Raw genomic sequence first — 72089 nt, forward strand, 5'->3', positions numbered from 1 at the left:
TGTGACCTGCAGTCCTATGTAACACCACAGATAACAGTGATAACTCTCTGAGTACAGATAATGTATAGATGTGACCTGCAGTCCTATGTAACACCACAGATAACAGTGATAACTCTCTGAGTACAGATAATGTATAGATGTGACCTGCAGTCCTATGTAACAACACAGATAACACAGTGATAACTCTCTGAGTACAGATAATGTATAGATGTGACCTGCAGTCCTATGTAACACCACAGATAACACAGTGATGACTCTCTGAGTACAGATAATGTATAGATGTGACCTGCAGTCCTATGTAACACCACAGATAACACAGTGATAACTCTCTGAGTACAGATAATGTATAGATGTGACCTGCAGTCCTATGTAACACCACAGATAACACAGTGATAACTCTCTGAGTACAGATAATGTATAGATGTGACCCGCAGTCCTATGTAACGCCACAGATAACAGTGATAACTCTCTGAGTACAGATAATGTATAGATGTGACCTGCAGTCCTATGTAACATCACAGATAACACAGTGATAACTCTCTGAGTACAGATAATGTATAGATGTGACCTGCAGTCCTATGTAACAGCACAGATAACACAGTGATAACTTTCTGAGTACAGATAATGTAGTAGATGTGACCTGCAGTCCTATGTAACACCACAGATAACAGTGATAACTCTCTGAGTACAGATAATGTATAGATGTGACCTGCAGTCCTATGTAACACCACAGATAACACAGTGATAACTCTCTGAGTACAGATAATGTATAGATGTCACCTGCAGTCCTATGTAACACCACAGATAACACAGTGATAACTCTCTGAGTACAGATAATGTATAGATGTGACCTGCAGTCCTATGTAACACCACAGATAACAGTGATAACTCTCTGAGTACAGATAATGTATAGATGTGACCTGCAGTCCTATGTAACACCCCAGATAACACAGTGATAACTCTCTGAGTACAGATAATGTATAGATGTGACCTGCAGTCCTATGTAACACCACAGATAACACAGTGATAACTTTCTGAGTACAGATAATGTATAGATGTGACCTGCAGTCCTATGTAACACCACATATAACACAGTGATAACTCTCTGAGTACAGATAATGTATAGATGTGACCTGCAGTCCTATGTAACACCACAGATAACAGTGATAACTCTCTGAGTACAGATAATGTATAGATGTGACCTGCAGTCCTATGTAACACCACAGATAACAGTGATAACTCTCTGAGTACAGATAATGTATAGATGTGACCTGCAGTCCTATGTAACACCACAGATAACAGTCATAACTCTCTGAGTACAGATAATGTATAGATGTGACCTGCAGTCCTATGTAACACCACAGATAACAGTGATAACTCTCTGAGTACAGATAATGTATAGATGTGACCTGCAGTCCTATGTAACACCACAGATAACAGTGATAACTCTCTGAGTACAGATAATATATAGATGTGACCTGCAGTCCTATGTAACACCACAGATAACAGTGATAACTCTCTGAGTACAGATAATGTATAGATGTGACCTGCAGTCCTATGTAACACCACAGATAACACAGTGATAACTCTCTGAGTACAGATAATGTAGTAGATGTGACCTGCAGTCCTATGTAACACCACAGATAACAGTGATAACTCTCTGAGTACAGATAATGTATAGATGTGACCTGCAGTCCTATGTAACACCACAGATAACAGTGATAACTCTCTGAGTACAGATAATGTATAGATGTGACCTGCAGTCCTATGTAACATCACAGATAACACAGTGATAACTCTCTGAGTACAGATAATGTATAGATGTGACCTGCAGTCCTATGTAACACCACAGATAACAGTGATAACTCTCTGAGTACAGATAATGTATAGATGTGACCTGCAGTCCTATGTAACACCACAGATAACACAGTGATAACTCTATGAGTACAGATAATGTATAGATGTGACCTGCAGTCCTATGTAACACCACAGATAACAGTGATAACTCTCTGAGTACAGATAATGTATAGATGTCACCTGCAGTCCTATGTAACACCACAGATAACACAGTGATAACTCTCTGAGTACAGATAATGTATAGATGTGACCTGCAGTCCTATGTAACACCACAGATAACAGTGATAACTCTCTGAGTACAGATAATGTAGTAGATGTGGCCTGCAGTCCTATGTAACACCACAGATAACACCGTGATAACTCTCTGAGTACAGATAATGTATAGATGTGACCTGCAGTCCTATGTAACACCACAGATAACACAGTGATAACTCTCTGAGCACAGATAATGTAGTAGATGTGACCTGCAGTCCTATGTAACACCACAGATAACAGTGATAACTCTCTGAGTACAGATAATGTATAGATGTGACCTGCAGTCCTATGTAACACCACAGATATCAGTGATAACTCTCTGAGTACAGATAATGTATAGATGTGACCTGCAGTCCTATGTAACACCACAGATAACAGTGATAACTCTCTGAGTACAGATAATGTATAGATGTGACCTGCAGTCCTATGTAACACCACAGATAACACAGTGATAACTCTCTGAGTACAGATAATGTATAGATGTGACCTGCAGTCCTATGTAACAGCACAGATAACACAGTGATAACTCTCTGAGTACAGATAATGTATAGATGTGACCTGCAGTCCTATGTAACACCACATATAACAGTGATAACTCTCTGAGTACAGATAATGTATAGATGTGACCTGCAGTCCTATGTAACACCACAGATAACACAGTGATAACTTTCTGAGTACAGATAATGTAGTAGATGTGACCTGCAGTCCTATGTAACACCACAGATAACAGTGATAACTCTCTGAGTACAGATAATGTATAGATGTGACCTGCAGTCCTATGTAACACCACAGATAACACAGTGATAACTCTCTGAGTACAGATAATGTATAGATGTGACTTGCAGTCCTATGTAACACCACAGATAACAGTGATAACTCTATGAGTACAGATAATGTATAGAGGTGACCTGCAGTCCTATGTAACACCACAGATAACAGTGATAACTCTTTGAGTACAGATAATGTATAGATGTGACCTGCAGTCCTATGTAACACCACAGATAACAGTGATAACTCTCTGAGTACAGATAATGTATAGATGTGACCTGCAGTCCTATGTAACGCCACAGATAACACAGTGATAACTCTCTGAGTACAGATAATGTATAGATGTGACCTGCAGTCCTATGTAACACCACAGATAACAGTGATAACTCTCTGAGTACAGATAATGTATAGATGTGACCTGCAGTCCTATGCAACACCACAGATAACACAGTGATAACTCTCTGAGTACAGATAATGTATAGATGTGACCTGCAGTCCTATGTAACGCCACAGATAACAGTGATAACTCTCTGAGTACAGATAATGTATAGATGTGACCTGCAGTCCTATGTAACACCCCAGATAACACAGTGATAACTCTCTGAGTACAGATAATGTATAGATGTGACCTGCAGTCCTATGTAACATCACAGATAACAGTGATAACTCTCTGAGTACAGATAATGTAGTAGATGTGACCTGCAGTCCTATGTAACACCACAGATAACACAGTGATAACTCTCTGAGTACAGATAATGTATAGATGTGACCTGCAGTCCTATGTAACACCACAGATAACAGTGATAACTCTCTGAGTACAGATAATGTATAGATGTGAGCTGCAGTCCTATGTAACACCACAGATAACACAGTGATAACTCTCTGAGTACAGATAATGTATAGATGTGACCTGCAGTCCTATGTAACACCACAGATAACAGTGATAACTCTCTGAGTACAGATAATGTATAGATGTGACCTGCAGTCCTATGTAACGCCACAGATAACACAGTGATAACTCTCTGAGTACAGATAATGTATAGATGTGACCTGCAGTCCTATGTAACACCACAGATAACAGTGATAACTCTCTGAGTACAGATAATGTATAGATGTGACCTGCAGTCCTATGTAACACCACAGATAACAGTGATAACTCTCTGAGTACAGATAATGTATAGATGTGACCTGCAGTCCTATGTAACAGCACAGATAACAGTGATAACTCTCTGAGTACAGATAATGTATAGATGTGACCTGCAGTCCTATGTAACACCACAGATAACAGTCATAACTCTCTGAGTACAGATAATGTATAGATGTGACCTGCAGTCCTATGTAACATCACAGATAACACAGTGATAACTCTCTGAGTACAGATAATGTATAGATGTGACCTGCAGTCCTATGTAACACCACAGATAACACCGTGATAACTCTCTGAGTACAGATAATGTATAGATGTGACCTGCAGTCCTATGTAACACCACAGATAACACAGTGATAACTCTCTGAGCACAGATAATGTAGTAGATGTGACCTGCAGTCCTATGTAACACCACAGATAACAGTGATAACTCTCTGAGTACAGATAATGTATAGATGTGACCTGCAGTCCTATGTAACAAAACAGATAACACAGTGATAACTCTCTGAGTACAGATAATGTATAGATGTGACCTGCAGTCCTATGTAACACCACAGATAACACAGTGATAACTCTCTGAGTACAGATAATGTATAGATGTGACCTGCAGTCCTATGTAACACCACATATAACAGTGATAACTCTCTGAGTACAGATAATGTATAGATGTGACCTGCAGTCCTATGTAACACCACAGATAACACAGTGATAACTCTCTGAGTACAGATAATGTATAGATGTGACCTGCAGTCCTATGTAACACCACAGATAACAGTGATAACTCTCTGAGTACAGATAATGTATAGATGTGACCTGCAGTCCTATGTAACACCACAGATAACACAGTGATAACTCTCTGAGCACAGATAATGTAGTAGATGTGACCTGCAGTCCTATGTAACACCACAGATAACAGTGATAACTCTCTGAGTACAGATAATGTATAGATGTGACCTGCAGTCCTATGTAACAAAACAGATAACACAGTGATAACTCTCTGAGTACAGATAATGTATAGATGTGACCTGCAGTCCTATGTAACACCACAGATAACACAGTGATAACTCTCTGAGTACAGATAATGTATAGATGTGATCTGCAGTCCTATGTAACAGCACAGATAACACAGTGATAACTCTCTGAGTACAGATAATGTATAGATGTGATCTGCAGTCCTATGTAACACCACAGATAACACAGTGATAACTCTCTGAGTACAGATAATGTATAGATGTGATCTGCAGTCCTATGTAACACCACAGATAACACAGTGATAACTCTCTGAGTACAGATAATGTAGTAGATGTAACCTGCAGTCCTATGTAACACCACAGATAACAGTGATAACTATCTGAGTACAGATAATGTGTAGATGTGACCTGCAGTCCTATGTAACACCACAGATAACAGTGATAACTCTCTGAGTACAAATAATGTATAGATGAGACCTGCAGTCCTATGTAACACCACAGATAACACAGTGATAACTCTCTGAGTACAGATGATGTATAGATGTGACCTGCAGTCCTATGTAACACCACAGATAACAGTGATAACTCTCTGAGTACAGATAATGTATAGATGTGACCTGCAGTCCTATGTAACACCACAGATAACAGTGATAACTCTCTGAGTACAGATAATGTATAGATGTGACCTGCAGTCCTATGTAACACCACAGATAACAGTGATAACTCTCTGAGTACAGATAATGTATAGATGTGACCTGCAGTCCTATGTAACACCACAGATAACAGTGATAACTCTCTGAGTACAGATAATGTATAGATGTGACCTGCAGTCCTATGTAACACCACAGATAACACAGTGATAACTCTATGAGTACAGATAATGTATAGATGTGACCTGCAGTCCTATGTAACACCACAGATAACACAGTGATATCTCTCTGAGTACAGATAATGTATAGATGTGACCTGCAGTCCTATGTAACACCACAGATAACAGTGATAACTCTCTGAGTACAGATAATGTATAGATGTGACCTGCAGTCCTATGTAACACCACAGATAACACAGTGATAACTCTCTGAGTACAGATAATGTATAGATGTGACCTGCAGTCCTATGTAACACCACAGATAACACTGTGATAACTCTCTGAGTACAGATAATGTATAGATGTCACCTGCAGTCCTATGTAACACCACAGATAACACAGTGATAACTCTCGGAGTACAGATAATGTATAGATGTGACCTGCAGTCCTATGTAACACCACAGATAACACAGTGATAACTCTCTGAGTACAGATAATGTATAGATGTGACCTGCAGTCCTATGTAACACCACAGATAACAGTGATAACTCTCTGAGTACAGATAATGTATAGATGTGACCTGCAGTCCTATGTAACACCACAGATAACACAGTGATAACTCTCTGAGTACAGATAATGTATAGATGTGACCTGCAGTCCTATGTAACACCAGAGATAACAGTGATAACTCTCTGAGTACAGATAATGTATAGATGTGACCTGCAGTCCTATGTAACACCACAGATAACACAGTGATAACTCTCTGAGTACAGATAATGTATAGATGTGACCTGCAGTCCTATGTAACACCACAGATAACAGTGATAACTCTCTGAGTACAGATAATGTATAGATGTGACCTGCAGTCCTATGAAACACCACAGATAACACATTGATAACTCTCTGAGTACAGATAATGTATAGATGTGACCTGCAGTCCTATGTAACACCACAGATAACAGTGATAACTCTCTGAGTACAGATAATGTATAGATGTGACCTGCAGTCCTATGTAACACCACAGATAACAGTGATAACTCTGAGTACAGATAATGTATAGATGTGACCTGCAGTCCTATGTAACACCACAGATAACACAGTGATAACTCTCTGAGTACAGATAATGTATAGATGTGACCTGCAGTCCTATGTAACACCACAGATAACACAGTGATAACTATCTGAGTACAGATAATGCATAGATGTGACCTGCAGTCCTATGTAACACCACAGATAACACAGTGATAACTCTCTGAGTACAGATAATGTATAGATGTGACCTGCAGTCCTATGTAACCCCACAGATAACGCAGTGATAACTCTCTGAGTACAGATAATGTATAGATGTGACCTGCAGTCCTATGTAACACCACAGATAACACAGTGATAACTCTCTGAGTACAGATAATGTATAGATGTCACCTGCAGTCCTATGTAACACCACAGATAACACAGTGATAACTCTCTGAGTACAGATAATGTAGTAGATGTGACCTGCAGTCCTATGTAACACCACAGATAACAGTGATAACTCTCTGAGTACAGATAATGTATAGATGTCACCTGCAGTCCTATGTAACACCACAGATAACACAGTGATAACTCTCTGGGTACAGATAATGTATAGATGTGACCTGCAGTCCTATGTAACACCACAGATAACACAGTGATAACTCTCTGAGTACAGATAATGTATAGATGTGACCTGCAGTCCTATGTAACACCACAGATAACACAGTGATAACTCTCTGAGTACAGATAATGTATAGATGTGACCTGCAGTCCTATGTAACACCACAGATAACAGTGATAACTCTCTGAGTACAGATAATGTATAGATGTGACCTGCAGTCCTATGTAACACCACAGATAACAGTGATAACTCTGAGTACAGATAATATATAGATGTGACCTGCAGTCCTATGTAACACCACAGATAACACGGTGATAACTCTCTGAGTACAGATAATGTATAGATGTGACCTGCAGTCCTATGTAACACCACAGATAACACAGTGATAACTCTCTGAGTACAGATAATGTATAGATGTGACCTGCAGTCCTATGTAACACCACAGATAACATTGATAACTCTCTGAGTACAGATAATGTATAGATGTGACCTGCAGTCCTATGTAACACCACAGATAACACAGTGATAACTCTCTGAGTACAGATAATGTATAGATCTGACCTGCAGTCCTATGTAACACCACAGATAACACAGTGATAACTCTGAGTACAGATAATGTATAGATGTGACCTGCAGTCCTATGTAACACCACAGATAACAGTGATAACTCTCTGAGTACAGATAATATGTAGATGTGACCTGCAGTCCTATGTAACACCACAGATAACACAGTGATAACTCTCTGAGTACAGATAATGTATAGATGTGACCTGCAGTCCTATGTAACACCACAGATAACAGTGATAACTCTCTGAGTACAGATAATGTATAGATGTGACCTGCAGTCCTATGTAACACCACCGATAACAGTGATAACTTTCTGAGTACAGATAATGTATAGATGTGACCTGCAGTCCTATGTAACACCACAGATAACAGTGATAACTCTCTGAGTACAGATAATGTATAGATGTGACCTGCAGTCCTATGTAACACCACAGATAACACAGTGATAACTCTCTGAGTACAGATAATGTATAGATGTGACCTGCAGTCCTATGTAACACCACAGATAACAGTGATAACTCTCTGAGTACAGATAATGTATAGATGTGACCTGCAGTCCTATGTAACACCACAGATAACACAGTGATAACTCTCTGAGTACAGATAATGTATAGATGTGACCTGCAGTCCTATGTAACACCACAGATAACAGTGATAACTATCTGAGTACAGATAATGTATAGATGTGACCTGCAGTCCTATGTAACACCACAGATAACAGTGATAACTCTCTGAGTACAGATAATGTATAGATGTGACCTGCAGTCCTATGTAACACCACAGATAACACAGTGATAACTCTCTGAGTACAGATAATGTATAGATGTCACCTGCAGTCCTGTGTAACACCACAGATAACACAGTGATAACTCTCTGAGTACAGATAATGTATAGATGTGACCTGCAGTCCTATGTAACACCACAGATAACAGTGATAACTATCTGAGTACAGATAATGTATAGATGTGACCTGCAGTCCTATGTAACACCCCAGATAACAGTGATAACTCTCTGAGTACAGATAATGTATAGATGTGACCTGCAGTCCTATGTAACACCACAGATAACACCGTGATAACTCTCTGAGTACAGACAATGTATAGATGTGACCTGCAGTCCTATGTAACACCACAGATAACACAGAGATAACTCTCTGAGTACAGATAATGTAGTAGATGTGACCTGCAGTCCTATGTAACACCACAGATAACAGTGATAACTCTCTGAGTACAGATAATGTATAGATGTGACCTGCAGTCCTATGTAACAAAACAGATAACACAGTGATAACTCTCTGAGTACAGATAATGTATAGATGTGACCTGCAGTCCTATGTAACACCACAGATAACACAGTGATAACTCTCTGAGTACAGATAATGTAGTAGATGTGACCTGCAGTCCTATGTAACACCACAGATAACAGTGATAACTCTCTGAGTACAGATAATGTATAGATGTGACCTGCAGTCCTATGTAACACCACAGATAACACAGTGATAACTCTCTGAGTACAGATAATGTATAGAGGTGACCTGCAGTCCTATGTAACACCACAGATAACACAGTGATAACTCTCTGAGTACAGATAATGTATAGAGGTGACCTGCAGTCCTATGTAACACCACAGATAACAGTGATAACTCTTTGAGTACAGATAATGTATAGATGTGACCTGCAGTCCTATGTAACACCACAGATAACAGTGATAACTCTCTGAGTACAGATAATGTATAGATGTGACCTGCAGTCCTATGTAACACCACAGATAACACAGTGATAACTCTCTGAGTACAGATAATGTATAGATGTGACCTGCAGTCCTATGTAACACCACAGATAACAGTGATAACTCTCTGAGTACAGATAATGTATAGATGTGACCTGCAGTCCTATGTAACACCACAGATAACAGTGATAACTCTCTGAGTACAGATAATGTATAGATGTGACCTGCAGTCCTATGTAACACCACAGATAACAGTGATAACTCTCTGAGTACAGATAATGTATAGATGTGACCTGCAGTCCTATGTAACGCCACAGATAACAGTGATAACTCTCTGAGTACAGATAATGTATAGATGTGACCTGCAGTCCTATGTAACGCCACAGATAACAGTGATAACTCTCTGAGTACAGATAATGTATAGATGTGACCTGCAGTCCTATGTAACATCACAGATAACACAGTGATAACTCTCTGAGTACAGATAATGTATAGATGTGACCTGCAGTCCTATGTAACAGCACAGATAACACAGTGATAACTTTCTGAGTACAGATAATGTAGTAGATGTGACCTGCAGTCCTATGTAACACCACAGATAACAGTGATAACTCTCTGAGTACAGATAATGTATAGATGTGACCTGCAGTCCTATGTAACACCCCAGATAACACAGTGATAACTCTCTGAGTACAGATAATGTATAGATGTGACCTGCAGTCCTATGTAACACCACAGATAACACAGTGATAACTCTCTGAGTACAGATAATGTATAGATGTGACCTGCAGTCCTATGTAACACCACAGATAACACAGTGATAACTCTCTGAGTACAGATAATGTATAGATGTGACCTGCAGTCCTATGTAACACCACAGATAACAGTGATAACTCTCTGAGTACAGATAATGTATAGATGTGACCTGCAGTCCTATGTAACACCACAGATAACAGTGATAACTCTCTGAGTACAGATAATGTATAGATGTGACCTGCAGTCCTATGTAACAGCACAGATAACAGTGATAACTCTCTGAGTACAGATAATGTATAGATGTGACCTGCAGTCCTATGTAACACCACAGATAACACAGTGATATCTCTCTGAGTACAGATAATGTATAGATGTGACCTGCAGTCCTATGTAACACCACAGATAACAGTGATAACTCTGAGTACAGATAATGTATAGATGTGACCTGCAGTCCTATGTAACACCACAGATAACAGTCATAACTCTCTGAGTACAGATAATGTATAGATGTGACCTGCAGTCCTATGTAACATCACAGATAACACAGTGATAACTCTCTGAGTACAGATAATGTATAGATGTGACCTGCAGTCCTATGTAACACCACAGATAACAGTGATAACTCTCTGAGCACAGATAATGTAGTAGATGTGACCTGCAGTCCTATGTAACACCACAGATAACAGTGATAACTCTCTGAGTACAGATAATGTATAGATGTGACCTGCAGTCCTATGTAACAAAACAGATAACACAGTGATAACTCTCTGAGTACAGATATTGTATAGATGTGACCTGCAGTCCTATGTAACACCACAGATAACACAGTGATAACTCTCTGAGTACAGATAATGTATAGATGTGACCTGCAGTCCTATGTAACACCACAGATAACACAGTGATAACTCTCTGAGTACAGATAATGTATAGATGTGACCTGCAGTCCTATGTAACAGCACAGATAACAGTCATAACTCTCTGAGTACAGATAATGTATAGATGTGACCTGCAGTCCTATGTAACATCACAGATAACACAGTGATAACTCTCTGAGTACAGATAATGTATAGATGTGACCTGCAGTCCTATGTAACACCACAGATAACACCGTGATAACTCTCTGAGTACAGATAATGTATAGATGTGACCTGCAGTCCTATGTAACACCACAGATAACACAGTGATAACTCTGAGTACAGATAATGTATAGATGTGACCTGCAGTCCTATGTAACACCACAGATAACAGTGATAACTCTCTGAGCACAGATAATGTAGTAGATGTGACCTGCAGTCCTATGTAACACCACAGATAACAGTGATAACTCTCTGAGTACAGATAATGTATAGATGTGACCTGCAGTCCTATGTAACAAAACAGATAACACAGTGATAACTCTCTGAGTACAGATAATGTATAGATGTGACCTGCAGTCCTATGTAACACCACAGATAACACAGTGATAACTCTCTGAGTACAGATAATGTATAGATGTGACCTGCAGTCCTATGTAACAGCACAGATAACACAGTGATAACTCTCTGAGTACAGATAATGTATAGATGTGACCTGCAGTCCTATGTAACACCACATATAACAGTGATAACTCTCTGAGTACAGATAATGTATAGATGTGACCTGCAGTCCTATGTAACACCACAGATAACACAGTGATAACTTTCTGAGTACAGATAATGTAGTAGATGTGACCTGCAGTCCTATGTAACACCACAGATAACAGTGATAACTCTCTGAGTACAGATAATGTATAGATGTGACCTGCAGTCCTATGTAACACCACAGATAACACAGTGATAACTCTCTGAGTACAGATAATGTATAGATGTGACTTGCAGTCCTATGTAACACCACAGATAACAGTGATAACTCTTTGAGTACAGATAATGTATAGATGTGACCTGCAGTCCTATGTAACACCACAGATAACAGTGATAACTCTTTGAGTACAGATAATGTATATATGTGACCTGCAGTCCTATGTAACACCACAGATAACAGTGATAACTCTCTGAGTACAGATAATGTATAGATGTGACCTGCAGTCCTATGTAACACCACAGATAACACAGTGATATCTCTCTGAGTACAGATAATGTATAGATGTGACCTGCAGTCCTATGTAACGCCACAGATAACACAGTGATAACTCTCTGAGTACAGATAATGTATAGATGTGACCTGCAGTCCTATGCAACACCACAGATAACACAGTGATAACTCTCTGAGTACAGATAATGTATAGATGTGACCTGCAGTCCTATGTAACGCCACAGATAACAGTGATAACTCTCTGAGTACAGATAATGTATAGATGTGACCTGCAGTCCTATGTAACACCACAGATAACACAGTGATAACTCTCTGAGTACAGATAATGTATAGATGTGACCTGCAGTCCTATGTAACACCACAGATAACAGTGATAACTCTCTGAGTACAGATAATGTATAGATGTGACCTGCAGTCCTATGTAACACCCCAGATAACACAGTGATAACTCTCTGAGTACAGATAATGTATAGATGTGACCTGCAGTCCTATGTAACACCACAGATAACACAGTGATATCTCTGAGTACAGATAATGTATAGATGTGACCTGCAGTCCTATGTAACACCACAGATAACAGTGATAACTCTCTGAGTACAGATAATGTATAGATGTGACCTGCAGTCCTATGTAACACCACAGATAACACAGTGATAACTCTGTGAGTACAGATAATGTATAGATGTGACCTGCAGTCCTATGTAACACCACAGATAACACAGTGATAACTCTCTGAGTACAGATAATGTATAGATGTGACCTGCAGTCCTATGTAACACCACAGATAACACAGTGATAACTCTCTGAGTACAGATAATGTATAGATGTGACCTGCAGTCCTATGTAACACCACAGATAACACAGTGATGACTCTCTGAGTACAGATAATGTATAGATGTGACCTGCAGTCCTATGTAACACCCCAGATAACACAGTGATAACTCTCTGAGTACAGATAATGTATAGATGTGACCTGCAGTCCTATGTAACACCACAGATAACACAGTGATAACTCTATGAGTACAGATAATGTATAGATGTGACCTGCAGTCCTATGTAACACCACAGATAACAGTGATAACTCTCTGAGTACAGATAATGTATAGATGTGACCTGCAGTCCTATGTAACACCACAGATAACAGTGATAACTCTGAGTACAGATATTGTATAGATGTGACCTGCAGTCCTATGTAACGGCACAGATAACAGTGATAACTCTCTGAGTACAGATAATGTATAGATGTGACCTGCAGTCCTATGTAACGCCACAGATAACAGTGATAACTCTCTGAGTACAGATAATGTATAGATGTGACCTGCAGTCCTATGCAACACCACAGATAACACAGTGATAACTCTCTGAGTACAGATAATGTATAGATGTGACCTGCAGTCCTATGTAACACCACAGATAACACTGTGATAACTCTCTGAGTACAGATAATGTATAGATGTCACCTGCAGTCCTATGTAACACCACAGATAACACAGTGATAACTCTCGGAGTACAGATAATGTATAGATGTGACCTGCAGTCCTATGTAACACCACAGATAACACAGTGATAACTCTCTGAGTACAGATAATGTATAGATGTGACCTGCAGTCCTATGTAACACCACAGATAACAGTGATAACTCTCTGAGTACAGATAATGTATAGATGTGACCTGCAGTCCTATGTAACACCACAGATAACACAGTGATAACTCTCTGAGTACAGATAATGTATAGATGTGACCTGCAGTCCTATGTAACACCAGAGATAACAGTGATAACTCTCTGAGTACAGATAATGTATAGATGTGACCTGCAGTCCTATGTAACACCACAGATAACACAGTGATAACTCTCTGAGTACAGATAATGTAGTAGATGTGACCTGCAGTCCTATGTAACACCACAGATAACAGTGATAACTCTCTGAGTACAGATAATGTATAGATGTGACCTGCAGTCCTATGTAACACCACAGATAACACAGTGATAACTCTCTGAGTACAGATAATGTATAGATGTGACTTGCAGTCCTATGTAACACCACAGATAACAGTGATAACTCTTTGAGTACAGATAATGTATAGATGTGACCTGCAGTCCTATGTAACACCACAGATAACAGTGATAACTCTTTGAGTACAGATAATGTATATATGTGACCTGCAGTCCTATGTAACACCACAGATAACAGTGATAACTCTCTGAGTACAGATAATGTATAGATGTGACCTGCAGTCCTATGTAACACCACAGATAACACAGTGATATCTCTCTGAGTACAGATAATGTATAGATGTGACCTGCAGTCCTATGTAACGCCACAGATAACACAGTGATAACTCTCTGAGTACAGATAATGTATAGATGTGACCTGCAGTCCTATGCAACACCACAGATAACACAGTGATAACTCTCTGAGTACAGATAATGTATAGATGTGACCTGCAGTCCTATGTAACGCCACAGATAACAGTGATAACTCTCTGAGTACAGATAATGTATAGATGTGACCTGCAGTCCTATGTAACACCACAGATAACACAGTGATAACTCTCTGAGTACAGATAATGTATAGATGTGACCTGCAGTCCTATGTAACACCACAGATAACAGTGATAACTCTCTGAGTACAGATAATGTATAGATGTGACCTGCAGTCCTATGTAACACCCCAGATAACACAGTGATAACTCTCTGAGTACAGATAATGTATAGATGTGACCTGCAGTCCTATGTAACACCACAGATAACACAGTGATATCTCTGAGTACAGATAATGTATAGATGTGACCTGCAGTCCTATGTAACACCACAGATAACAGTGATAACTCTCTGAGTACAGATAATGTATAGATGTGACCTGCAGTCCTATGTAACACCACAGATAACACAGTGATAACTCTGTGAGTACAGATAATGTATAGATGTGACCTGCAGTCCTATGTAACACCACAGATAACACAGTGATAACTCTCTGAGTACAGATAATGTATAGATGTGACCTGCAGTCCTATGTAACACCACAGATAACACAGTGATAACTCTCTGAGTACAGATAATGTATAGATGTGACCTGCAGTCCTATGTAACACCACAGATAACACAGTGATGACTCTCTGAGTACAGATAATGTATAGATGTGACCTGCAGTCCTATGTAACACCCCAGATAACACAGTGATAACTCTCTGAGTACAGATAATGTATAGATGTGACCTGCAGTCCTATGTAACACCACAGATAACACAGTGATAACTCTATGAGTACAGATAATGTATAGATGTGACCTGCAGTCCTATGTAACACCACAGATAACAGTGATAACTCTCTGAGTACAGATAATGTATAGATGTGACCTGCAGTCCTATGTAACACCACAGATAACAGTGATAACTCTGAGTACAGATATTGTATAGATGTGACCTGCAGTCCTATGTAACGGCACAGATAACAGTGATAACTCTCTGAGTACAGATAATGTATAGATGTGACCTGCAGTCCTATGTAACGCCACAGATAACAGTGATAACTCTCTGAGTACAGATAATGTATAGATGTGACCTGCAGTCCTATGCAACACCACAGATAACACAGTGATAACTCTCTGAGTACAGATAATGTATAGATGTGACCTGCAGTCCTATGTAACACCACAGATAACACTGTGATAACTCTCTGAGTACAGATAATGTATAGATGTCACCTGCAGTCCTATGTAACACCACAGATAACACAGTGATAACTCTCGGAGTACAGATAATGTATAGATGTGACCTGCAGTCCTATGTAACACCACAGATAACACAGTGATAACTCTCTGAGTACAGATAATGTATAGATGTGACCTGCAGTCCTATGTAACACCACAGATAACAGTGATAACTCTCTGAGTACAGATAATGTATAGATGTGACCTGCAGTCCTATGTAACACCACAGATAACACAGTGATAACTCTCTGAGTACAGATAATGTATAGATGTGACCTGCAGTCCTATGTAACACCAGAGATAACAGTGATAACTCTCTGAGTACAGATAATGTATAGATGTGACCTGCAGTCCTATGTAACACCACAGATAACACAGTGATAACTCTCTGAGTACAGATAATGTATAGATGTGACCTGCAGTCCTATGTAACACCACAGATAACAGTGATAACTCTCTGAGTACAGATAATGTATAGATGTGACCTGCAGTCCTATGTAACACCACAGATAACACAGTGATAACTCTCTGAGTACAGATAATGTATAGATGTGACCTGCAGTCCTATGTAACACCACAGATAACAGTGATAACTCTCTGAGTACAGATAATGTATAGATGTGACCTGCAGTCCTATGTAACACCACAGATAACAGTGATAACTCTGAGTACAGATAATGTATAGATGTGACCTGCAGTCCTATGTAACACCACAGATAACACAGTGATAACTATCTGAGTACAGATAATGTATAGATGTGACCTGCAGTCCTATGTAACACCACAGATAACACAGTGATAACTATCTGAGTACAGATAATGTATAGATGTGACCTGCAGTCCTATGTAACACCACAGATAACACAGTGATAACTCTCTGAGTACAGATAATGTATAGATGTGACCTGCAGTCCTATGTAACACCACAGATAACAGTGATAACTCTCTGAGTACAGATAATGTATAGATGTGACCTGCAGTCCTATGTAACACCACAGATAACACAGTGATAACTCTCTGAGTACAGATAATGTATAGATGTGACCTGCAGTCCTATGTAACACCACAGATAACAGTGATAACTCTCTGAGTACAGATAATGTATAGATGTGACCTGCAGTCCTATGTAACCCCACAGATAACGCAGTGATAACTCTCTGAGTACAGATAATGTATAGATGTGACCTGCAGTCCTATGTAACACCACAGATAACAGTGATAACTCTCTGAGTACAGATAATGTAGTAGATGTGACCTGCAGTCCTATGTAACACCACAGATAACAGTGATAACTCTCTGAGTACAGATAATGTATAGATGTCACCTGCAGTCCTATGTAACACCACAGATAACACAGTGATAACTCTCTGAGTACAGATAATGTAGTAGATGTGACCTGCAGTCCTATGTAACACCACAGATAACAGTGATAACTCTCTGAGTACAGATAATGTATAGATGTCACCTGCAGTCCTATGTAACACCACAGATAACACAGTGATAACTCTCTGGGTACAGATAATGTATAGATGTGACCTGCAGTCCTATGTAACACCACAGATAACACAGTGATAACTCTCTGAGTACAGATAATGTATAGATGTGACCTGCAGTCCTATGTAACACCACAGATAACACAGTGATAACTCTCTGAGTACAGATAATGTATAGATGTGACCTGCAGTCCTATGTAACACCACAGATAACAGTGATAACTCTCTGAGTACAGATAATGTATAGATGTGACCTGCAGTCCTATGTAACACCACAGATAACAGTGATAACTCTGAGTACAGATAATATATAGATGTGACCTGCAGTCCTATGTAACACCACAGATAACACGGTGATAACTCTCTGAGTACAGATAATGTACAGATGTGACCTGCAGTCCTATGTAACACCACAGATAACACAGTGATAACTCTCTGAGTACAGATAATGTATAGATGTGACCTGCAGTCCTATGTAACACCACAGATAACATTGATAACTCTCTGAGTACAGATAATGTATAGATGTGACCTGCAGTCCTATGTAACACCACAGATAACACAGTGATAACTCTGAGTACAGATAATGTATAGATGTGACCTGCAGTCCTATGTAACACCACAGATAACAGTGATAACTCTCTGAGTACAGATAATATGTAGATGTGACCTGCAGTCCTATGTAACACCACAGATAACACAGTGATAACTCTCTGAGTACAGATAATGTATAGATGTGACCTGCAGTCCTATGTAACACCACAGATAACAGTGATAACTCTCTGAGTACAGATAATGTATAGATGTGACCTGCAGTCCTATGTAACACCACCGATAACAGTGATAACTTTCTGAGTACAGATAATGTATAGATGTGACCTGCAGTCCTATGTAACACCACAGATAACAGTGATAACTCTCTGAGTACAGATAATGTATAGATGTGACCTGCAGTCCTATGTAACACCACAGATAACACAGTGATAACTCTCTGAGTACAGATAATGTATAGATGTGACCTGCAGTCCTATGTAACACCACAGATAACAGTGATAACTCTCTGAGTACAGATAATGTATAGATGTGACCTGCAGTCCTATGTAACACCACAGATAACACAGTGATAACTCTCTGAGTACAGATAATGTATAGATGTGACCTGCAGTCCTATGTAACACCACAGATAACACAGTGATAACTCTCTGAGTACAGATAATGTATAGATGTCACCTGCAGTCCTATGTAACACCACAGATAACACAGTGATAACTCTCTGAGTACAGATAATGTATAGATGTGACCTGCAGTCCTATGTAACACCACAGATAACAGTGATAACTATCTGAGTACAGATAATGTATAGATGTGACCTGCAGTCCTATGTAACACCCCAGATAACAGTGATAACTCTCTGAGTACAGATAATGTATAGATGTGACCTGCAGTCCTATGTAACACCACAGATAACAGTGATAACTCTCTGAGTACAGATAATGTATAGATGTGACCTGCAGTCCTATGTAACACCACAGATAACACCGTGATAACTCTCTGAGTACAGACAATGTATAGATGTGACCTGCAGTCCTATGTAACACCACAGATAACACAGTGATAACTCTCTGAGTACAGATAATGTAGTAGATGTGACCTGCAGTCCTATGTAACACCACAGATAACAGTGATAACTCTCTGAGTACAGATAATGTATAGATGTGACCTGCAGTCCTATGTAACACCACAGATAACACAGTGATAACTCTCTGAGTACAGATAATGTATAGATGTGACCTGCAGTCCTATGTAACACCACAGATAACAGTGATAACTCTCTGAGTACAGATAATGTATAGATGTGACCTGCAGTCCTATGTAACACCACAGATAACAGTGATAACTCTCTGAGTACAGATAATGTATAGATGTGACCTGCAGTCCTATGTAACACCACAGATAACAGTGATAACTCTCTGAGTACAGATAATGTATAGATGTGACCTGCAGTCCTATGTAACAAAACAGATAACACAGTGATAACTCTCTGAGTACAGATAATGTATAGATGTGACCTGCAGTCCTATGTAACACCACAGATAACACAGTGATAACTCTCTGAGTACAGATAATGTATAGATGTGACCTGCAGTCCTATGTAACACCACAGATAACAGTGATAACTCTCTGAGTACAGATAATGTATAGATGTGACCTGCAGTCCTATGTAACACCACAGATAACAGTGATAACTCTCTGAGTACAGATAATGTATAGATGTGACCTGCAGTCCTATGTAACACCACAGATAACACAGTGATAACTCTCTGAGTACAGATAATGTATAGAGGTGACCTGCAGTCCTATGTAACACCACAGATAACACAGTGATAACTCTCTGAGTACAGATAATGTATAGAGGTGACCTGCAGTCCTATGTAACACCACAGATAACAGTGATAACTCTTTGAGTACAGATAATGTATAGATGTGACCTGCAGTCCTATGTAACACCACAGATAACAGTGATAACTCTCTGAGTACAGATAATGTATAGATGTGACCTGCAGTCCTATGTAACACCACAGATAACACAGTGATAACTCTCTGAGTACAGATAATGTATAGATGTGACCTGCAGTCCTATGTAACGCCACAGATAACAGTGATAACTCTCTGAGTACAGATAATGTATAGATGTGACCTACAGTCCTATGTAACGCCACAGATAACAGTGATAACTCTCTGAGTACAGATAATGTATAGATGTGACCTGCAGTCCTATGTAACATCACAGATAACACAGTGATAACTCTCTGAGTACAGATAATGTATAGATGTGACCTGCAGTCCTATGTAACAGCACAGATAACACAGTGATAACTTTCTGAGTACAGATAATGTAGTAGATGTGACCTGCAGTCCTATGTAACACCACAGATAACAGTGATAACTCTCTGAGTACAGATAATGTATAGATGTGACCTGCAGTCCTATGTAACACCCCAGATAACACAGTGATAACTCTCTGAGTACAGATAATGTATAGATGTGACCTGCAGTCCTATGTAACACCACAGATAACACAGTGATAACTCTCTGAGTACAGATAATGTATAGATGTGACTTGCAGTCCTATGTAACACCACAGATAACACAGTGATAACTCTCTGAGTACAGATAATGTATAGATGTGACCTGCAGTCCTATGTAACACCACAGATAACAGTGATAACTCTCTGAGTACAGATAATGTATAGATGTGACCTGCAGTCCTATGTAACACCACAGATAACAGTGATAACTCTCTGAGTACAGATAATGTATAGATGTGACCTGCAGTCCTATGTAACAGCACAGATAACAGTGATAACTCTCTGAGTACAGATAATGTATAGATGTGACCTGCAGTCCTATGTAACACCACAGATAACACAGTGATATCTCTCTGAGTACAGATAATGTATAGATGTGACCTGCAGTCCTATGTAACACCACAGATAACAGTCATAACTCTCTGAGTACAGATAATGTATAGATGTGACCTGCAGTCCTATGTAACATCACAGATAACACAGTGATAACTCTCTGAGTACAGATAATGTATAGATGTGACCTGCAGTCCTATGTAACACCACAGATAACACAGTGATAACTCTGAGTACAGATAATGTATAGATGTGACCTGCAGTCCTATGTAACACCACAGATAACAGTGATAACTCTCTGAGCACAGATAATGTAGTAGATGTGACCTGCAGTCCTATGTAACAGCACAGATAACAGTCATAACTCTCTGAGTACAGATAATGTATAGATGTGACCTGCAGTCCTATGTAACATCACAGATAACACAGTGATAACTCTCTGAGTACAGATAATGTATAGATGTGACCTGCAGTCCTATGTAACACCACAGATAACACCGTGATAACTCTCTGAGTACAGATAATGTATAGATGTGACCTGCAGTCCTATGTAACACCACAGATAACACAGTGATAACTCTGAGTACAGATAATGTATAGATGTGACCTGCAGTCCTATGTAACACCACAGATAACAGTGATAACTCTCTGAGCACAGATAATGTAGTAGATGTGACCTGCAGTCCTATGTAACACCACAGATAACAGTGATAACTCTCTGAGTACAGATAATGTATAGATGTGACCTGCAGTCCTATGTAACAAAACAGATAACACAGTGATAACTCTCTGAGTACAGATAATGTATAGATGTGACCTGCAGTCCTATGTAACACCACAGATAACACAGTGATAACTCTCTGAGTACAGATAATGTATAGATGTGACCTGCAGTCCTATGTAACAGCACAGATAACACAGTGATAACTCTCTGAGTACAGATAATGTATAGATGTGACCTGCAGTCCTATGTAACACCACATATAACAGTGATAACTCTCTGAGTACAGATAATGTATAGATGTGACCTGCAGTCCTATGTAACACCACAGATAACACAGTGATAACTTTCTGAGTACAGATAATGTAGTAGATGTGACCTGCAGTCCTATGTAACACCACAGATAACAGTGATAACTCTCTGAGTACAGATAATGTATAGATGTGACCTGCAGTCCTATGTAACAGCACAGATAACAGTGATAACTCTCTGAGTACAGATAATGTATAGATGTGACCTGCAGTCCTATGTAACACCACAGATAACACAGTGATATCTCTCTGAGTACAGATAATGTATAGATGTGACCTGCAGTCCTATGTAACACCACAGATAACACAGTGATAACTCTCTGAGTACAGATAATGTATAGATGTGACCTGCAGTCCTATGTAACACCACAGATAACAGTCATAACTCTCTGAGTACAGATAATGTATAGATGTGACCTGCAGTCCTATGTAACATCACAGATAACACAGTGATAACTCTCTGAGTACAGATAATGTATAGATGTGACCTGCAGTCCTATGTAACACCACAGATAACACAGTGATAACTCTGAGTACAGATAATGTATAGATGTGACCTGCAGTCCTATGTAACACCACAGATAACAGTGATAACTCTCTGAGCACAGATAATGTAGTAGATGTGACCTGCAGTCCTATGTAACAGCACAGATAACAGTCATAACTCTCTGAGTACAGATAATGTATAGATGTGACCTGCAGTCCTATGTAACATCACAGATAACACAGTGATAACTCTCTGAGTACAGATAATGTATAGATGTGACCTGCAGTCCTATGTAACACCACAGATAACACCGTGATAACTCTCTGAGTACAGATAATGTATAGATGTGACCTGCAGTCCTATGTAACACCACAGATAACACAGTGATAACTCTGAGTACAGATAATGTATAGATGTGACCTGCAGTCCTATGTAACACCACAGATAACAGTGATAACTCTCTGAGCACAGATAATGTAGTAGATGTGACCTGCAGTCCTATGTAACACCACAGATAACAGTGATAACTCTCTGAGTACAGATAATGTATAGATGTGACCTGCAGTCCTATGTAACAAAACAGATAACACAGTGATAACTCTCTGAGTACAGATAATGTATAGATGTGACCTGCAGTCCTATGTAACACCACAGATAACACAGTGATAACTCTCTGAGTACAGATAATGTATAGATGTGACCTGCAGTCCTATGTAACAGCACAGATAACACAGTGATAACTCTCTGAGTACAGATAATGTATAGATGTGACCTGCAGTCCTATGTAACACCACATATAACAGTGATAACTCTCTGAGTACAGATAATGTATAGATGTGACCTGCAGTCCTATGTAACACCACAGATAACACAGTGATAACTTTCTGAGTACAGATAATGTAGTAGATGTGACCTGCAGTCCTATGTAACACCACAGATAACAGTGATAACTCTCTGAGTACAGATAATGTATAGATGTGACCTGCAGTCCTATGTAACACCACAGATAACACAGTGATAACTCTCTGAGTACAGATAATGTATAGATGTGACTTGCAGTCCTATGTAACACCACAGATAACAGTGATAACTCTCTGAGCACAGATAATGTAGTAGATGTGACCTGCAGTCCTATGTAACACCACAGATAACAGTGATAACTCTCTGAGTACAGATAATGTATAGATGTGACCTGCAGTCCTATGTAACAAAACAGATAACACAGTGATAACTCTCTGAGTACAGATAATGTATAGATGTGACCTGCAGTCCTATGTAACACCACAGATAACACAGTGATAACTCTCTGAGTACAGATAATGTATAGATGTGACCTGCAGTCCTATGTAACAGCACAGATAACACAGTGATAACTCTCTGAGTACAGATAATGTATAGATGTGACCTGCAGTCCTATGTAACACCACATATAACAGTGATAACTCTCTGAGTACAGATAATGTATAGATGTGACCTGCAGTCCTATGTAACACCACAGATAACACAGTGATAACTTTCTGAGTACAGATAATGTAGTAGATGTGACCTGCAGTCCTATGTAACACCACAGATAACAGTGATAACTCTCTGAGTACAGATAATGTATAGATGTGACCTGCAGTCCTATGTAACACCACAGATAACACAGTGATAACTCTCTGAGTACAGATAATGTATAGATGTGACTTGCAGTCCTATGTAACACCACAGATAACAGTGATAACTCTTTGAGTACAGATAATGTATAGATGTGACCTGCAGTCCTATGTAACACCACAGATAACAGTGATAACTCTTTGAGTACAGATAAAGTATAGATGTGACCTGCAGTCCTATGTAACACCACAGATAACAGTGATAACTCTCTGAGTACAGATAATGTATAGATGTGACCTGCAGTCCTATGTAACGCCACAGATAACACAGTGATAACTCTCTGAGTACAAATAATGTATAGATGTGACCTGCAGTCCTATGCAACACCACAGATAACACAGTGATAACTCTCTGAGTACAGATAATGTATAGATGTGACCTGCAGTCCTATGTAACGCCACAGATAACAGTGATAACTCTCTGAGTACAGATAATGTATAGATGTGACCTGCAGTCCTATGTAACACCACAGATAACACAGTGATAACTCTCTGAGTACAGATAATGTATAGATGTGACCTGCAGTCCTATGTAACACCACAGATAACAGTGATAACTCTCTGAGTACAGATAATGTATAGATGTGACCTGCAGTCCTATGTAACACCCCAGATAACACAGTGATAACTCTCTGAGTACAGATAATGTATAGATGTGACCTGCAGTCCTATGTAACACCACAGATAACACAGTGATATCTCTGAGTACAGATAATGTATAGATGTGACCTGCAGTCCTATGTAACACCACAGATAACAGTGATAACTCTCTGAGTACAGATAATGTATAGATGTGACCTGCAGTCCTATGTAACACCACAGATAACACAGTGATAACTCTGTGAGTACAGATAATGTATAGATGTGACCTGCAGTCCTATGTAACACCACAGATAACACAGTGATAACTCTCTGAGTACAGATAATGTATAGATGTGACCTGCAGTCCTATGTAACACCACAGATAACACAGTGATAACTCTCTGAGTACAGATAATGTATAGATGTGACCTGCAGTCCTATGTAACACCACAGATAACACAGTGATGACTCTCTGAGTACAGATAATGTATAGATGTGACCTGCAGTCCTATGTAACACCCCAGATAACACAGTGATAACTCTCTGAGTACAGATAATGTATAGATGTGACCTGCAGTCCTATGTAACACCACAGATAACACAGTGATAACTCTCTGAGTACAGATAATGTATAGATGTGACCTGCAGTCCTATGTAACACCACAGATAACAGTGATAACTCTGAGTACAGATATTGTATAGATGTGACCTGCAGTCCTATGTAACGGCACAGATAACAGTGATAACTCTCTGAGTACAGATAATGTATAGATGTGACCTGCAGTCCTATGTAACGCCACAGATAACAGTGATAACTCTCTGAGTACAGATAATGTATAGATGTGACCTGCAGTCCTATGCAACACCACAGATAACACAGTGATATCTCTCTGAGTACAGATAATGTATAGATGTGACCTGCAGTCCTATGTAACACCACAGATAACAGTGATACCTCTCTGAGTACAGATAATGTATAGATGTGACCTGCAGTCCTATGTAACACCACAGATAACACAGTGATAACTCTCTGAATACAGATAATGTATAGATGTGACCTGCAGTCCTATGTAACACCACAGATAACAGTGATAACTCTCTGAGGACAGATAATGTATAGATGTGACCTGCAGTCCTATGTAACACCACAGATAACAGTGATAACTCTGAGTACAGATATTGTATAGATGTGACCTGCAGTCCTATGTAACGCCACAGATAACAGTGATAACTCTCTGAGTACAGATAATGTATAGATGTGACCTGCAGTCCTATGTAACACCACAGATAACACAGTGATAACTCTCTGAGTACAGATAATGTATAGATGTGACCTGCAGTCCTATGTAACACCACAGATAATAAAGTGATAACTCTCTGAGTACAGATAATGTATAGATGTGACCTGCAGTCCTATGTAACACCACAGATAACACAGTGATAACTCTCTGAGTACAGATAATGTATAGATGTGACCTGCAGTCCTATGTAACACCACAGATAACACAGTGATAACTCTCTGAGTACAGATAATGTATAGATGTGACCTGCAGTCCTATGTAACACCACAGATAACACAGTGATAACTCTCTGAGTACAGATAATGTATAGATGTGACCTGCAGTCCTATGTAACACCACAGATAACACAGTGATATCTCTCTGAGTACAGATAATGTATAGATGTGACCTGCAGTCCTATGTAACACCACAGATAACAGTGATAACTCTCTGAGTACAGATAATGTATAGATGTGACCTGCAGTCCTATGTAACACCACAGATAACAGTGATATCTCTGAGTACAGATAATGTATAGATGTGACCTGCAGTCCTATGTAACACCACAGATAACACAGTGATAACTCTCTGAGTACAGATAATGTATAGATGTGACCTGCAGTCCTATGTAACACCACAGATAACAGTGATAACTCTGAGTACAGATATTGTATAGATGTGACCTGCAGTCCTATGTAACACCACAGATAACAGTGATAACTCTCTGAGTACAGATAATGTATAGATGTGACCTGCAGTCCTATGTAACACCACAGATAACACAGTGATATCTCTCTGAGTACAGATAATGTATAGATGTGACCTGCAGTCCTATGTAACGCCACAGATAACAGTGATAACTCTCTGAGTACAGATAATGTATAGATGTGACCTGCAGTCCTATGTAACGCCACAGATAACAGTGATAACTCTCTGAGTACAGATAATGTATAGATGTGACCTGCAGTCCTATGCAACACCACAGATAACACAGTGATATCTCTCTGAGTACAGATAATGTATAGATGTGACCTGCAGTCCTATGTAACACCACAGATAACAGTGATACCTCTCTGAGTACAGATAATGTATAGATGTGACCTGCAGTCCTATGTAACACCACAGATAACACAGTGATAACTCTCTGAATACAGATAATGTATAGATGTGACCTGCAGTCCTATGTAACACCACAGATAACAGTGATAACTCTCTGAGGACAGATAATGGATAGATGTGACCTGCAGTCCTATGTAACACCACAGATAACAGTGATAACTCTGAGTACAGATATTGTATAGATGTGACCTGCAGTCCTATGTAACGCCACAGATAACAGTGATAACTCTCTGAGTACAGATAATGTATAGATGTGACCTGCAGTCCTATGTAACACCACAGATAACACAGTGATAACTCTCTGAGTACAGATAATGTATAGATGTGACCTGCAGTCCTATGTAACACCACAGATAATAAAGTGATAACTCTCTGAGTACAGATAATGTATAGATGTGACCTGCAGTCCTATGTAACACCACAGATAACACAGTGATAACTCTCTGAGTACAGATAATGTATAGATGTGACCTGCAGTCCTATGTAACACCACAGATAACACAGTGATAACTCTCTGAGTACAGATAATGTATAGATGTGACCTGCAGTCCTATGTAACACCACAGATAACACAGTGATAACTCTCTGAGTACAGATAATGTATAGATGTGACCTGCAGTCCTATGTAACATACAGATAACAGTGATAACTCTCTGAGTACAGATAATGTATAGATGTGACCTGCAGTCCTATGTAACACCACAGATAACACATTGATAACTCTCTGAGTACAGATAATGTATAGATGTGACCTGCAGTCCTATGTAACACCACAGATAACAGTGATAACTCTCTGAGTACAGATAATGTATAGACGTGACCTGCAGTCCTATGTAACACCACATATAACACAGTGATAACTCTCTGAGTACATATAATGTATAGATGTGACCTGCAGTCCTATGTAACACCACAGATAACAGTGATAACTCTCTGAGTACAGATAATGTATAGATGTGACCTGCAGTCCTATGTAACACCACAGATAACAGTGATAACTCTCTGAGTACAGATAATGTATAGATGTGACCTGCAGTCCTATGTAACAGCACAGATAACAGTGATAACTCTCTGAGTACAGATAATGTATAGATGTGACCTGCAGTCCTATGTAACACCACAGATAACACAGTGATATCTCTCTGAGTACAGATAATGTATAGATGTGACCTGCAGTCCTATGTAACACCACAGATAACAGTCATAACTCTCTGAGTACAGATAATGTATAGATGTGACCTGCAGTCCTATGTAACACCACAGATAACACAGTGATAACTCTCTGAGTACAGATAATGTATAGATGTGACCTGCAGTCCTATGTAACACCACAGATAACACCGTGATAACTCTCTGAGTACAGATAATGTATAGATGTGACCTGCAGTCCTATGTAACACCACAGATAACACAGTGATAACTCTCTGAGCACAGATAATGTAGTAGATGTGACCTGCAGTCCTATGTAACACCACAGATAACAGTGATAACTCTCTGAGTACAGATAATGTATAGATGTGACCTGCAGTCCTATGTAACACCACAGATAACACAGTGATAACTCTCTGAGTACAGATAATGTATAGATGTGACCTGCAGTCCTATGTAACAGCACAGATAACACAGTGATAACTCTCTGAGTACAGATAATGTATAGATGTGACCTGCAGTCCTATGTAACACCACATATAACAGTGATAACTCTCTGAGTACAGATAATGTATAGATGTGACCTGCAGTCCTATGTAACACCACAGATAACACAGTGATAACTTTCTGAGTACAGATAATGTAGTAGATGTGACTTGCAGTCCTATGTAACACCACAGATAACAGTGATAACTCTTTGAGTACAGATAATGTATAGATGTGACCTGCAGTCCTATGTAACACCACAGATAACAGTGGTAACTCTCTGAGTACAGATAATGTATAGATGTGACCTGCAGTCCTATGTAACACCACAGATAACAGTGATAAGTCTCTGAGTACAGATAATGTATAGATGTGACCTGCAGTCCTATGTAACACCACAGATAACACAGAGATAACTCTGTGAGTTCAGATAATGTATAGATGTGACCTGCAGTCCTATGTAACACCACAGATAACACAGTGATAACTTTCTGAGTACAGATAATGTATAGATGTGACCTGCAGTCCTATGTAACACCACAGATAAAACAGTGATAACTCTCTGAGTACAGATAATGTATAGATGTGACCTGCAGTCCTATGTAACACCACAGATAACACAGTGATGACTCTCTGAGTACAGATAATGTATAGATGTGACCTGCAGTCCTATGTAACACCCCAGATAACACAGTGATAACTCTCTGAGTACAGATAATGTATAGATGTGACCTGCAGTCCTATGTAACACCACAGATAACACAGTGATAACTCTCTGAGTACAGATATTGTATAGATGTGACCTGCAGTCCTATGTAACGGCACAGATAACAGTGATAACTCTCTGAGTACAGATAATGTATAGATGTGACCTGCAGTCCTATGTAACGCCACAGATAACAGTGATAACTCTCTGAGTACAGATAATGTATAGATGTGACCTGCAGTCCTATGCAACACCACAGATAACACAGTGATATCTCTCTGAGTACAGATAATGTATAGATGTGACCTGCAGTCCTATGTAACACCACAGATAACAGTGATAACTCTCTGAGTACAGATAATGTATAGATGTGACCTGCAGTCCTATGTAACACCACAGATAACAGTGATACCTCTCTGAGTACAGATAATGTATAGATGTGACCTGCAGTCCTATGTAACACCACAGATAACACAGTGATAACTCTCTGAATACAGATAATGTATAGATGTGACCTGCAGTCCTATGTAACACCACAGATAACACAGTGATAACTCTCTGAGTGCAGATAATGTATAGATGAGACCTGCAGTCCTATGTAACACCACAGATAACAGTGATACCTCTCTGAGTACAGATAATGTATAGATGTGACCTGCAATCCTATGTAACACCACAGATAACAGTGATAACTCTCTGAGGACAGATAATGTATAGATGTGACCTGCAGTCCTATGTAACACCACAGATAACAGTGATAACTCTGAGTACAGATATTGTATAGATGTGACCTGCAGTCCTATGTAACACCACAGATAACACAGTGATAACTCTCTGAGTACAGATAATGTATAGATGTGACCTGCAGTCCTATGTAACACCACAGATAACAGTGATAACTCTCTGAGTACAGATAATGTATAGATGTGACCTGCAGTCCTATGTAACACCCCAGATAACACAGTGATAACTCTCTGAGTACAGATAATGTATAGATGTGACCTGCAGTCCTATGTAACGCCACAGATAACAGGGATAACTCTCTGAGTACAGATAATGTATAGATGTGACCTGCAGTCCTATGTAACACCACAGATAACACAGTGATAACTCTCTGAGTACAGATAATGTATAGATGTGACCTGCAGTCCTATGTAACACCACAGATAATAAAGTGATAACTCTCTGAGTACAGATAATGTATAGATGTGACCTGCAGTCCTATGTAACACCACAGATAACACAGTGATAACTCTCTGAGTACAGATAATGTATAGATGTGACCTGCAGTCCTATGTAACACCACAGATAACACAGTGATAACTCTCTGAGTACAGATAATGTATAGATGTGACCTGCAGTCCTATGTAACACCACAGATAACAGTGATAACTCTCTGAGTACAGATAATGTAGTAGATGTGACCTGCAGTCCTATGTAACACCACAGATAACACAGTGATATCTCTCTGAGTACAGATAATGTATAGATGTGACCTGCAGTCCTATGTAACACCACAGATAACAGTGATAACTCTCTGAGTACAGATAATGTATAGATGTGACCTGCAGTCCTATGTAACACACAGATAACACAGTGATAACTCTCTGAGTACAGATAATGTATAGATGTGACCTGCAGTCCTATGTAACACCACAGATAACAGTGATAACTCTGAGTACAGATATTGTATAGATGTGACCTGCAGTCCTATGTAACGCCACAGATAACAGTGATAACTCTCTGAGTACAGATAATGTATAGATGTGACCTGCAGTCCTATGTAACGCCACAGATAACAGTGATAACTCTCTGAGTACAGATAATGTATAGATGTGACCTGCAGTCCTATGCAACACCACAGATAACACAGTGATAACTCTATGAGTACAGATAATGTATAGATGTGACCTGCAGTCCTATGTAACACCACAGATAACACAGTGATATCTCTCTGAGTACAGATAATGTATAGATGTGACCTGCAGTCCTATGTAACACCACAGATAACAGTGATACCTCTCTGAGTACAGATAATGTATAGATGTGACCTGCAGTCCTATGTAACACCACAGATAACACAGTGATAACTCTCTGAATACAGATAATGTATAGATGTGACCTGCAGTCCTATGTAACACCACAGATAACAGTGATAACTCTCTGAGGACAGATAATGTATAGATGTGACCTGCAGTCCTATGTAACACCACAGATAACAGTGATAACTCTGAGTACAGATATTGTATAGATGTGACCTGCAGTCCTATGTAATGCCACAGATAACAGTGATAACTCTCTGAGTACAGATAATGTATAGATGTGACCTGCAGTCCTATGTAACACCACAGATAACACAGTGATAACTCTCTGAGTACAGATAATGTATAGATGTGACCTGCAGTCCTATGTAACACCACAGATAATAAAGTGATAACTCTGAGTACAGATAATGTATAGATGTGACCTGCAGTCCTATGTAACACCACAGATAACAGTGATAACTCTCTGAGTACAGATAATGTATAGATGTGACCTGCAGTCCTATGTAACACCACAGATAACACAGTGATAACTCTCTGAGTACGGATAATGTATAGATGTGACCTGCAGTCCTATGTAACACCACAGATAACACAGTGATAACTCCCTGAGTACAGATAATGTATAGATGTGACCTGCAGTCCTATGTAACACCACAGATAACACAGTGATAACTCTCTGAGTACAGATAATGTATAGATGTGACCTGCAGTCCTATGTAACACCACAGATAACACAGTGATAACTCTCTGAGTACAGATAATGTATAGATGTGACCTGCAGTCCTATGTAACACCACAGATAACAGTGATAACTCTCTGAGTACAGATAATGTAGTAGATGTGACCTGCAGTCCTATGTAACACCACAGATAACACAGTGATATCTCTCTGAGTACAGATAATGTATAGATGTGACCTGCAGTCCTATGTAACACCACAGATAACAGTGATAACTCTCTGAGTACAGATAATGTATAGATGTGACCTGCAGTCCTATGTAACACCACAGATAACAGTGATATCTCTGAGTACAGATAATGTATAGATGTGACCTGCAGTCCTATGTAACACCACAGATAACACAGTGATAACTCTCTGAGTACAGATAATGTAGTAGATGTGACCTGCAGTCCTATGTAACACCACAGATAACACAGTGATATCTCTCTGAGTACAGATAATGTATAGATGTGACCTGCAGTCCTATGTAACACCACAGATAACAGTGATAACTCTCTGAGTACAGATAATGTATAGATGTGACCTGCAGTCCTATGTAACACACAGATAACACAGTGATAACTCTCTGAGTACAGATAATGTATAGATGTGACCTGCAGTCCTATGTAACACCACAGATAACAGTGATAACTCTGAGTACAGATATTGTATAGATGTGACCTGCAGTCCTATGTAACGCCACAGATAACAGTGATAACTCTCTGAGTACAGATAATGTATAGATGTGACCTGCAGTCCTATGTAACGCCACAGATAACAGTGATAACTCTCTGAGTACAGATAATGTATAGATGTGACCTGCAGTCCTATGCAACACCACAGATAACACAGTGATAACTCTATGAGTACAGATAATGTATAGATGTGACCTGCAGTCCTATGTAACACCACAGATAACACAGTGATATCTCTCTGAGTACAGATAATGTATAGATGTGACCTGCAGTCCTATGTAACACCACAGATAACAGTGATACCTCTCTGAGTACAGATAATGTATAGATGTGACCTGCAGTCCTATGTAACACCACAGATAACACAGTGATAACTCTCTGAATACAGATAATGTATAGATGTGACCTGCAGTCCTATGTAACACCACAGATAACAGTGATAACTCTCTGAGGACAGATAATGTATAGATGTGACCTGCAGTCCTATGTAACACCACAGATAACAGTGATAACTCTGAGTACAGATATTGTATAGATGTGACCTGCAGTCCTATGTAATGCCACAGATAACAGTGATAACTCTCTGAGTACAGATAATGTATAGATGTGACCTGCAGTCCTATGTAACACCACAGATAACACAGTGATAACTCTCTGAGTACAGATAATGTATAGATGTGACCTGCAGTCCTATGTAACACCACAGATAATAAAGTGATAACTCTGAGTACAGATAATGTATAGATGTGACCTGCAGTCCTATGTAACACCACAGATAACAGTGATAACTCTCTGAGTACAGATAATGTATAGATGTGACCTGCAGTCCTATGTAACACCACAGATAACACAGTGATAACTCTCTGAGTACGGATAATGTATAGATGTGACCTGCAGTCCTATGTAACACCACAGATAACACAGTGATAACTCCCTGAGTACAGATAATGTATAGATGTGACCTGCAGTCCTATGTAACACCACAGATAACACAGTGATAACTCTCTGAGTACAGATAATGTATAGATGTGACCTGCAGTCCTATGTAACACCACAGATAACACAGTGATAACTCTCTGAGTACAGATAATGTATAGATGTGACCTGCAGTCCTATGTAACACCACAGATAACAGTGATAACTCTCTGAGTACAGATAATGTAGTAGATGTGACCTGCAGTCCTATGTAACACCACAGATAACACAGTGATATCTCTCTGAGTACAGATAATGTATAGATGTGACCTGCAGTCCTATGTAACACCACAGATAACAGTGATAACTCTCTGAGTACAGATAATGTATAGATGTGACCTGCAGTCCTATGTAACACCACAGATAACAGTGATATCTCTGAGTACAGATAATGTATAGATGTGACCTGCAGTCCTATGTAACACCACAGATAACACAGTGATAACTCTCTGAGTACAGATAATGTATAGATGTGACCTGCAGTCCTATGTAACATACAGATAACAGTGATAACTCTCTGAGTACAGATAATGTATAGATGTGACCTGCAGTCCTATGTAACACCACAGATAACAGTGATAACTCTCTGAGTACAGATAATGTATAGATGTGACCTGCAGTCCTATGTAACACCACAGATAACACAGTGATAACTCTCTGAGTACAGATAATGTATAGATGTGACCTGCAGTCCTATGTAACACCACAGATAACACAGTGATAACTCTCTGAGTACAGATAATGTATAGATGTGACCTGCAGTCCTATGTAACACCACAGATAACAGTGATAACTCTCTGAGTACAGATAATGTATAGATGTGACCTGCAGTCCTATGTAACACCACAGATAACAGTGATAACTCTCTGAGTACAGATAATGTATAGATGTGACCTGCAGTCCTATGTAACACCACAGATAACAGTGATATCTCTCTGAGTACAGATAATGTATAGATGTGACCTGCAGTCCTATGTAACGCCACAGATAACACAATGATAACTCTCTGAGTACAGATAATGTATAGATGTGACCTGCAGTCCTATGTAACACCACAGATAACAGTGATAACTCTCTGAGTACAGATAATGTATAGATGTGACCTGCAGTCCTATGTAACACCACAGATAACAGTGATAACTCTGAGTACAGATAATGTATAGATGTGACCTGCAGTCCTATGTAACACCACAGATAACACAGTGATAACTCTCTGAGTACAGATAATGTATAGATGTGACCTGCAGTCCTATGTAACACCACAGATAACAGTGATAACTCTCTGAGTACAGATAATGTATAGATGTGACCTGCAGTCCTATGTAACACCACAGATAACACAGTGATAACTCTCTGAGTACAGATAATGTATAGATGTGACCTGCAGTCCTATGTAACACCACAGATAACACAGTGATAACTCTCTGAGTACAGATAATGTATAGATGTGACCTGCAGTCCTATGTAACACCACAGATAACAGTGATAACTCTCTGAGTACAGATAATGTATAGATGTGACCTGCAGTCCTATGTAACACCCCAGATAACACAGTGATAACTCTCTGAGTACAGATAATGTATAGATGTGACCTGCAGTCCTATGTAACACCACAGATAACACAGTGATAACTCTCTGAGTACAGATAATGTATAGATGTGACCTGCAGTCCTATGTAACACCCCAGATAACACAGTGATAACTCTCTGAGTACAGATAATGTATAGATGTGACCTGCAGTCCTATGTAACACCACATATAACGCAGTGATAACTCTGTGAGTACAGATAATGTATAGATGTGACCTGCAGTCCTATGTAACACCACAGATAACAGTGATAACTCTCTGAGTACAGATAATGTATAGATGTGACCTGCAGTCCTATGTAACACCACAGATAACAGTGATAACTCTCTGAGTACAGATAATGTATAGATGTGACCTGCAGTCCTATGTAACACCACAGATAACAGTGATAACTCTCTGAGTACAGATAATGTATAGATGTGACCTGCAGTCCTATGTAACACCACAGATAACAGTGATAACTCTCTGAGTACAGATAATGTATAGATGTGACCTGCAGTCCTATGTAACACCACAGATAACAGTGATAACTCTCTGAGTACAGATAATGTATAGATGTGACCTGCAGTCCTATGTAACACCACAGATAACACAGTGATAACTCTCTGAGTACAGATAATGTATAGATGTGACCTGCAGTCCTATGTAACACCACAGATAACACAGTGATAACTCTCTGAGTACAGATAATGTATAGATGTGACCTGCAGTCCTATGTAACACCACAGATAACACAGTGATAACTCTCTGAGTACAGATAATGTATAGATGTGACCTGCAGTCCTATGTAACACCACAGATAACACAGTGATGACTCTCTGAGTACAGATAATGTATAGATGTGACCTGCAGTCCTATGTAACACCCCAGATAACACAGTGATAACTCTCTGAGTACAGATAATGTATAGATGTGACCTGCAGTCCTATGTAACACCACAGATAACACAGTGATAACTCTATGAGTACAGATAATGTATAGATGTGACCTGCAGTCCTATGTAACACCACAGATAACAGTGATAACTCTCTGAGTACAGATAATGTATAGATGTGACCTGCAGTCCTATGTAACACCACAGATAACACAGTGATAACTCTCTGAGTACAGATAATGTATAGATGTGACCTGCAGTCCTATGTAACACCACAGATAACAGTGATAACTCTCTGAGTACAGATAATGTATAGATGTGACCTGCAGTCCTATGTAACACCACAGATAACAGTGATAACTCTGAGTACATATATTGTATAGATGTGACCTGCAGTCCTATGCAACACCACAGATAACACAGTGATATCTCTCTGAGTACAGATAATGTATAGATGTGACCTGCAGTCCTATGTAACACCACAGATAACAGTGATACCTCTCTGAGTACAGATAATGTATAGATGTGACCTGCAGTCCTATGTAACACCACAGATAACACAGTGATAACTCTCTGAATACAGATAATGTATAGATGTGACCTGCAGTCCTATGTAACACCACAGATAACACAGTGATAACTCTCTGAGGACAGATAATGTATAGATGTGACCTGCAGTCCTATGTAACACCACAGATAACAGTGATAACTCTGAGTACAGATATTGTATAGATGTGACCTGCAGTCCTATGTAACGCCACAGATAACAGTGATAACTCTCTGAGTACAGATAATGTATAGATGTGACCTGCAGTCCTATGTAACACCACAGATAACACAGTGATAACTCTCTGAGTACAGATAATGTATAGATGTGACCTGCAGTCCTATGTAACACCACAGATAATAAAGTGATAACTCTCTGAGTACAGATAATGTATAGATGTGACCTGCAGTCCTATGTAACACCACAGATAACACAGTGATAACTCTCTGAGTACAGATAATGTATAGATGTGACCTGCAGTCCTATGTAACACCACAGATAACACAGTGATAACTCTCTGAGTACAGATAATGTATAGATGTGACCTGCAGTCCTATGTAACACCACAGATAACACAGTGATAACTCTCTGAGTACAGATAATGTATAGATGTGACCTGCAGTCCTATGTAACACCACAGATAACACAGTGATAACTCTCTGAGTACAGATAATGTATAGATGTGACCTGCAGTCCTATGTAACACCACAGATAACAGTGATAACTCTCTGAGTACAGATAATGTATAGATGTGACCTGCAGTCCTATGTAACACCACAGATAACACAGTGATGACTCTCTGAGTACAGATAATGTACAGATGTGACCTGCAGTCCTATGTAACACCACAGATAACACAGTGATAACTCTCTGAGTACAGATAATGTACAGATGTGACCTGCAGTCCTATGTAACACCACAGATAACACAGTGATAACTCTCTGAGTACAGATAATGTATAGATGTGACCTGCAGTCCTATGTAACACCACAGATAACACAGTGATAACTCTCTGAGTACAGATAATGTAGTAGATGTGACCTGCAGTCCTATGTAACACCCCAGATAACACAGTGATAACTCTCTGAGTACAGATAATGTATAGATGTGACCTGCAGTCCTATGTAACACCACAGATAACAGTGATAACTCTCTGAGTACAGATAATGTATAGATGTGACCTGCAGTCCTATGTAACACCACAGATAACACAGTGATATCTCTCTGAGTACAGATAATGTATAGATGTGACCTGCAGTCCTATGTAACACCACAGATAACAGTGATAACTCTCTGAGTACAGATAATGTATAGATGTGACCTGCAGTCCTATGTAACACCACAGATAACACAGTGATAACTCTCTGAGTACAGATAATGTATAGATCTGACCTGCAGTCCTATGTAACACCACAGATAACAGTGATAACTCTGAGTACAGATATTGTATAGATGTGACCTGCAGTCCTATGTAACGCCACAGATAACAGTGATAACTCTCTGAGTACAGATAATGTATAGATGTGACCTGCAGTCCTATGTAACGCCACAGATAACAGTGATAACTCTCTGAGTACAGATAATGTATAGATGTGACCTGCAGTCCTATGCAACACCACAGATGACACAGTGATATCTCTATGAGTACAGATAATGTATAGATGTGACCTGCAGTCCTATGTAACACCACAGATAACAGTGATACCTCTCTGAGTACAGATAATGTATAGATGTGACCTGCAGTCCTATGTAACACCACAGATAACACAGTGATAACTCTCTGAATACAGATAATGTATAGATGTGACCTGCAGTCCTATGTAACACCACAGATAACAGTGATAACTCTCTGAGTACAGATAATGTATAGATGTGACCTGCAGTCCTATGTAACACCACAGATAACACAGTGATAACTCTCTGAGTACAGATAATGTATAGATGTGACCTGCAGTCCTATGTAACACCACAGATAACACAGTGATAACTCTCTGAGTACAGATAATGTATAGATGTGACCTGCAGTCCTATGTAACACCACAGATAACAGTGATAACTCTCTGAGTACAGATAATGTAGTAGATGTGACCTGCAGTCCTATGTAACACCACAGATAACACAGTGATATCTCTCTGAGTACAGATAATGTATAGATGTGACCTGCAGTCCTATGTAACACCACAGATAACAGTGATAACTCTCTGAGTACAGATAATGTATAGATGTGACCTGCAGTCCTATGTAACACCACAGATAACAGTGATATCTCTGAGTACAGATAATGTATAGATGTGACCTGCAGTCCTATGTAACACCACAGATAACAGTGATAACTCTCTGAGTACAGATAATGTATAGATGTGACCTGCAGTCCTATGTAACACCACAGATAACACAGTGATAACTCTCTGAGTACAGATAATGTATAGATGTGACCTGCAGTCCTATGTAACATACAGATAACACAGTGATAACTCTCTGAGTACAGATAATGTATAGATGTGACCTGCAGTCCTATGTAACGCCACAGATAACAGTGATAACTCTCTGAGTACAGATAATGTATAGATGTGACCTGCAGTCCTATGTAACACCACAGATAACAGTGATAACTCTCTGAGTACAGATAATGTATAGATGTGACCTGCAGTCCTATGTAACACCACAGATAACACAGTGATAACTCTCTGAGTACAGATAATGTATAGATGTGACCTGCAGTCCTATGTAACACCACAGATAACACAGTGATAACTCTCTGAGTACAGATAATGTATAGATGTGACCTGCAGTCCTATGTAACACCACAGATAACAGTGATAACTCTCTGAGTACAGATAATGTATAGATGTGACCTGCAGTCCTATGTAACACCACAGATAACAGTGATATCTCTCTGAGTACAGATAATGTATAGATGTGACCTGTAGTCCTATGTAACACCACAGATAACAGTGATAACTCTCTGAGTACAGATAATGTATAGATGTGACCTGCAGTCCTATGTAACACCCCAGATAACACAGTGATAACTCTCTGAGTACAGATAATGTATAGATGTGACCTGCAGTCCTATGTAACACCACAGATAACACAGTGATAACTCTCTGAGTACAGATAATGTATAGATGTGACCTGCAGTCCTATGTAACACCACAGATAACAGTGATAACTCTCTGAGTACAGATAATGTATAGATGTGACCTGCAGTCCTATGTAACACCACAGATAACACAGTGATAACTCTCTGAGTACAGATAATGTATAGATGTGACCTGCAGTCCTATGTAACACCACAGATAACACAGTGATAACTATCTGAGTACAGATAATGTATAGATGTGACCTGCAGTCCTATGTAACACCACAGATAACACAGTGATAACTATCTGAGTACAGATAATGTATAGCTGTGACCTGCAGTCCTATGTAACACCACAGATAACAGTGATAACTCTCTGAGTACAGATAATGTAGTAGATGTGACCTGCAGTCCTATGTAACACCACAGATAACAGTGATAACTCTCTGAGTACAGATAATGTATAGATGTCACCTGCAGTCCTATGTAACACCACAGATAACACAGTGATAACTCTCTGAGTACAGATAATGTATAGATGTGACCTGCAGTCCTATGTAACACCACAGATAACACAGTGATAACTTTCTGAGTACAGATAATGTATAGATGTGACCTGCAGTCCTATGTAACACCACAGATAACAGTGATAACTCTCTGAGTACAGATAATGTATAGATGTGACCTGCAGTCCTATGTAACACCACAGATAACAGTGATAACTCTGAGTACAGATAATATATAGATGTGACCTGCAGTCCTATGTAACACCACAGATAACACGGTGATAACTCTCTGAGTACAGATAATGTATAGATGTGACCTGCAGTCCTATGTAACACCACAGATAACACAGTGATATCTCTCTGAGTACAGATAATGTAGTAGATGTGACCTGCAGTCCTATGTAACACCACAGATAACAGTGATAACTCTCTGAGTACAGATAATGTAGTAGATGTGACCTGCAGTCCTATGTAACACCACAGATAACACAGTGATAACTTTCTGAGTACAGATAATGTAGTAGATGTGACCTGCAGTCCTATGTAACACCATAGATAACAGTGATAACTCTCTCAGTACAGATAATGTATAGATGTGACCTGCAGTCCTATGTAACACCACAGATAACACAGTGATAACTCTCTGAGTACAGATAATGTATAGATGTGACCTGCAGTCCTATGTAACACCACAGATAACAGTGATAATGTAGTAGATATGACCTCTGCCCCCCTGTACCCCCCTCACATTCCGCTCCCCCCCCCTCTTATTATGACACGGATGTCCCCGCTCCCCTCCCCCGTCTAGTAGTTGAGCGGTCGGGATCAATACTCAGGTTAGAATCATCATTGGATTTTTTGCGTATAATAAACACGGAGACATCTGCATATAGATGAGAATTAATATGAGAAAATGCGCTAAATAATTCAGCGGCGATCAATCAGCCACGTGAGACTCCGAATAAAGGGATTTAAGGATGAGATGGTTAAACAGGTATTGAAACTCCCCCTCCCACACACCTCCCCTCCCCCACACCTCCCGCTCCCCCACACCTCGCCTGTTTTCGGTCAGTCATGGTGCTTTGTTTTCGATCAGTCATGATGTCTTGTTTTCGGTCAGTCGTGGTGTCTTGTTTTTGGTCAGTCGTGGTGTCTTGTTTTCGGTCAGTCGTGGTGCTTTGTTTTCGGTCAGTCGTGGTGTCTTGTTTTCGGTCAGTCGTGGTGTCTTGTTTTCGGTCAGTCGTGGTGTCTTGTTTTTGGTCAGTCATGGTGTCTTGTTTTCGATCAGTCATAGTGTCTTGTTTTCGGTCAGTCGTGGTGTCTTGTTTTCGGTCAGTCGTGGTGTCTAGTTTTCGGTCAGTCGTGGTGTCTTGTTTTTGGTCAGTCGTGGTGTCTAGTTTTCGGTCAGTCGTGGTGTCTTGTTTTTGGTCAGTCATGGTGTCTTGTTTTCGATCAGTCATAGTGTCTTGTTTTCGGTCAGTCGTGGTGTCTTGTTTTCGGTCAGTCATGGTGTTTTGTTTGCGGTCAGTCGTGGTGTTTTGTTTGCGGTCAGTCGTGGTGTCTAGTTTTCGGTCAGTCATGGTGTTTTGTTTGCGGTCAGTCGTGGTGTCTTCTTTTCGGTCAGTCGTGGTGTTTTGTTTTCGGTCAGTTGCGGTGTCTTGTTTTCGGTCATAGTGTCTTGTTTTCGGTCAGTCGTGGTGTTTTGTTTGCGGTCAGTTGCGATGTCTTGTTTTCGATCAGTCATAGTGTCTTGTTTTCGATCAGTCATAGAGTCTTGTTTTCGATCAGTTGCGGTGTCTTGTTTTCGATCTGTCATAGTGTCTTGTTTTCGATCAGTCATAGTGTCTTGTTTTCGGTCAGTTGCGGTGTCTTGTTTTCGGTCAGTCATGGTGTCTTGTTTTCGGTCAGTCATGGTGTCTTGTTTTCGGTCAGTCATGGTGTTTTGTTTTCGCTCAGTCATGGTGTTTTGTTTTCGGTCAGTCATAGTGTCTTGTTTTCGGTCAGTCATGGTGCCTTGCTTTCGGTCAGACGTGGTGTTTTGTTTTCGCTCAGTCATGGTGTTTTGTTTTCGGTCAGTGATGGTGTCTTGTTTTTGGTCAGTCATGGTGCCTTGCTTTCGGTCAGTCGTGGTGTTTTGTTTTCGGTCAGTCGTGGTGTCTTGTTTTCGGTCAGTCATGGTGTCTTGTTTTCGGACAGTCATGGTGTCTTGTTTTCGGTCAGTCATGGTGTTTTGTTTTCGCTCAGTCATGGTGTTTTGTTTTCGGTCAGTCATAGTGTCTTGTTTTCGGTCAGTCATGGTGCCTTGCATTCGGTCAGTCGTGGTGTTTTGTTTTCGCTCAGTCATGGTGTTTTGTTTTCGGTCAGTGATGGTGTCTTGTTTTCGGTCAGTCATGGTGCCTTGCTTTCGGTCAGTCGTGGTGTTTTGTTTGCGGTCAGTCGTGGTGTCTTGTTTTCGGTCAGTCGTGGTGTTTTGTTTTCAGTCAGTCGTGGTGTCTTGTTTTCGGTCAGTCGTGGTGTTTTGTTTTCGGTCAGTCGTGGTGCTTTGTTTTCGGTCAGTCATGGTGTCTTGTTTTCGGTCAGTCGTGGTGTCTTGTTTTCGGTCAGTCATGGTGTTTTGTTTGCGGTCAGTCGTGGTGTCTTGTTTTCGGTCAGTCGTGGTGTTTTGTTTGCGGTCAGTCGTGGTGTCTAGTTTTCGGTCAGTCATGGTGTTTTGTTTGCGGTCAGTCGTGGTGTCTTGTTTGCGGTCAGTCGTGGTGTTTTGTTTTCGGTCAGTTGCGGTGTCTTGTTTTCGGTCATAGTGTCTTGTTTTCGGTCAGTCGTGGTGTTTTGTTTGCGGTCAGTCGTGGTGTTTTGTTTGCGGTCAGTTGCGGTGTCTTGTTTTCGATCAGTCATAGTGTCTTGTTTTCTGTCAGTCATAGTGTCTTGTTTTCGGACAGTCATAGTGTCTTGTTTTCTGTCAGTCATAGTGTCTTGTTTTCGATCAGTCATAGAGTCTTGTTTTCGATCAGTTGCGGTGTCTTGTTTTCGATCTGTCATAGTGTCTTGTTTTCGATCAGTCATAGTGTCTTGTTATCGGTCAGTTGTGGTTTTTATTGTTATCGATCAGTCATCGTGCCTTATTTTCGGTCAGTTGTGGTGTCTTGTTTTCGATCAGTCATGGTGTCTTGTTTTTGATCAGTCATAGTGTCTTGTTTTCGGTGAGTCGTGGTGTCTTGTTTTCGGTCAATTGCGGTATCTTGTTTTCGATCAGTCATAGAGTCTTGTTTTCGGTCAGTTGCGGTGTCTTGTTTTCGATCAGTCATAGTGTCTTGTTTTCGATCAGTCATAGAATCTTGTTTTCGGTCAGTTGCGGTGTCTTGTTTTCGGTCAGTCATGGTGTCTTGTTTTCGGTCAGTCATGGTGTCTTGTTTTCGGTCAGTCATGGTGTTTTGTTTTCGCTCAGTCATGGTGTTTTGTTTTCGGTCAGTGATGGTGTCTAGTTTTCGGTCAGTCATGGTGCCTTGCTTTCGGTCAGTCGTGGTGTTTTGTTTTCGGTCAGTCGTGGTGTTTTGTTTTCGGTCAGTCATGGTGTTTTGTTTTCGGTCAGTCGTGGTGTTTTGTTTTCGGCCAGTCGTGGTGTTTTGTTTTCGGCCAGTCGTGGTGTATTGTTTTCGGTAAGTCATGGTGTTTTGTTTTCGGTCAGTCATGGTGTTTTGTTTTCGGTCAGTCATGGTGTCTTGTTTTCGGTCAGTCATGGTGCCTTGCTTTCGGTAAGTCGTGGTGTTTTGTTTTCGGTCAGTCGTGGTGTTTTGTTTTCGGTCAGTCATGGTGTTTTGTTTGCGGTCAGTCGTGGTGTTTTGTTTTCAGTCAGTTGCGGTGTCTTGTTTTCGGTCAGTCATGGTGCCTTGCTTTCGGTCAGTCATGGTGTTTTGTTTTCGGTCAGTCGTGGTGTTTTGTTTTCGGTCAGTCATGGTGTCTTGTTTTCGGTCAGTTGTGGTGTTTTGTTTTCGGTAAGTCATGGTGTCTTGTTTTAGGTCAGTTGTGGTGTTTTGTTTTCGGTAAGTCATGGTGTCTTGTTTTCGGTCAGTTGTGGTGTTTTGTTTTCGGTCAGTCATGGTGTCTTGTTTTTGATCAGTCGTGGTGTCTTGTTTTCGGTCAGTCATGGTGTCTTGTTTTCGGTCAGTCGTGGTGTTTTGTTTTCGGTCAGTCGTGGTGTTTTGTTTTCGGTCAGTCGTGGTGTTTTGTTTTCGGTCAGTCATGGTGTCTTGTTTTCGATCAGTCATAGTGTCTTGTTTTCGGTCAGTCATGGTGTCTTGTGTTCGGTCAGTCATGGTGTTTTGTTTCCAGTCAGTCATAGTGTCTTGTTTTCGGTCAGTCGTGGTGTTTTGTTTTCGGTCAGTGATGGTGTTTTGTTTTCGGTCAGTCGTGGTGTTTTGTTTTCGGTCAGTCGTGGTGTTTTGTTTTCTGTCAGTCGTGGTGTTTTGTTTTCTGTCAGTCGTCGTGTTTTGTTTTCGGTCAGTTGCGCTGTCTTGTCTTCAGTAAGTCATGGTGTCTTGTTTTCGATCAGTCATAGTGTCTTGTTTTCGGTCAGTCATGGTGCCTTGCTTTCGGTCAGTTGTGGTGTTTTTTTTCCGGTCAGTCATGGTGTCTTGTTTTTGATCAGTCATGGTGTTTTGTTTTCGGTCAGTCATGGTGTTTTGTTTTCGGTCAGTCATGGTGTCTTGTTTTCGGTCAGTCATGGTGCCTTGCTTTCGGTCAGTCGTGGTGTTTTGTTTTCGGTCAGTCGTGGTGTTTTGTTTTCGGTCAGTCATGGTGTTTTGTTTGCGGTCAGTCGTAGTGTTTTGTTTTCAGTCAGTTGCGGTGTCTTGTTTTCGGTCAGTCATGGTGTTTTGTTTTCGTTCAGTCATGGTGTCTTGTTTTCGGTCAGTCATGGTGTCTTGTTTTTGATCAGTCGTGGTGTCTTTTTTTCGGTCAGTCATGGTGTCTTGTTTTCGATCAGTCATAGTGTCTTGTTTTCGGTCAGTCGTGGTGTTTTGTTTTCGGTCAGTCATGGTGTTTTGTTTGCGGTCAGTTGTGGTGTTTTGTTTTCAGTCAGTTGCGGTGTCTTGTTTTCGGTCAGTCATGGTGCATTGCTTTCGGTCAGTCATGGTGTTTTGTTTTCGGTCAGTCGTGGTGTTTTGTTTTCGGTTAGTCATGGTGTCTTGTTTTCGGTCAGTTGTGGTGTTTTGTTTTCGGTAAGTCATGGTGTCTTGTTTTCGGTCAGTTGTGGTGTTTTGTTTTCGGTAAGTCATGGTGTCTTGTTTTCGGTCAGTTGTGGTGCTTTGTTTTCGGTCAGTCATGGTGTCTTGTTTTTGGTCAGTCGTGGTGTCTTGTTTTCAGTCAGTCATGGTGTCTTGTTTTCGGTCAGTCATAGTGTCTTGTTTTCGGTCAGTCGTGGTGTTTTGTTTTCGGTCAGTCATGGTGTCTTGTTTTCGATCAGTCATAGTGTCTTGTATTCGGTCAGTCATGGTGTCTTGTTTTCGGTCAGTCATAGTGTCTTGTTTTAGGTCAGTCATGATGTCTTGTTTTGGGTCAGTCATGGTGTCTTGTTTTCGGTCAGTCATAGTGTCTTGTTTTCGGTCAGTCATGGTGTCTTGTTTTAGGTCAGTCATGATGTCTTGTTTTCGGTCAGTCATGGTGTCTTGTTTTAGGTCTGTCATGATGTCTTGTTTTCGGTCAGTCATGGTGTCTTGTTTTCGGTCAGTCGTGGTGTCTTGTTTTCGGTCAGTCGTGGTGTTTTGTTTTCGGTCTCTCATCTCAGGCTCTTTATTGAGGAGGATTCCTCGTATCAATCACAGCGGTGAGGCCGGATGAGTGGACGGGGAGAGCACGGAGAACGGCCCCTGGCACTGACTAGATGAGACTGTCAGAGCGAGACGGAGAGCGGTGCGGTACCTCCACGTATTATTACCACCAGTTGTGGTGTTTTGTTTTCGGTCAGTCATGGTGTCTTGTTTTTGATCAGTCATGGTGTTTTGTTTTCGGTCAGTCATGGTGTTTTGTTTTCGGTCAGTCATGGTGTCTTGTTTTCGGTCAGTCATGGTGCCTTGCTTTCGGTCAGTCTTGGTGTTTTGTTTTCAGTAAGTCATGGTGTCTTGTTTTCGATCAGTTGTGGTGTTTTGTTTTCGATAAGTCATGGTGTCTTGTTTTCGGTCAGTCGTGGTGTTTTGTTTTCGGCCAGTTGCGGTGTTTTGCTTTAGGTCAGTCATGGTGTTTTGTTTTCGGTCAGTCGTGGTGTTTTGTTTTCGGTCAGTTATGGTGTTTTGTTTGCGGTCAGTCATGGTGTTTTGTTTTCAGTCAGTTGCGGTGTCTTGTTTTCGGTCAGTCATGGTGCCTTGCTTTCGGTCAGTCATGGTGTTTTGTTTTCGGTCAGTCGTGGTGTTTTGTTTTCGGTCAGTCGTGGTGTCTTGTTTTCGGTCAGTTGTGTTGTTTTGTTTTCGGTAAGTCATGGTGTCTTGTTTTCGGTCAGTTGTGGTGTTTTGTTTTCGGTAAGTCATGGTGTCTTGTTTTCGGTCAGTTGTGTTGTTTTGTTTTCGGTCAGTCATGGTGTCTTGTTTTTGATCAGTCGTGGTGTCTTGTTTTCGGTCAGTCATGGTGTTTGTTTTCGATCAGTCATAGTGTCTTGTTTTGGTCAGTCGTGGTGTTTTGTTTGCGGTCAGTTGTGGTGTTTTGTTTTCGGTCAGTCATGGTGCATTGCTTTCGGTCAGTCATGGTGTTTTGTTTTCGGTCACTCGTGGTGTTTTGTTTTCGGTCAGTCATGGTGTCTTGTTTTCGGTCAGTTGTGGTGTTTTGTTTTCGGTAAGTCATGGTGTCTTGTTTTCGGTCAGTTGTGGTGTTTTGTTTTCGGTAAGTCATGGTGGCTTGTTTTCGGTCAGTTGTGGTGCTTTGTTTTCGGTCAGTCATGGTGTCTTGTTTTTGGTCAGTCGTGGTGTCTTGTTTTCAGTCAGTCATGGTGTCTTGTTTTCGGTCAGTCATAGTGTCTTGTTTCGGTCAGTCGTGGTGTTTTGTTTTCGGTCAGTCATGGTGTCTTGTTTTCGATCAGTCATAGTGTCTTGTATTCGGTCAGTCATGGTGTCTTGTTTTCGGTCAGTCATAGTGTCTTGTTTTAGGTCAGTCATGATGTCTTGTTTTGGGTCAGTCATGGTGTCTTGTTTTCGGTCAGTCATAGTGTCTTGTTTTCGGTCAGTCATGGTGTCTTGTTTTAGGTCAGTCATGATGTCTTGTTTTCGGTCAGTCATGGTGTCTTGTTTTAGGTCAGTCATGATGTCTTGTTTTCGGTCAGTCATGGTGTCTTGTTTTCGGTCAGTCGTGGTGTCTTGTTTTCGGTCAGTCGTGGTGTTTTGTTTTCGGTCTCTCATCTCAGGCTCTTTATTGAGGAGGATTTCTCGTATCAATCACAGCGGTGAGGCCGGATGAGTGGACGGGGAGAGCACGGAGAACGGCCCCTGGCACTGACTAGATGAGACTGTCAGAGCGAGACGGAGAGCGGTGCGGTACCTCCACGTATTATTACCACCAGTTGTGGTGTTTTGTTTTCGGTCAGTCATGGTGTCTTGTTTTTGATCAGTCATGGTGTTTTGTTTTCGGTCAGTCATGGTGTTTTGTTTTCGGTCAGTCATGGTGTCTTGTTTTCGGTCAGTCATGGTGCCTTGCTTTCGGTCAGTCGTGGTGTTTTGTTTTCAGTAAGTCATGGTGTCTTGTTTTCGATCAGTTGTGGTGTTTTGTTTTCGATAAGTCATGGTGTCTTGTTTTCGGTCAGTCGTGGTGTTTTGTTTTCGGCCAGTTGCGGTGTTTTGCTTTAGGTCAGTCATGGTGTTTTGTTTTCGGTCAGTCGTGGTGTTTTGTTTTCGGTCAGTTGCGGTGTCTTGTTTTTGGTCAGTCATGGTGCCTTGCTTTCGGTCAGTCATGGTGTTTTGTTTTTCGGTCAGTCGTGGTGTTTTGTTTTCGGTCAGTCATGGTGTCTTGTTTTCGGTCAGTTGTGGTGTTTTGTTTTCGGTAAGTCATGGTGTCTTGTTTTCGGTCAGTTGTGGTGTTTTGTTTTCGGTAAGTCATGGTGTCTTGTTTTCGGTCAGTTGTGTTGTTTTGTTTTCGGTCAGTCATGGTGTCTTGTTTTTGATCAGTCGGGGTGTCTTGTTTTCGGTCAGTCATGGTGTTTGTTTTCGATCAGTCATAGTGTCTTGTTTTCGGTCAGTCGTGGTGTTTTGTTTTCGGTCAGTCGTGGTGTTTTGTTTTCGGTCAGTCGTGGTGTTTTGTTTTCGGTCAGTCGTGGTGTTTTGTTTTCGGTCAGTCATGGTGTCTTGTTTTCGATCAGTCATAGTGTCTTGTTTTCGGTCAGTCATGGTGTCTTGTGTTCGGTCAGTCATGGTGTTTTGTTTCCAGTCAGTCATAGTGCCTTGTTTTCGGTCAGTCGTGGTGTTTTGTTTTCGGTCAGTGATGGTGTTTTGTTTTCGATCAGTCGTGGTGTTTTGTTTTCGGTCAGTCGTGGTGTTTTGTTTTCTGTCAGTCGTGGTGTTTTGTTTTCGGTCAGTTGCGCTGTCTTGTTTTCGGTCAGTCATGGTGTCTTGTTTTCGATCAGTCATAGTGTCTTGTTTTCGGTCATTCATGGTGCCTTGCTTTCGGTCAGTTGTGGTGTTTTGTTTTCGGTCAGTCATGGTGTCTTGTTTTTGATCAGTCATGGTGTTTTGTTTTCGGTCAGTCATGGTGTTTTGTTTTCGGTCAGTCATGGTGTCTTGTTTTCGGTCAGTCATGGTGCCTTGCTTTCGGTCAGTCGTGGTGTTTTGTTTTCGGTCAGTCGTGGTGTTTTGTTTTCGGTCAGTCATGGTGTTTTGTTTGCGGTCAGTCGTAGTGTTTTGTTTTCAGTCAGTTGCGGTGTCTTGTTTTCGGTCAGTCCTGGTGCCTTGCTTTCGGTCAGTCATGGTGTTTTGTTTTCGATCAGTCATAGTGTCTTGTTTTCGGTCAGTCGTGGTGTTTTGTTTTCGGTCAGTCATGGTGTTTTGTTTGCGGTCAGTTGTGGTGTTTTGTTTTCAGTTAGTTGCGGTGTCTTGTTTTCGGTCAGTCGTGGTGTTTTGTTTTCGGTCAGTCGTGGTGTTTTGTTTTCGGTCAGTCGTGGTGTTTTGTTTTCGGTCAGTCATGGTGTCTTGTTTTCGGTCAGTTGTGGTGTTTTGTTTTCGGTAAGTCATGGTGTCTTGTTTTCGGTCAGTTGTGGTGCTTTGTTTTCGGTCAGTCATGGTGTCTTGTTTTTGGTCAGTCGTGGTGTCTTGTTTTCAGTCAGTCATAGTGTCTTGTTTTCGATCAGTCATAGTGTCTTGTTTTCGGTCAGTCATAGTGTCTTGTTTTCGGTCAGTTGTGGTGTTTTGTTTTCGGTCAGTCGTGGTGTCTTGTTTTTGGTCAGTCGTGGTGTCTTGTTTTCAGTCAGTCAGAGTGTCTTGTTTTCGATCAGTCATAGTGTTTTGTTTTCGGTAAGTCATGGTGTCTTGTTTTCGGTCAGTTGTGGTGCTTTGTTTTCGGTCAGTCATGGTGTCTTGTTTTCGGTCAGTCATAGTGTCTTGTTTTGGGTCAGTCATGATGTCTTGTTTTCGGTCAGTCATGGTGTCTTGTTTTCGGTCAGTCGTGGTGTCTTGTTTTCGATCAGTCATGGTGTCTTGTTTTCGGTCAGTCGTGGTGTTTTGTTTTCGGTCAGTCATGGTGTCTTGTTTTCGGTCAGTCATGGTGTCTTGTTTTCGGTCAGTCGTGGTGTTTTGTTTTCGGTCAGTCATGGTGTCTTGTTTTCGGTCAGTCATGGTGTCTTGTTTTCGGTCAGTCGTGGTGTTTTGTTTTCGGTCAGTCGGTGTGTTTTGTTTTCGGTCAGTCGTGGTGTCTTGTTTTCGGTCTCTCATCTCAGGCTCTTTATTGAGGAGGATTCCTCGTATCAATCACAGCGGTGAGGCCGGATGAGTGGACGGGGAGAGCGCGGAGAACGGCCCCCGGCACTGACTAGATGAGACTGTCAGAGCGAGACGGAGAGCGGTGCGGTACCTCCACGTATTATTAAAATAATATTTCCTCTTCCCTGGCACATCCCATGGTGCAGCTGCCAGGAGGAGTTACAGGGCTGCAGTAAGAAGTGGCCGCCAAGTTCTGTCCTGTCCACATGTAGCAGAGCTGCGTTGGCTCTTTTTATGTGCAGCAGTAAGTTCTCTTTTGGCTGTTGCAAAACTACAACTCCCAGCATCCCCAGACAATTTCAGGCTGTCCAACAATGGTCTCCAAACTGTGTCCCTTCGGCTGTAGCAAAACTACAACTCCCAGCATGCCCGGACAGCCAACGGCTGTCTGGGAATGCTGGGAGTTGTAGTTTCTCAACATCTGAAGGGCCACAGTTTGGAGACCACTGCTCTAGAGTCTATTCCTGTCTAGTGTAGACTTGTATTGGGATCGGGGGGCTTAACATCAGGGGTGGAGCCCTTGGCCATCAGGGCATGATGGGAGTTGTGGTTTTGCAACAATTGTTAAAGGGGTACTCCGGTGTAAAACTTTTTTTTTTTTTTAATTGACTGGTGCCAGAAAGTTAAACAGATTTGTAAATTACTTCTATTTAAAAATATTAATCCTTCCAGTACTTATCAGCTGCTGAATACTACAGAGGACAGGCTTTTTTTTGGAACACAGAGCTCTCTGCTGACATCACGACCACAGTGCTCTCCGCTGACATCTCTGTCCATTTTAGGAACTGTGTAGAGGAGCATATGTTTTCTATGGGGATTTTCTCCTACTCTGGACAGTTCTTAAAATGGACAGAGATGTCAGCAGAGAGCACTGTGCTCGTGATGTCAGCAGAGAGCTCTGTGTTCTAAAAAGAAAATAATTTCCTCTGTAGTATTCAGCAGCTAATAGGTACTGGAAGGATTAATATTTTTTAATAGAAGTAATTTACAAACCTGTTTAACTTTCTGGCACCACTCGATTAAAATATATGTATATATATATATATATATATATATATATATATATATATATATATATATATTTTCCACCGGAGTACCCCTTTAAACTAACATTTTGTAATATTTTAGATTAGAACTACAACTCCCAGCCTTTGACTGTCAGGGCAAGATGGGAGTCGCAGTTTTGCAACATTTGTTCAAGCTGTAAAACTTCAATGTTTAAAGTTTGAAGTTTTGTCAGGAGACGATGGGAGTTGTAGAGCAGGACAAGCTATGTACAATGTATCAGTCTGGAGTCTGGGATGTTTAGCTCACAGAGCATTGTCTAGACTGGATACAATTGTATCACTTCTCAGCTGAGAGCAGGACAAGCTATGTACAATGTATCAGTCTGGAGTCTGGGCTGTTTAGCTCACAGAGCATTGTCTAGACTGGATACAATTGTATCACTTCTCAGCTGAGAGCAGGACTAGCTATGTACAATGTATCAGTCTGGGGTCCGGGATGTTTAGCTCACAGAGCATTGTCTAGACTGGATACAATTGTATATACTTCTCATCTGAGAGCAGGACTAGCTATGTACAATGTATCAGTCTGGGGTCCAGGATGTTTAGCTCACAGAGCATTGTCTAGACTGGATACAATTGTATCACTTCTCAGCTGAGAGCAGGACTAGCTATGTACAATGTATCAGTCTGGAGTCCAGGATGTTTAGCTCACAGAGCATTGTCTAGACTGGATACAATTGTATCACTTCTCAGCTGAGAGCAGGACTAGCTATGTACAATGTATCAGTCTGGGGTCCAGGATGTTTAGCTCACAGAGCATTGTCTAGACTGGATACAATTGTATCACTTCTCAGCTGAGAGCAGGACGAGCTATGTACAATGTATCAGTCTGGAGTCCGGGATGTTTAGCTCACAGAGCGTTGTCTAGACTGGATACAATTGTATCACTTCTCAGCTGAGAGCAGGACGAGCTATGTACAATGTATCAGTCTGGAGTCCAGGATGTTTAGCTCACAGAGCATTGTCTAGACTGGATACAATTGTATCACTTCTCAGCTGAGAGCAGGACTAGCTATGTACAATGTATCAGTCTGGGGTCCAGGATGTTTAGCTCACAGAGCATTGTCTAGACTGGATACACTTGTATCACTTCTCAGCTGAGAGCAGGACTAGCTATGTACAATGTATCAGTCTGGGGTCCAGGATGTTTAGCTCACAGAGCATTCTCTAGACTGGATACAATTGTATCACTTCTCAGCTGAGAGCAGGACGAGCTATGTACAATGTATCAGTCTGGGGTCCAGGATGTTTAGCTCACAGAGCATTGTCTAGACTGGATACAATTGTATCACTTCTCAGCTGAGAGAAGGACTAGCTATGTACAATGTATCAGTCTGGAGTCCAGGATGTTTAGCTCACAGAGCATTGTCTAGACTGGATACAATTGTATCACTTCTCAGCTGAGAGCAGGACGAGCTATGTACAATGTACCAGTCTGGAGTCCAGGATGTTTAGCTCACAGAGCATTGTCTAGACTGGATACAATTGTATCACTTCTCAGCTGAGAGCAGGACGAGCTATATACAATGTATCAGTCTGGAGTCCAGGATGTTTAGCTCACAGAGCATTGTCTAGACTGGATACAATTGTATCACTTCTCATCTGAGAGCAGGACGAGCTATGTACAATGTATCAGTCTGGGGGTCCAGGATGTTTAGCTCACAGAGCATTGTCTAGACTGGATACAATTGTATCACTTCTCAGCTGAGAGCAGGACAAGCTATGTACAATGTATCAGTCTGGAGTCTGGGATGTTTAGCTCACAGAGCATTGTCTAGACTGGATACAATTGTATCACTTCTCAGCTGAGAGCAGGACAAGCTATGTACAATGTATCAGTCTGGAGTCTGGGCTGTTTAGCTCACAGAGCATTGTCTAGACTGGATACAATTGTATCACTTCTCAGCTGAGAGCAGGACTAGCTATGTACAATGTATCAGTCTGGGGTCCGGGATGTTTAGCTCACAGAGCATTGTCTAGACTGGATACAATTGTATATACTTCTCATCTGAGAGCAGGACTAGCTATGTACAATGTATCAGTCTGGGGTCCAGGATGTTTAGCTCACAGAGCATTGTCTAGACTGGATACAATTGTATCACTTCTCAGCTGAGAGCAGGACTAGCTATGTACAATGTATCAGTCTGGAGTCCAGGATGTTTAGCTCACAGAGCATTGTCTAGACTGGATACAATTGTATCACTTCTCAGCTGAGAGCAGGACTAGCTATGTACAATGTATCAGTCTGGGGTCCAGGATGTTTAGCTCACAGAGCATTGTCTAGACTGGATACAATTGTATCACTTCTCAGCTGAGAGCAGGACGAGCTATGTACAATGTATCAGTCTGGAGTCCGGGATGTTTAGCTCACAGAGCGTTGTCTAGACTGGATACAATTGTATCACTTCTCAGCTGAGAGCAGGACGAGCTATGTACAATGTATCAGTCTGGAGTCCAGGATGTTTAGCTCACAGAGCATTGTCTAGACTGGATACAATTGTATCACTTCTCAGCTGAGAGCAGGACTAGCTATGTACAATGTATCAGTCTGGGGTCCAGGATGTTTAGCTCACAGAGCATTGTCTAGACTGGATACACTTGTATCACTTCTCAGCTGAGAGCAGGACTAGCTATGTACAATGTATCAGTCTGGGGTCCAGGATGTTTAGCTCACAGAGCATTCTCTAGACTGGATACAATTGTATCACTTCTCAGCTGAGAGCAGGACGAGCTATGTACAATGTATCAGTCTGGGGTCCAGGATGTTTAGCTCACAGAGCATTGTCTAGACTGGATACAATTGTATCACTTCTCAGCTGAGAGAAGGACTAGCTATGTACAATGTATCAGTCTGGAGTCCAGGATGTTTAGCTCACAGAGCATTGTCTAGACTGGATACAATTGTATCACTTCTCAGCTAAGAGCAGGACGAGCTATGTACAATGTACCAGTCTGGAGTCCAGGATGTTTAGCTCACAGAGCATTGTCTAGACTGGATACAATTGTATCACTTCTCAGCTGAGAGCAGGACGAGCTATATACAATGTATCAGTCTGGAGTCCAGGATGTTTAGCTCACAGAGCATTGTCTAGACTGGATACAATTGTATCACTTCTCATCTGAGAGCAGGACGAGCTATGTACAATGTATCAGTCTGGGGGTCCAGGATGTTTAGCTCACAGAGCATTGTCTAGACTGGATTCAATTGTATCACTTCTAAGCTGAGAGCAGGACTAGCTATGTACAATGTATCAGTCTGGAGTCCAGGATGTTTAGCTCACAGAGCATTGTCTAGACTGGATACAATTGTATCACTTCTCAGCTGAGAGCAGGACGAGCTATATACAATGTATCAGTCTGGAGTCCAGGATGTTTAGCTCACAGAGCATTGTCTAGACTGGATACAATTGTATCACTTCTCAGCTGAGAGCAGGACTAGCTATGTACAATGTATCAGTCTGGGGGTCCAGGATGTTTAGCTCACAGAGCATTGTCTAGATTGGATTCAATTGTATCACTTCTAAGCTGAGAGCAGGACGAGCTATGTACAATGTATCAGTCTGGAGTCCAGGATGTTTAGCTCACAGAGCATTGTCTAGACTGGATACAATTGTATCACTTCTCAGCTGAGAGCAGGACTAGCTATGTACAATGTATCAGTCTAGGGTCCAGGAGGTTTAGCTCACAGAGCATTGTCTAGACTGGATACAATTGTATCACTTCTCAGCTGAGAGCAGGACTAGCTATGTACACTGTATCAGTCTGGGGTCCGGGATGTTTAGCTCACAGAGCATTGTCTAGACTGGATACAATTGTATCACTTCTCAGCTGAGGGCAGGACTAGCTATGTACAATGTATCAGTCTGGAGTCCAGGAGGTTTAGCTCACAGAGCATTGTCTAGACTGGATACAATTGTATCACTTCTCAGCTGAGAGCAGGACTAGCTATGTACAATGTATCAGTCTGGAGTCCAGGATGTTTAGCTCACAGAGCATTGTCTAGACTGGATACAATTGTATCACTTCTCAGCTGAGAGCAGGACTAGCTATGTACAATGTATCAGTCTGGAGTCCAGGATGTTTAGCTCACAGAGCATTGTCTAGACTGGATACAATTGTATATACTTCTCATCTGAGAGCAGGACTAGCTATGTACAATGTATCAGTCTGGGGTCCAGGATGTTTATCTCACAGAGCATTGTCTAGACTGGATACAATTGTAGCAAAGCCTCATCTGTGAGAAGTATTTGGTCAGGAGGGGTTTACAGATTTTACTGACAGCAAGCAGAGATCTGAGAATCTGACTGAACGGCTGCAGTTTTCGCACATATGAACTAGAACGCCGCTCTGAATGCACCATTAACCCATCGCGCCCTGTGCTCGCCGAACATAATGGCGAGATATATCAATTTCGGAGTCGGTAAAAATGTCGCATATCGCAGCAAATGTACCACAATGATGGCCACATTTCTCTGCTTCGTGGCCTCGTGTCTGGGCTTTATCTATGGACTCTGCTGCGACCTTGTTGCCTTTGCTGTTGTGAGGACGCGGTTATTACGGTTTATCTGCCGCGGCCGGGATTCGCTGTCTGCTCAGACAGGCCAATTTGGAGTAAAGTATCAGGTTCTTTTTGCAGAGAGATCTTAATGTGGGCGGCTGAATAGTGATAGATTATAGTCAGAGGAGTGAGGTGCAGCCGCTGCAGAACCCCCTTCACTATTACCATCACTTAGCAATTGCTTTCACTATTAATGGAAATCGGTCCCTTCTGTTAGTCCGCCCGTCCTTGAGACATGTCCACCCTGATTAGCGGAGGCCGGCGCAATCTGTCGGGATGAATTAGGAAAGCCCTTCACCAGGCCTGACGTCCGCGCTGCGCACCACCGCTCCATCCACCGCCATCTCCGAATAGAGGCGGCCGGAGAGAGCGGCGCAATTTCTGCTATTTAGGAGGAAGAAAATAACGCGTCCGCCAAGTGTCACCAGCGATTGAGCTGGTATATTACTCATCCAGGTCTTCCTGGTTCATGATCAGAATACTAGAGACTGCCACACAGCCCAAGCAGCAGAAACTGTACATTAAAAAACACGTTTTTGTCATAATGCAAATACATTAAAGGGGTACTCCGGAGGAAAACTATATATTTTAATTTTTTTTTTAAATCAACTGGTGCCAGAAAGTTAAAGGGGTACTCCGCTGCCCTTCTTTGGAAGCTCCGCTCCCCAGGGTTCGGAAGTTCAGGGCCGCCCCTTGTGACGTCATGCCCGCCCCCTCGTGACTTCACGCCCGCCCCCTCAACGAAAGTCTATGGGAAGGGGGCGCGACAGCCGTCGCGCCCCCTTCCCATAGACTTTCGTTGAGGGGGCGGGCGTGACGTCACGAGGGGCGGCCCTGAACACTGAAGCCCGCACGCAGCGTTCAGAGCAATAAACTTCCGGACCCTGGGGAGCGGAGCTTCCAAAGAAGGGCAGCGGAGTACCCCTTTAAACAGATTTGTAAATTACTTCTTAATCCTTCCAGTACTTATCATCTGCTGTAGGCGCACAGGAAGTTGTGTAGTTCTTTCCAGTCTGACCACAGTGCTCTCTGCTGACACCTCTGTCCATATCAGGAACTGTCCAGAGCAGGAGAGGTTTGCTATGGGGATTTGCTCCTAATCTGGACAGTTCCTGACATGGACAGAGGTGGCAGCAGAGAGCACTGTGCTCAGGCAGAAAAGAACAACACAACTTCCTGTGGAGCATACAGCAAGTGATAAGTACTGGAAGGATTAAGATTTTTTGAATAGAATAATTTGCAAATCTGTTTAACTTTCTGGCACCAGTTGATTTAAAATAAAATAATATATATATATATATATATATATATATATATATATATATATATATATATATATATCTGTTTTCCACTGGAGTACCCCTTTAAGGGAATTACAAAAAAAAATAGCTGCTTTCTTTCAAAAACAGCACCACACTTGTGCTTAGGATAGGGGTGGTATTACACCCTGGCTCTATTTGCAGTGCTCCAGTACAAAATGAAGCATCACCTGAGTGTTTATTGCACTTTTGTATATACATATAATGGCAGATGGTATCGAGGAGTTAATTCCACAGACATTCACATTCATGCTTTGTGCTCTCTGCTGCCACCTCTGGTGGAAAGCAGTATGTTGGATAACCTTCTAGAATCTTCTAGTATAAAGGTGGGGCTATTATAATCATCTCTCTACATCAGTTATTCCTAACCAGTGTGCCCCCAGCTGGTCAGAAGGGGGAATAACTGAGCAAAGGCTCTTCTGTCAACACTAAACTCTTTAAAGGAGTAACATCTTATCGCCTATCCAAAGGATCTCTGTGTGTTCATTTAGAACATTGGGTGCGGGCAGCGGGGGTCATGATGTCCCTTGTGATGTCCTGGCACGCCCCCCTCAATGCAAGTCTATGGGAGGGGGCGTGGTGGCCACCGCCACGCCCCCTCCCATAGACTTGCATTGAGGGGGCGCATGGGACATCATGACGGGCGTGACCATGACCATGACCCCCGCTCCAAGGATTCGGAACAAAATGTTCCAAATGCTGGGGCAGTGGAGTACCCCTTTAAGGGCTTCCAGCCAGAATCAACGCTGCGTTGCGTACATGCCACGATCTTTTTTGCCTTATGCCCTATGATCGTAACACCTGCAACCATAAGTAAAAATATCTTTCTACACATTGGACTTCAGGAAAGTTAAAGAGTACCTGTCACCAAATAAAACTTTTCATATAGTGTTCCTTGTGTAATTAGACGACACTTTCCCATTTATTTACTTTTAAAATTATCAACATAAATATGTTTAAAATGTAATAGCAAAAATGTCCACTAGGTGGCTCTGTTCTGATCCCTGCCACAATTAATACAGGGAGTTTGGTCTCCTCCTGGCGTGGCAGGAGTCCGATCTCAGGAACTGCACAGAGCCTCACTGAAAGCTGCACAGACTGAAAGATGCACAGAGCTTGAGGTCTTCTATATTTATCACAGCACTGCAACCATGTGAGGGCCGATGTGGTCCCCCAGCAGGCTTCAATGATGTCATGCCTGCTGGGAAAGGCCCACTTTCTCCTGCTGGGAGATTGCACTATGTGAGCAAGAATAAAGGTATGATACACAGCTTTTAAGGGTGGGAGGAGTGTTAGGAGTAGTTAGGGAACATAGCCTGAGTTAGTTTAGAAAAGGTTATTTGGTGACAGGTATTTTTTAACTCCTGTTTTTCAAGTCGTCGCCATGTTTGGAGTATTCCTATTGCACAGACCAACACAGGTACACTCCCCCCCCCTCACCCCCCCCAAAGACACCTCACCCAAGAGCACCACGGGGTCAAGGACTTTCTACATTTGTGCAGATCTCCATCTACAAAAGTTGCCCAAGTCCATGGGGGACATAAGGAGTCATCCACAAAGACACCGATGACAAAAGAGACTTTGGAAAAGGGACGATGATCTCCGGCCACTCTTCACATCTCATCTTCTATACTTCATATTAACACCTTTTATCCATCAGCTCCTGGAGAAATCACTAACACAAGAGTTAATTTACTGTTTCTCCCTACCCTGTGGATGTTTACTCCATGTGCTCAATAAAAGACATGAACGCCACAATGGTCTGTGTGTTACTAATTCAGTTACATTGTGTTTGTCTATAATTTTGACCTAGAGAAGAATCAGAGAACATTCTATTGGTGGTCAATGCAGAAATCCAGGGAATTTCAAAGGTATCCTTACATTTTCTCCCTGCCCTGTGGATGTTTACTCCATGTGCTCTATAATAGACATGAACAGTACAGCTGTCTGTGTGTTGTTAGTTCAGTTACATTATGATTGTTTATAATTGATGTAATCAGAGCAGAAATCCAGGGAATTCCATAGGGTTCACTTACTTTTTTTAGTGAATATTGGCAGATAATAGTGACAGCGATATATAGATATATATATAGTGACTAGAGATGAGCGAACTTACAGTAAATTCGATTCGTCACGAACTTCTCAGCTCGGCAGTTGATGTCTTTTCCTGCATAAATTAGTTCAGCTTTCAGGTGCTCCGGTGGCTGGAAAAGGTGGATACAGTCCTAGGAGACTCTTTCCTAGGACTGTATCCACCTTTTCCAGCCCACCGGAGCACCGGAAAGCTGAACTAATTTATGCAGGAAAAGTCATCAACTGTCGAGCCGAGAAGTTTGTGACGAATCAAATTTACTGTAAGTTCGCTCATCTCTAATAGTGACCTATATGATACTGTATTATTCAGTGTAACGTGCCGGACGCCCTCTGTTGCCCCGTTCAGGTGCTGTCGGTGGCGCAGACTTTGATATTCAGCATTGCGATGCAGGAAGCGACGCCGCCATAGGTCGTTTCATGCTCGGGTAGAGGCCATCATGCTCCAGATTAGATTATTTATCCATTTACAGGGGCATGGAAGAGAGAAATCTAGAAATTTACTGGAGTATAAATAACAGTGAGACTGAGTTTGTTACTGTACGCCGGGAGAATAATAAGGCGGTTACGGTATTAGCGACGGATGGATCGCACGGAATCGTCTGATAATCTGCCCAGACTCCTAACCAGAGCCAGAAAGGCTTCAGAGTACCAGGATGCACACACAGTATAAATATATATATATATATATATATATATATATATATATATATATATACAGTGATCCCTCAACTTACAATGGCCTCAACATACAATAGTTTCAACATACAATGGTCTTTTCTGGACCATTGTAAGTTGAAACCAGACTCAACATACAATGTTACGGACCGTCCAAATCTTTGAAACATGTCATGGCCGGAAGAACTGACCAATCACAATGGGCAATTTACTGGTAAAACCCCTGTATTACTGAAGTGTATGCACTGACTGGTGTCTGGTAGCGCCCCCTACAGTACAGGGAGGAATTACATGTTCTGTACTCTTTACCTGTATTACTGAAGCGTATGCACTGACTGGTGTCTGGTAGCGCCTCCTACAGTACAGGGAGATATTACATGTTCTCTACTCTTTACCTGTATTACTGAAGTGTATGCACTGACTGATGTCTGGTAGCGCCCCCTACAGTACAGGGAGGTATTACATGTTCTGTACTCTTTACCTGTATTACTGAAGTGTATGCACTGACTGGTGTCTGGTAGCGCCCCCTACAGTACAGGGAGGTATTACATGTTCTGTACTCTTTACCTGTATTACTGAAGTGTATGCACTGACTGGTGTCCGGTAGCGCCCCCTACAGTACAGAGAGGTATTACATGTTCTGTACTCTTTACCTGTATTACTGAAGTGTATACACTGACTGATGTCTGGTAGCGCCCCCTACAGTACAGGGAGGTATTACATGTTCTGTACTCTTTACCTGTATTACTGAAGTGTATGCACTGACTGGTGTCTTGTAGCGCCCCCTACTGTACAGGGAGGTATTACATGTTCTGTTCTCTTTACTTGTATTACTGAAGTGTATGCACTGACTGGTGTCCGGTAGCGCCCCCTACAGTACAGGGAGGTATTAATTGTTCTGTACTCTTTACCTGTATTACTGAAGTGTATGCACTGACTGGTGTATGGTAGCGCCCCCTACAGTACAGGGAGGTATTGCATGTTCTGTACTCTTTACCTGTATTACTGAAGTGTATGCACTGACTGGTGTCTGGTAGCGCCCCCTACAGTACAGGGAGGTATTGCATGTTCTGTACTCTTTACCTGTATTACTGAAGTGTATGCACTGACTGGTGTCTGGTAGCGCTCCCTACAGTACAGGGAGTACAACATGTTCTGTACTCTTTACCTGTTAGCTGCTCCTTTAGACACCAGGTGAGGGCGACTCCATTTTACTTTTTAGGACATTTGGTTTACTGTACAGGATCCGGAAGAAGCTCCTGTCCTCTGCATAGACCAGTGTTTCCCAAGCATGGAGCCCCCAGCTGTTGCAAAACTACAACTCCCAGCATGCCTGGACAGCCTTTGGCTGTCCGGGCATGCTGGGAGTTGTAGTCTTGCAACAGCTGGAGGCTCCCTGCTTGGGAAACACCTAGATAGACAGTGATTACAGCTCCCAGCAGATCATTATTACTTTTATATATAAGGATTTGCTTTATCTATATTAGTTATCTACTTATTTTTCTTTAATCCTCACTTTTTCCTATTTTTGGATGACATTTCGGTGGCTTCAGAACCAATTACCAGGTTTCCATAGAGTTATGGTCTCAACATACAATGGATTCAACATACAATGGTTGTCCTGGAACCAATTAATATTGTAACTTGAGGGACCACTGTATATCTATATGGCGCCCCCTAGAGTGCACAGGGCTAATCTTTACTCTATCGTCTATGGCGCCATCTACTGGTTTTGATACTTGACCTGTTGAGCAGTCGCTGCCGCTCCCAACATGGCGATGCTTCTCCTTACCACCTCCTGGGCCCCTGGGCCAAATAATCAGATTCCGGAGCCCTTGTGAAGGGGCAACTGTTTCCAGCACTTTGTTCCTGGGATTGTAGGGTCTCCGGATAAAAAGGGCCGGTGCACAATAATCAGCGTCCGAGCCAAGGATTATTTTGGCGCTTTCCAGTTGAGGGAATCGCTGATGTCAGAAGCAGAAGATGGATCTATGGACGGTGTCACTGACCGGTCTCCACCATCTTTCTGTCCTTCATACTGATCTCTTCCTGCATTAACCAGTGGAAAACTACTACAGTACTACCTACCTACCTGATGACTAGTATATGAAGCGTTGGATGCGATTGGAGGATGAGATACAATGTAATACACGGAGATGCAACGTAATATGCTGAGATACAACGTAATGTGCTGAGATACAATGTAATGTGCTGAGATACAATGTAATGTGCTGAGATACAATGTAATGTGCTGAGATACAATGTAATGTGCTGAGATACAATGTAATGTACTGAGATGCAATGTAATGTGCTGAGATACAATGTAATGTACTGAGATACAACGTAATGGGCTGAGATACAATGTAATGTACTGAGATTCAATGTAATGTGCTGAGCAGTGGCGTTGCGACCGGGGTGCAGGGGGTGCGGCCCGCACCGGGTGACACCATCCTGATGGGGTGACACCAGGTACGCCGCCGGTCCTCAGTTGCGCTGCCTGTCTCCGTACTAGCAGCACCCCCCCGGCCCCCACTTGCGCTGTCTCTGTAATAGCATCACCTGCCCCCCTCCCCCTCACTTGTTGCGCCTCCGTACTAGCACCCCCACCCTCCCCCCGTCACCTGCACAGTGAACCGGCCTGCGCCCCCACGTCTTCTGTTGCGCCGGTCCGACATCCCTCCGCAGGGCTGGCGCAGGAGGACGTGACGTCACTCGCTGAGCGCCCGGAGAGTAGGAGCGCTGCGCTGGATGGGTGAGTGAGTGAGTGTCTGTCTCACTCTCTCTGTTTGTGTGTCTCTGTCTGTGTGTGACTGTGTGTGTGTGTCTGTGAGTGTGTGTCTCTCTGTGTGTGTTTGTGTGTGTCTGTTGCTATCTCTGTCTGTGTGTGTCTCTCTCTCTCTCTCTCTCTCTCTCTCTCTCTCTATCTGTGTGTGTCTCTGTGTTGTGTGTGTGTGTTTTTTTTTTTGTGTGGGGGGAGGAGGGGGGGGGGGAGGTTGTTTGAACCAGCGATCTAATGTGGGGAGAGTTTGACCTATTGTGGGGAACATGCAAGGGAACCTGCGGCCTAATGGAGGGGAAACTACTACAAAATGTGGGGAATCTATGCTACCTAATGTTGGAAAACTGCTACCTAATGTGCGAAGGCTGCTACATAATGTGGGAAAACTGCTATCTAATGTGGGGAATCTGTTCTACCTAATGTGGCGAAACTGCTACCTAATGTGTGGAATCTATGCTACCTAATGTGTGGAATCTGTGCTACCTAATGTGAGGAATCTGTGCTACCTAATGTGGGGAAATTACTACCTAATGTGGAGTAACTGGTACCAAATGTGTGGAATCTATGCTACCTAATGTGTGGAATCTGTGCTACCAAATGTGGGGAATCTGTGCTACCTAATGTGGGGAAATTACTACCTAATGTGGGGTAACTGGTACCAAATGTGGGGAATCTATGCTACCTAATGTGGGGAAACTGCTACCTACCTAATGTGGGGGAACTGCTACCTACCTTAAGTGAGGGAACTGCGGCCTACCTAATGCTCCCCCCCCCCCCTGGCAGTAGCACCCTCATCATCCACCAGCAAACCCCCCCAGCAGCAGCACCTCCATCAGCAGATCCTGATGGTGGATGATGGGGGTGCTCCTGCCAGGTGGACGATCCTGCTGATGGGGGTGATACTGCCAGGGGGGATGGCCAGTAGCACCCTCATCATCCTCCAGCAACACCTCCCCAGTACTAGCACCCCCATCATCCACTAGCAACACTGCCAGATTTATATTCAGAGGGTACAGTATGTGGCAGATTTATATTCAGAGGGTACAGTGTGTGGCGGTATATTCAGAGGGTACAGTATGTGGCAGATTTATATTCAGAGGGTACAGTATGTGGCAGATTTATATTCAGAGGGTACAGTGTGTGGCAGATTTATATTCAGAGGGTACAGTGTGTGGCAGATTTATATTCAGAGGGTACTGTATGTGGCAGATTTATATTCAGAGGGCGCAGTATGTGGTAGTATTATATTCAGTGGGTACAGTGTGTGGCGGTATTATATTCAGGGGTACAGTATGTGGCAGATTTATATTCAGAGTGTACAGTATGTGTTGGTATTATATTCAGAATGTACAGTGTGTGGCAGGATTATATTCAGTGGGTATGGTGTATGGAAGGTTTATAATCAAAGAGTATAGTGTATAGTAGTATTATATTTAGAGGATACAGTGTCTGGCAGGTTTATAATAATACTTGTTTTCATATAGAGGATGAGAATGCGCTGACATAGTGAGGAGACGTCTGGGCGTCACATTCTGCAGAGAGAAGTTTTAGCTGGAACAAGTCCTGGCGGTATGTACCATCTGAATTAGATAAGGAAAGACTATAGAGAAGACGTCACCTGTAGTCACTGATATCATTGTGTATTCTCCTCACTATAGAGAAGACGTCACCTGTAGTCACTGATATCATTGTGTATTCTCCTCACTATATAGAAGACGTCACCTGTAGTCACTGATATCATTGTACATTCTCCTCACTATAGAGAAGACGTCACCTGTAGTCACTGATATCATTATGTATTCTCCTCACTATAGAGAAGATGTCACCTGTAGTCACTGATATCATTGCATATTGTCCTCACTATAGAGAAGACATCACCTGTAATCACTGATATCATTGTGTATTCTCCTCACTATAGAGAAGACGTCACCTGTAGTCACTGATATCATTGTGTATTCTCCTCACTATAGAGAAGACGTCACCTGTAGTCACTGATATCATTGTGTATTCTCCTCACTATAGAGAAGACGTCACCTGTAATCACTGATATCACTGTGTATTCTCCTCACTATAGAGAAGACGTCACATGTAGTCACTGATATCATTGTGTATTCTCCTCACTAGAGAGAAGATGTCACCTGTAATCACTGATATCATTGTGTATTCTCCTCACTATAGAGAAGACGTCACCTTTAATCACTGAAATCATTGTGTATTCTCCTCACTATAGAGAAGACGTCACCTGTAGTCACTGATATCATTGTGTATTCTCCTCACTATAGAGAAGACGTCACCTGTAGTCACTGATATCATTGTGTATTCTCCTCACTATATAGAAGACGTCACCTGTAGTCACTGATATCATTGTACATTCTCCTCACTATAGAGAAGACGTCACCTGTAGTCACTGATATCATTATGTATTCTCCTCACTATAGAGAAGATGTCACCTGTAGTCACTGATATCATTGCATATTGTCCTCACTATAGAGAAGACGTCACCTGTAATCACTGATATCATTGTGTATTCTCCTCACTATAGAGAAGACGTCACCTGTAGTCACTGATATCATTGTGTATTCTTCTCACTATAGAGAAGACGTCACCTGTAGTCACTGATATCATTGTGTATTCTCCTCACTATAGAGAAGACGTCACCTGTAATCACTGATATCACTGTGTATTCTCCTCTCTATAGAGAAGACGTCACCTGTAGTCACTGATATCATTGTGTATTCTCCTCACTATAGAGAAGATGTCACCTGTAATCACTGATATCATTGTGTATTCTCCTCACTATAGAGAAGACGTCACCTGTAATCACTGATATCATTGTGTATTCTCCTCACTATAGAGAAGATGTCACCTGTAGTCACTGATATCATTGTACATTCTCCTCACTATATAGAAGACGTCACCTGTAGTCACTGATATCATTGTACATTCTCCTCACTATAGAGAAGACGTCACCTGTAGTCACTGATATCATTATGTATTCTCCTCACTATAGAGAAGACGTCACCTGTAGTCACTGATATCATTGTGTATTCTCCGCACTATAGAGAAGACATCACCTGTAATCACTGATATCATTGTGTATTCTCCTCACTATAGAGAAGACGTCACCTGTAGTCACTGATATCATTGCATATTGTCCTCATTATAGAGAAGACGTCACCTGTAGTCACTGATATCATTGTGTATTCTCCTCACTATAGAGAAGACGTCACCTGTAGTCACTGATATCTGTCACGATGCCGGCTGGCAGGTAGTGGATCCTCTGTGCCAGAGAGGGATTGGCGTGGACCGTGCTAGTGGACCGGTTCTAAGCCACTACTGGTTTTCACCAGAGCCCGCCGCAAAGCGGGATGGTCTTGCTGCGGCGGTAGTGACCAGGTCGTATCCACTAGCAACGGCTCACCTCTCTGGCTGCTGAAGATAGGCGCGGTACAAGGGAGTAGGCAAAAGCAAGGTCGGACGTAGCAGAAGGTCGGGGCAGGCAGCAAGGATCGTAGTCAGGGGCAACGGCAGAAGGTCTGGAAACACAGGCAAGGAACACACAAGGAACGCTTTCACTGGCACTAAGGCAACAAGATCCGGCAAGGGAGTGCAGGGGAAGTGAGGTGATATAGGGAAGTGCACAGGTGAACACACTAATTGGAACCACTGCGCCAATCAGCGGCGCAGTGGCCCTTTAAATCGCAGAGACCCGGCGCGCGCGCGCCCTAGGGAGCGGGGCCGCGCGCGCCGGGACAGAACAGACGGAGAGCGAGTCAGGTAGGGGAGCCGGGGTGCGCATCGCGAGCGGGCGCTACCCGCATCGCGAATCGCATCCCGGCTGGCAGCGGAATCGCAGCGCCCCGGGTCAGAGGACGTGACCGGAGCGCTGCCGCGGGGAGAGTGAAGCGAGCGCTCCGGGGAGGAGCGGGGACCCGGAGCGCTCGGCGTAACAGTACCCCCCCCCTTGGGTCTCCCCCTCTTCTTAGAGCCTGAGAACCTGAGGAGCAGACTTTTGTCTAGGATGTTGTCCTCAGGTTCCCAGGATCTCTCTTCAGGACCACAACCCTCCCAGTCCACTAAAAAAAAATTTTTCCCTCTGACCTTTTTGGCAGCTAAAATTTCTTTGACCGAGAAGATGTCCGAGGAGCCGGAAACAGGAGTGGGAGGAACAGATTTGGGAGAAAAACGGTTGAGGATGAGTGGTTTGAGAAGAGAGACGTGAAAGGCATTAGGGATACGAAGAGAGGGAGGAAGAAGAAGTTTATAAGAGACAGGATTAATTTGACACAAAATTTTGAAAGGACCAAGATAGCGTGGTCCCAACTTGTAGCTAGGGACACGGAAGCGGACATATTTAGCGGAGAGCCATACCTTGTCTCCAGGGGAAAAAACGGGGGGAGCTCTTCTTTTCTTATCCGCGAACTTCTTCATGCGTGATGAAGCCTGTAAGAGAGAATTTTGGGTCTCTCTCCATATGATGGAAAGGTCACGAGAAATTTCATCCACAGCGGGCAGACCAGAGGGCAAGGGAGTAGGGAGGGGGGGAAGAGGGTGACGGCCGTACACCACGAAAAATGGGGATTTGGAGGAAGACTCAGAGACTCTGAAGTTATACGAGAATTCGGCCCATGGGAGGAGATCTGCCCAGTCATCCTGGCGGGAGGAAACAAAATGTCGCAAATAATCACCCAAGATCTGGTTAATCCTTTCTACTTGTCCATTGGACTGGGGATGATATGCAGAAGAAAAATTTAATTTAATCTTGAGTTGTTTACAGAGAGCCCTCCAGAATTTAGACACGAATTGGACGCCTCTATCCGAGACAATCTGCGTAGGCAACCCGTGAAGACGAAAAATGTGTACAAAAAATTGTTTAGCCAACTGAGGCGCAGAAGGAAGACCAGGAAGAGGGATGAAATGTGCCATTTTGGAGAATCGATCAACGACCACCCAAATAACAGTGTTGCCACGGGAAGGGGGTAAATCAGTAATAAAATCCATACCAATCAGAGACCAAGGCTGTTCGGGGACAGGCAGAGGATGAAGAAAACCAGCGGGCTTCTGGCGAGGAGTCTTATCCCGGGCACAGATAGTGCAGGCTCGCACAAAGTCCACAACATCCGTCTCCAGAGTCGGCCACCAATAGAAGCGGGAGATGAGTTGCACAGATTTCTTGATACCCGCATGACCTGCGAGATGGGAGGAGTGACCCCATTTGAGGATTCCGAGGCGTTGGCGAGGAGAAACAAAGGTCTTTCCTGGAGGAGTTTGCCTGATGGAGGCTGGAGAAGTGGAAATCAGGCAGTCAGGAGGAATGATGTGTTGCGGAGAGAGTTCAACTTCTGAGGCATCCGAGGAACGAGAGAGAGCATCGGCCCTAATGTTCTTATCGGCAGGACGAAAGTGAATCTCAAAATTAAATCGGGCAAAGAACAGAGACCACCTGGCCTGGCGAGGATTCAGCCGTTGGGCAGACTGGAGGTAGGAGAGGTTCTTGTGGTCGGTGTAGATAATAACAGGAGAACTTGATCCCTCCAGCAGATGCCTCCATTCCTCAAGTGCTAATTTAATGGCTAGAAGCTCTCGATCCCCGATGGAGTAGTTCCTCTCCGCTGGAGAGAAGGTCCTAGAGAAAAAACCACAAGTGACAGCATGCCCGGAAGAATTTTTTTTGTAGAAGAACAGCTCCAGCTCCCACTGAGGAGGCATCAACCTCCAATAGGAAGGGTTTGGAAGGGTCAGGTCTGGAGAGGACGGGAGCCGAAGAAAAGGCAGACTTGAGTCGTTTAAAGGCGTCTTCTGCTTGAGGAGGCCAGGACTTGGGATCAGCATTTTTTTTGGTTAAAGCCACGATAGGAGCCACAATGGTAGAAAAATGTGGAATAAATTGCCTGTAATAATTGGCGAACCCCAAAAAGCGTTGGATAGCACGGAGTCCGGAGGGGCGTGGCCAATCTAAGACGGCAGAGAGTTTGTCTGGATCCATCTGTAGTCCCTGGCCAGAGACCAAATATCCTAGAAAAGGAAGAGATTGGCATTCAAACAGACATTTCTCAATTTTGGCATAGAGTTGGTTGTCACGAAGTCTCTGAAGAACCATACGGACATGCTGGCGGTGTTCTTCTAGATTGGCAGAAAAAATTAGGATATCGTCCAGATATACAACAACACAGGAGTATAACAGATCACGAAAAATTTCATTGACAAAGTCTTGGAAGACGGCAGGGGCGTTGCACAGTCCAAAGGGCATGACCAGATACTCAAAGTGTCCATCTCTGGTGTTAAATGCCGTTTTCCACTCGTCCCCCTCTCTGATGCGGATGAGGTTATAGGCGCCTCTTAAGTCCAATTTAGTGAAGATGTGGGCACCTTGGAGGCGATCAAAGAGTTCAGAGATGAGGGGTAAGGGGTAGCGGTTCTTAACCGTGATTTTATTAAGACCGCGGTAGTCAATGCAAGGACGTAGGGAGCCATCTTTTTTGGACACAAAGAAAAATCCGGCTCCGGCAGGAGAGGAGGATTTACGGATAAAGCCCTTTTTTAGATTCTCCTGGACGTATTCGGACATGGCAAGAGTCTCTGGGGCAGAGAGAGGATAAATTCTGCCCCGGGGTGGAGTAGTGCCCGGGAGGAGGTCGATAGGGCAATCATAAGGCCTGTGAGGAGGTAGAGTCTCAGCTTGTTTTTTGCAGAAAACATCCGCGAAGTCCATATAGGCCTTAGGGAGACCGGTTACTGGAGGAACCACAGAGTTACGGCAAGGGTTACTGGGAACCGGTTTTAGACAGTTCTTGGAACAAGAGGACCCCCAACTCTTGATCTCCCCAGTGGACCAATCCAGGGTAGGGGAATGAAGTTGAAGCCAGGGAAGTCCAAGGAGAATTTCCGAGGTGCAATTGGGGAGGACCAAAAGTTCAATCCTCTCATGATGAGATCCGATGCTCATAAGAAGGGGCTCCGTGCGGAAACGTATGGTACAGTCCAATCTTTCATTATTTACACAATTGATGTAGAGGGGTCTGGCGAGACTGGTCACCGGGATGTTGAACCTGTTGACGAGAGAGGCCAAAATAAAATTTCCTGCAGATCCAGAGTCCAAGAAGGCCACTGTAGAGAAGGAGAAGGCAGAGGCAGACATCCGCACAGGCACAGTAAGACGTGGAGAAGCAGAGTAGACATCAAGGACTGTCTCACCTTTGTGCGGAGTCAGCGTACGTCTTTCCAGGCGGGGAGGACGGATAGGACAATCTCTCAGGAAGTGTTCGGTACTAGCACAGTACAGGCAGAGGTTCTCCATACGGCGTCGTGTCCTCTCTTGAGGTGTCAGGCGAGACCGGTCGACCTGCATAGCCTCCACGGCGGGAGGCACAGGAACAGATTGCAGGGGACCAGAGGAGAGAGGAGCCGAGGAGAAGAAACGCCTCGTGCGAACAGAGTCCATATCTTGGCGGAGTTCCTGACGCCTTTCGGAAAAACGCATGTCAATGCGAGTGGCTAGGTGAATAAGTTCATGTAGATTAGCAGGAATTTCTCGTGCGGCCAGAACATCTTTAATGTTGCTGGATAGGCCTTTTTTGAAGGTCGCGCAGAGGGCCTCATTATTCCAGGACAATTCTGAAGCAAGAGTACGGAATTGTACGGCATACTCGCCAACGGAAGAATTACCCTGGACCAGGTTCAACAGGGCAGTCTCAGCAGAAGAGGCTCGGGCAGGTTCCTCAAAGACACTTCGGATTTCCGAGAAGAAGGAGTGTACAGAGGCAGTGACGGGGTCATTGCGGTCCCAGAGCGGTGTGGCCCATGACAGGGCTTTTCCGGACAGAAGGCTGACTACGAAAGCCACCTTAGACCTTTCAGTGGGAAACAGGTCCGACATCATCTCCAGATGCAGGGAACATTGGGAAAGAAAGCCACGGCAAAACTTAGAGTCCCCATCAAATTTATCCGGCAAGGATAAGCGTATCCCAGGAGCGGCCACTCGCTGCGGAGGAGGTGCAGGAGCTGGCGGAGGAGATGACTGCTGAAGCTGTGGTAGTAACTGTTGTAGCATAACGGTCAGTTGAGACAGCTGTTGGCCTTGTTGCGCTATCTGTTGTGACTGCTGGGCGACCACCGTGGTGAGGTCAGCGACAACTGGCAGAGGAACTTCAGCGGGATCCATGGCCGGATCTACTGTCACGATGCCGGCTGGCAGGTAGTGGATCCTCTGTGCCAGAGAGGGATTGGCGTGGACCGTGCTAGTGGACCGGTTCTAAGCCACTACTGGTTTTCACCAGAGCCCGCCGCAAAGCGGGATGGTCTTGCTGCGGCGGTAGTGACCAGGTCGTATCCACTAGCAACGGCTCACCTCTCTGGCTGCTGAAGATAGGCGCGGTACAAGGGAGTAGGCAAAAGCAAGGTCGGACGTAGCAGAAGGTCGGGGCAGGCAGCAAGGATCGTAGTCAGGGGCAACGGCAGAAGGTCTGGAAACACAGGCAAGGAACACACAAGGAACGCTTTCACTGGCACTAAGGCAACAAGATCCGGCAAGGGAGTGCAGGGGAAGTGAGGTGATATAGGGAAGTGCACAGGTGAACACACTAATTGGAACCACTGCGCCAATCAGCGGCGCAGTGGCCCTTTAAATCGCAGAGACCCGGCGCGCGCGCGCCCTAGGGAGCGGGGCCGCGCGCGCCGGGACAGAACAGACGGAGAGCGAGTCAGGTAGGGGAGCCGGGGTGCGCATCGCGAGCGGGCGCTACCCGCATCGCGAATCGCATCCCGGCTGGCAGCGGAATCGCAGCGCCCCGGGTCAGAGGACGTGACCGGAGCGCTGCCGCGGGGAGAGTGAAGCGAGCGCTCCGGGGAGGAGCGGGGACCCGGAGCGCTCGGCGTAACAATATCATTGTGTATTCTCCTCACTATAGAGAAGACATCACCTGTAGTCACTGATATCATTGTGTAT

This window comes from Hyla sarda, chromosome 3, assembly GCF_029499605.1.
Source record: "Hyla sarda isolate aHylSar1 chromosome 3, aHylSar1.hap1, whole genome shotgun sequence".
Classification (NCBI taxonomy): Eukaryota; Metazoa; Chordata; class Amphibia; order Anura; family Hylidae; genus Hyla; species Hyla sarda.